General features: G+C 44.2%; 3 protein-coding genes across 8 annotated transcripts in view; 2 read left to right on the plus strand and 1 right to left on the minus strand.

Annotated features, from left to right (window-relative positions):
- Nucleotides 1-550: 550 nt before the first annotated feature.
- On the minus strand, nucleotides 551-11,518 carry ARRDC5 (arrestin domain containing 5; the record flags this gene model as incomplete). The annotated part of the gene is made up of 3 exons (XM_081937873.1): nucleotides 551-1,090; nucleotides 7,487-7,695; nucleotides 11,269-11,518. The coding sequence occupies 3 exons, from the start codon at nucleotides 11,516-11,518 to the stop codon at nucleotides 551-553; spliced, it is 999 nt and encodes a 332-aa protein (XP_081793999.1).
- A 6,083-nt stretch (nucleotides 11,519-17,601) lies between these two features.
- On the plus strand, nucleotides 17,602-53,862 carry UHRF1 (ubiquitin like with PHD and ring finger domains 1). 5 transcript variants are annotated; one of them, XM_081937127.1, is made up of 17 exons: nucleotides 17,602-17,860; nucleotides 29,486-29,652; nucleotides 34,216-34,479; nucleotides 37,262-37,434; nucleotides 38,199-38,414; nucleotides 39,937-40,046; nucleotides 40,936-41,122; nucleotides 42,741-42,864; nucleotides 43,789-43,896; nucleotides 44,213-44,317; nucleotides 46,208-46,314; nucleotides 48,124-48,286; nucleotides 48,780-48,917; nucleotides 49,042-49,144; nucleotides 49,278-49,435; nucleotides 51,613-51,711; nucleotides 52,525-53,862. In XM_081937127.1, the coding sequence occupies exons 2-17, from the start codon at nucleotides 29,500-29,502 to the stop codon at nucleotides 52,669-52,671; spliced, it is 2,355 nt and encodes a 784-aa protein (XP_081793253.1). In that variant the 5' UTR covers nucleotides 17,602-17,860; nucleotides 29,486-29,499; the 3' UTR covers nucleotides 52,672-53,862. The 5 variants fall into 5 exon arrangements, with proteins under 5 accessions (XP_081793253.1, XP_081793251.1, XP_081793254.1 ...); XM_081937125.1 differs by lacking the exon at nucleotides 17,602-17,860 and adding an exon at nucleotides 19,272-19,293; XM_081937128.1 differs by lacking the exon at nucleotides 17,602-17,860 and adding an exon at nucleotides 28,116-28,221.
- Nucleotides 53,863-60,247: 6,385 nt separating this feature from the next.
- KDM4B (lysine demethylase 4B) overlaps nucleotides 60,248-71,434 on the plus strand; it is a 250,925-nt gene continuing 239,738 nt past the window's right edge. Inside the window, exon 1 of one of the 2 annotated variants that reach the window (XM_081941246.1) lies at nucleotides 60,248-60,503. The gene's annotated coding sequence lies outside the window, so the exon portion shown is untranslated. The remainder of the gene's footprint in view (nucleotides 60,504-71,434) is intronic. The other variant, XM_081941247.1, reaches the window with a different exon arrangement.

Here is a 71,434-nt window from a genome sequence, read left to right on the forward strand (position 1 = left end):
TTGCTATTCAAAAGGTAAAAGTTTCCCTTGCACATGTGTGCTACTCGTTCCCAACTCTAGGGGGCGATGCTCATCTCCATTTCAAAGACGAAGAGCCAGCGCTGTCCGAAGAAGTCTCCATGGTCATTTGGCCGGCATGAGTAAATGCCGAAGGCGCATGGAACGCTGTTCCCTTCCCACCAAAGTTGGTTCCTATTTTTCTACTTGCATTTTTCATCCTTTCAAACCGCTAGGATGGCAGAAGCTGGGACAAGTAACGGAAGCTCGCTCCGTTATGCGGTGCTAAGGATCCAAACCTTTCGATCGACAAGCTCAGCGTCTTAGCCACTGAGCCCACCGCGTCCCCCGCTATTGCTATTATGACCTGGTTAATAAACATCACGAACTATGACCATAACAGGCCGCTCCCATTACGATTGTAAGTCGAGGACAGCCGGTAAAACCCAACCGAATGGACCGTGAGTCTCGGAAATGGAAACGTAGAGCAAACTTTTAATGAACCGGGAGACGGGGAACGGAGGACCTGACCCATTTTGAAAACTATAGCAACCTATTTGGATAAAAACGGCGAAGGGTTTGGGGGGGCGAAGGATCCGCGGGCTTCCTTCGTTTCTTCGGCCGATCCCGTGGCTTCATTTCTGACCACGATGGGGATCTTGGCTACCACCCTGTTGAGACACCAGGGGAAGTTGACCATGCCCGTCAGCTCATAACCGATCTCCATGATGTCGTCCGATTTTTGAGCGCTGGTGAGGGGCATCACTTTGGGCAAGCAGAGGGTGCTGTGAATCTTGGTGAACTCGCACGGGCCCCTCTCGATGTTCGACTCCAGGCGCAACATCTCTTCGTGCTGCTCTAACGTCCGCCGCTCCGCTCGGAGGTTGAAGGCTTTGTAGAGGACCACCGAGTGGAGGGTGAAGACCACCTTCCGGATGGACTTGCCCGTCGGGTTGGTGATTTCGGTGGTGAAGGCGATGTTGTCACCTGGGAGGTAGATGCTCTTGCTCAGCGACATGCGCAAGGTGATGGGGGCGTTCCTGAGGCAACAGTTGTACGCCAGGACCTGCTGGACTTCCACCACCAAAGGGTACTGAAAGGAAGGAAGGAGAGAAGGCAAGGTTGAAGGAAAAGCTTAGGAGATCGGGAGGAGGAGGAGAAGAAGGTTATAAAGGTTGAGGTACCACCAGCAGTCATTGTGGTTTGATACCTCCGAAGGATCCAGATGGAGAAGAATGGGCCAAGATTTCCACAGGGAGGGTCCACCTCTTGGAACTCAACCGTGAAAATTGAGAATAGAATAGAGTAGAGTAGAGTAGAGTAGAGTAGAGTAGAGTAGAGTAGAGTAGAGTAGAGTAGAACAGAACAGAATAGAATAGAATAGAATAGAATAGAATAGAATTCTTTATTGGCCAAGTGTAATTGGACACATGAGGAATTTGTCTTCGGTGCAAATGCTCTCAGGGTACATAAAGAAAAATAAAATACATTTATCAAGAATCATAAGATAAGAAAACTATATTTGGAGTTGTGGATGATTGATGACACTATGGTTAACTGAAAGTATAAATGTGCAATATGAATTAATGGGAATCTTTTGTTTTAATCTATAAAGATTTATTGTTACCTAATAGATAATTATGGATTCAAGGAAATAAGGGCTGTCACAAATGAAAGAATACTAATGGTAATTTGAACACATAATGCTCAATGAAATATTCAGTTATGTTTAATGGATAACCTGTGACTTTATTTTTAACTGTAAAAACCGTTGCACAAAAACTTGTAACCAAACAACATGCTTGATGAAACCAAGGGAAGTTGTTTTTTCTCCTTGCTTTTGTTCTGTATGTGTTGTCTTGTTTTTTTTAAAGAAAAATAAATAAATAAAAAACTTTTTAAAAAAAAGAATCACAAGATACAACAGTTAGTGATAATCATAGCTTACTAAAAAGCAATGAAATTATACTAGGAAACAAATACAACAATAATACATTTTAAAGGTACAAGCAACATGGTTATAGTCATAAGTGGAAAGAGATAGGTACTAGGAAGGAGGAGAAGAAGAATTAATAGGTAATATGACAATGTTGTGGGGATTAGTTGTTTAGCAGAGTGATGGCATTTAGGAAAAAACTCCTTGTGTCTAGTTGTTCTGCCATGCAGTGCCCTATAGCGTCGTTTTGAGGATAGAAATTTCAACTTCTATGCATAGAATAGAATACAATAGAATAGAGTAGAGTAGAGTAGAATAGAATAGAATAGAATAGAATAGAATAGAATATTGTTAGATGGCCTTGGTGTAGAATAATACAGTTGGAAGCAACCTTGGAGGTCTTCTAGCCTACTCAAGCTGGAGACCCTATACCGTTTCAGACAAATGGCTATCCAACATCTTCTTTAAAACTCCCAGTGTTGGAGCACTCACAACTTCTAGAGGCAAGCAGTTCCACTGGTTAATTGTTCTCACTGTCAGGAAATTTCTCCTTAGTTCCAGGTTGCTTCTCTCCTTGATTATCCCAAAAGTCCTTTTTCAAGAGGCAACTGGACTTTCTGTTTTTTCTTTGAAGACGTTTCACCTCTCATCCAAGAAGCTTCTGAGCTGAAGAAAATTCTGGGATGACGAGCGAAACATCTTCAAACAAAAAACAGAAAATTTTTGAAAAAGCACTTTGGGGACAACCATGACCCGGATGACTGAGAATCTCCATAGACACTCTGCTTGATTAGTTTCCACCAGTGACGTGCGGTCAGGGGAGGCAGGGCCTCACCTCTTTTCATGAAATAATAGTATATAATATTATATACTATATATATATATAATATTATAATATTATATACATTTGTCCGGCCGCGCCCGGGAGCTGAGGAGGCAGAAATGTTGTCGGCGCTTCCGGATGACGAAGGCACGCAAACACGCATCTACCCAGCTGTCTTTTCCAGCCTCCTAGCGCTCTTTTCCACCGATCGCGCATGTTGTGCGCGCAAGAAGGAAAAGTCCGCAGCGAAGCCCTTGTCGCCCCGAGCTCTTGTTTGCACTTCCGCCCCTTTTTCTTCGCTCCATCCCGCTCCGGCTCTGGAAGGGCCAGCGAGGTTGGCTCCAGCTGAGATCGAGAGGGAGGAGAGGAGGGGGTAGCTGCGGGCTACCTTATGGCCAAATGCGCACGAAAAGCGTGCGCGATCGGTGGAAAAGAGCGCTAGGTAGCTGGAAAAGACAGCTGGGTAGATGCGTGTTTGCGTGCCTCTCTCCTCAGCCCCAAAACTCCGTCCGCGCGACTCACTTCCAAGGCGGTAGCTGGAGAGGCACGCAAGAACGGCGAGCGGTTTCCCACCAAAGCGGCGTTATGCGCGCAAGAAGGCGCTGCCGGAGGATAAAGGCATGCAAACACGCATCTACCCAGCTGTCTTTTCCAGCTACCTAGCGCTCTTTTCCACCGATCGCGCACGCTTTTCGTGCGCATTTGGCCGGAAGGTAGCCCGCAGCTACCCCCTCCTCTCCTCCCTCTCGATCTCGGCTGGAGCCAACCTCGCTGGCCCTTCCAGAGCCGGAGCGGGATGGAGCGAAGAAAAAGGGGCGGAAGTGCAAACAAGAGCTCGGGGCGACAAGGGCTTCGCCGCAGACTTTTCCTTCTTGCGCGCACAACATGCACGATCGGTGGAAAAGAGCGCTAGGTAGCTGGAAAAGATAGATGGGTAGATGTGTGTTTGCATCCCTTTGTCCTCCGGCAGCACCTTCTTGCGCGCAGAACGCCGCTTTGGTGGGAAACCACTCGCTGTTCTTGCGCGCCTCTCCAGCCACCGCCTTGGAAATGAGTCATGCGGACGGAGCTTTGGGGCTGAGGAGAGAGGCAGGGACGGAGGGAGTGGGGGGAGAGGAGCCGCCCCCCTCACCCCGCAGGCAATGGGGAAAGCTTTCCTGAAATGGGGGGGGGTGTCATGGGAAATAAAAAGGGCGCGCGCTGGGGGGGACGAAGGAGGCTTTGGCGCGCCTTATAGGCAGGTGGGAAAGCAACGAAAGGGGCAGCGAGGGCGGGCGGTGCCTGCAGGCGGCAAGGCTTGAGCGGGGTGAAAGCGCAGCCCCTTTCGTTGCTTTCCCATTCACCCCGCTCAAGCCTTGCCCGAGGGAGCTGGGGATCGGGCTTTGGGTTGGTGGGAGACCTTGAAGGAGTGGGGGGGGAAGGGACTGGCGCAGGTGGAGGAAGCAATGCTACGCGGATCAGTGCACTCCGCGGTCCCCTTAATGTTCACTCAGGAAGGCGGAGAATGGGACCACATGTGCTGCACACGTGGTCCCATTCCCCGCCTTCCTGATGACATCACCAGCCTCCCCAGCCATAACCCTCACCGCACGTCACTGGTTTCCACCCATTGCTTCTTGTTCTACCCTCAGGTGCCTTGGAAAATAGTTTGACTCCCTCTTCTTTGTGGCAACCCCTGAGATATTGGAAGACTGCTATCATGTCTCCCCTAGTCCTTCTTTCTATTAAACTAGACATACCCAGTTCCTGCAACCGTTCTTCATATGTTTTAGTCTCCAGTCCCCTAATCCTCTTTCTTGCTCTTCTCTGCACTCTTTCTAGAGTCTCCACATCTTTTTTACATCGTGGCAACCAAAATTGGATGCAATATTCAAAGCATGATCGAAACCAAGGCCACCAGAGAGGTCATCATGTTTGATAACCCAGAAGAACCCAGGTTGAGGAGAATGGACCAAGGTCTCCTCTGGATGGGCCCATCTCTTAAAACTCAACCATGAAAATTATTAAGAATAGTCTTGGAGCAATTATCTTCTCCCTTACCTGAACTTTCTGACCTCATAATCATGTTTGAAGGATGGAATGAGAACTAAGTTAATTAACAGTCAGTCAGTCAGTCAGTCAGTCTGTCTGTCTGTCTGTCTGTCTCTCTCTCTCTCTCTCTCTCCATCCATCCATCCATCCATCCATCCATCCATCCATCCATCCATCCATCCATCCATCTATCTATCTATCTATCTATCTATCTATCTATCTATCTATCTCTGTGTGTGTTCCCAAACTGGGAACAAAATACTGTGCGGGTAAGACACCGCTAACATCCCTCGAGATGTGTGTTCTGTTCAGGTATAGCCTGTTGTGCCTTAAAATGGCTTCTACTGTACTGCCGCAAAAATGGCTTCTACTGTACAGCGCAGTGGAGTTGCCATAGTAACGGCTTCACAGTACTCCACAAGGGGGCTCCCTCTGGTAAGGGGGGAAATCCAACATTAGAAATTACGTTTGGTCCCGGCATTTCCCCCCTATAAATAAATACCTGGGCAATGCCCGGTTATAAGCTAGTAAATCAATAAATAAATCAACAGAGGGATAGTATCAAGATCACAAGAAGTGATAGTACCGCTTTACACCGCACTTGTGACACCACACTTGGAATATTGAGTCCAGTTCTGGACATCACAATATGAAAAAGATGTTGAGACCCTAGAAAGAGTGCAGAGAAGAGCAATGAAGATGATGAAGGGTCTGGAGGATAAACCTTATGGTGATACTCTTGAAGGAACTAGGTATGTCTAGTCTAACAAGCAGGAGGACTAGTCTAGGGGTGACGTGGTAACAATCTTCTGGTACTTGTGACGCTGTCACAGAGAAGAGGGAGTCAAACTATTCTCCAAAGCACCTGAAGGCAGGATAAGAAGCAATGGGTGGAAACTAATCAAGGAGAGAAGCCATCTGGAACTAAGGAGAAATTTCCCGACAGTGAGAACAATTAATCAGTGGAACAGCTTTCCTCCAGAAGTTGAGAATGCGCCAACACTGGAGGTTTTCAAAAACAGAGTGGACAACCATTTGACTGCGATGGTGAAGGCTCCTGCCTAGAGCAGGGGGCTGGACTGGAAGACCTCTGAGGTCCCTTCCAGAGCTATGATTCAACGTCCTATATTTTAATAAAGCGAGACCCGGTATGTTCCTTAAGCTGGTGGTTTTAACCATAAATCCCCTTTGGAGACCATGAATACATTTCAGGGGATCTGTGAAGTTGGGTAGGGGAAAAAACTTTATATTCACTAACCTTTAACTGAAATTTATTTAACAGATTGAATGAATTGATAATGGCTTAACTGAATGGATTAGGAGCCAGTTTGATCTAGTGGTTAAGAAACCAGGAGACGGTGAGCTCTAGTCCCACCTTAGCCATGAAAGCTAACTGGGTGACTTTGGGCCAATCACCAGGAGACGGTGAGTTCTAGTCCTGCCTTAGCCATGAAAGCCGACTGGGTGACTTTGGGCCAATCACCAGGAGATGGTGAGTTCTAGTCCCGCCTTGGCCATGAAAGCTAACTGGGTGACTTTGGGCCAATCACCAGGAGACGGTGAGTTCTAGTCCCGCCTTAGCCATGAAAGCCAACTGGGTGACTTTGGGCCAATCACCAGGAGACGGTGAGTTCTAGTCCCGCCTTGGCCATGAAAGCCGACTGGGTGACTTTGGGCCAATCACCAGGAGACGGTGAGTTCTAGTCCTGCCTTAGCCATGAAAGCCGACTGGGTGACTTTGGGCCAATCACCAGGAGATGGTGAGTTCTAGTCCCGCTTTGGCCATGAAAGCCAACTGGGTGACTTTGGGCCAATCACCAGGAGACGGTGAGTTCTAATCCCGCCTTAGCCATGAAAGCCAACTGGGTGACTTTGGGCCAATCACCAGGAGACAGTGAGTTCTAGTCCCGCCTTAGCCATGAAAGCCGACTGGGTGACTTTGGGCCAATCACCAGGAGACGGTGAGTTCTAGTCCCGCCTTAGCCATGAAAGCCGACTGGGTGACTTTGGGCCAATCATCAGGAGACGGTGAGTTTTAGTCCCGCCTCAGGCATGTAGTTATTACAGTGGATTGTCTCAGGGTCATGTGATCATTACTTGAGATCTTCCCAGCTGGCTTCTGACAAGCCAAGTCAATAGGAAAAGATGGATTCTCTTAAAGACCATGCAATTTGCTTAACAACTGCAGTGATTCATTTAACAACCATGTCAAAAATGTTGTAAAATAAGGCACGACTCACTTAACAACCGCTTTGCTTGGCAATGGAAATTCTGCTCCCAACCGTGGTCGTAAATTGAGGACTATCTGTATATTGGGAGGGAGAAGGGGGGAATTCAAGGATGGCCATTCGACTTTGAAGTAACGACCACATTTGAGCTGAACATTTAAGAAGGTTTTGCCCGATTTTACGACCTTTCTTACCAAAGTTGTTAAGTGAATCCCTGCAGTCGTTACATCAGAAGCGCCGTTGCTAAGTGAATCCTGCTTCCTCATTGACTTGGCTTGTCAGCAGGTCGCAAAGAGGGATCATGCGACCCCGGGACACTGCAGCCGTCATAAATACGAGTCAGTTGCCAAGCGCCTGAATTTTGATCACATGACCGCAGGGATGCTGCAAATGTTAAGTCACTTTTTTCAGCGCCATCGTAAGGTCGAAAGGGCAGTAAGCGAGCGGTTGTAAGTGGAGGACGACTTGTACCTTGGATTGCACTGTGTCCTGGCTGTAGAGGGACGTCCCTTGAACCAAGATGTACTTTTTCTGCTTGCCCAGGATAAGTTCTCGCGTGGCACAGAGGGCTTGGAGGAAGTAGCTGATTCTCCCCACGCGGCTGGTGAAAGTGGACGGGATCCTCGGAGGTAAGACGAAGTCGAAATCAAACTTATGCACACCTGGGCCCAGCCAGTTATCTGCAAATCAAGAAGCAAAGCCAAAAAATCTCATTTTCCATCTACAGACCCCTCACATCCTGGACATAAACGGTTTCAACATCTACCCTCAAAATGACGCTATAGTAGTGACGTGGGGTGAGGTTTATGGCTGGTGAGGCACTGACACAGTGGTGGGTTTCAATTTTATTTAGATTTGTGGACTTCAACTCCCAGAATTCCACAGCCAGGCATGCTCAGTTCCGATTTAAAGCGACAGCATTTTTCTCCTTTGCGAAAGAATTTTCTTTCTTTCTTTTTCTTCTCCCTTCCCCTCCTTCCTCCCTCTCTCCCTCCCTCCCCACTCTCTCAAACACACACACACACACACACAGAGGTTGGATTGGACTACACAGACGTTCCCCCAGCCCCGGAAGGATGCAACCCAGCTTCACTGCTTACAGGTTTGAAAAGGCAACGTGGCTCTGCCTGCAATCAAACTACACTTTGAAGTTTGAAGTTTGAATTCCTCCCCCTCCCTCCGACCCACACGTACCTTTTCCAGCTGTTTCAGAGAGGATTTCAACTCTGCTCTTGCCTCGGGTCCTCTGAAGAAGCCCCGCCCAAACGAGCGCCCTCTACTATGAGGCAGGAGAACTGCATGCCTCACCTACGTCAGGAATTTTTAGGCTTTTAACCCTTGCTTAACTCTGCTCGAGTGATCATAAAACGCCTAAAGTCAGACTAGATGAGGCATGCAGTTCTCCTGCCTCATAGTAGAGGGCGCTTTTTTAGAGACTTTTTTAAACAGTTAAGCAGAGTCATCCACGGTGAGGCAGCAACTAGCTCAGCCTTTTTCCTTTCACATTTCTTTTCATGATTACAGTGGTGAGGCTGTGCCTCCCCGGCCTCCCCTGACTGCACGTCACGTCACTGCGCTATTGGGCAGGGGTATCAAACTCAAGGCTCGCGGGCCGGAGGTGGTCGGATCCGGCCCATGCGGCAGTTCTGCAAACGGTAAGGGACTGGCCTACATCGCTTCGGCTGCCACGCCCACCCAATCCCGGCATCATGCGGGCATCAGTGATGGGATTCAAAACGTTTGGATCCTGTTCTGTGGGCGTGGCCTGGTGGGCGTGGCAGGGGAAGGTTACTGCAAAATCCACATTTCCTCCCGATCAGCTGGGACTCAGGAGGCAGAGAATAGATGGGGGCAGGGCCAGCCACAGGTGGCAATTACTGGTTCTCCGTATTACTCAAAATTTCCGCTACCGGTTCTCGGGAACTGGTCAGAACCTGCTGAATAAGCACCTCTGGCGCGCATGCACACAGGAGGCAGCAGGCGCCCACGCGCAAAGGAAAGGCCCATGCCATCCCGCCAGGCACGGGTGCACAGAGGAGGCGGCCGGGATGGTGGAGACGGGGCCTGCACACACACACACAAACACACACACCGCCACCACAAAGGACAACTAGAATGCTGATCCGGCCCACGAAGAAATCGAGTTAGGGCATTGCACGCCAGAACAACTAAATGCAAGGATAGTTTCCATCCCTCCCCCTCCCCTCCATGCCATCACTCTGCTAAACAACTCGTTCTCACAACACCACCGTCAAAATATCTAGAAAGGTTGTATTACTAGGATTCTCCTCAGCTTTTCTATTGCCTATTTCCTTATCTCCTTATGAGTATGCTGCTTGTATCTTACGGTTTATATTGTTTTATTTAGTATCCTAATAGGATTTATGTTGATTGCTTATTTAGTATCCTATGATTATCCCTGTGTTGTATATTATGATTCATGATGAATGTATCTTTATAGTGACTATGATTATGATTTTTCACTTATTGCTGGTATGTACACTGAGAACTTATGCAGAGGAGACAATTTCCTTGTTTGTTCAATCACATTTGGTCAATGAAGAATTGTATTGCATTGTATTTTACTGTACTATGTTGTATTGTATTGTATCCTAGTCTTGTCTAGTCTAGTCTATTCCTTATTCTCTTATCTTCTCTTCCCTCCTTTCCTTATTCCTCATTCCTTGTTCATTCCCTATTCCATTCCATTCCATTCCATTCATTTCTGTTCTGTTCTGTTCTGTTCTGTTCTGTTCTGTTCTGTTCTACTCTACTCTACTCTACTCTAAATTTTCCCCTTCTTTGCTTCTAGGCAAAGAAATTCATCAGGGTTCATTTTCCACCCACTTCCAGGGTGTGCCTTTGTCTTCTGAAAGATCTTCCTTAGGTGAGCTGCAATATTCAAATGAGGCTGGGACACACGTTTTGCCAGGAAAGGGGGGAAAAAACCCAGCTTTTTAAAAAAAGGCAAAAGGTGAAATCAAAGGGACTTTTTTATATATAAAAAAGTCCCTTCTCCATAGGTGGGGTCTTAAATTCCCAACTAGCATTACTGGAATTAGAAGAAACGACAGCTGCGGTATACCTGGAAGGCAAGTTGTGGGAGAAATCTGGGCTAATATATTACATTTCCAAACCTCTGGCAGGAGAAGAAGGTAAATATCTTAATAAATTGCAGGCCCCGGAGAAGATTGCAATGATGGGTGGCGCCCCAGCAAAGAAGACACATACCAGGCAAGTTTACAATATATTGCAGGAGATGTATAATTATCCCAATATTTCTTTAGGCTTGCAAACAACAGGAAATTACATAATGGGGGAGATAAGAAGACACGAAGGCTTATTTTTCATGAGTGGGTGTGGAGCAGCTTTGGGGAAAGATTAGGGACCAGTGGGGCAGGAGGCAGGTCCTTCCCTGCCTGCGTGGGAGCCCAGAAGCAAGCAGGGAAAGACGAATCCCTTTCTGAGCATATGCAGGCAGTTCTTGACTTACGATAGTTTATTTAGTGACCGTTCACATTTACGACATCACTGAAAAAAGGGATTTGTGACTGTTTTCCACACGGATGACCGTTGAAGCCTTCCCGTGGTCAACATGATAAAAATTGGTAATTGGTAATTGGTAACTGACTCCAGTGTCCCGGGGTCATGTGATCAACTTAACCTCTGCAGTGATTTGCTTAATAATTGGGTCAAGAAAGGTCCTAAAATAAAGCATTTGTTCACTGAACAAATGTTTCACTTAGCAGCAGACATTTTTGGGCTCCATTGGGGTCATAAGTTGAGGACTGCCTGTGTAACACCATTCCGTGCCGCAGGGAATCCCCAACTTACAACCATTCGTTTAATGAAGCTTTGAAGTTACAACGGCACTGGGGGGAAAAAATGACCGATGACCATTCGTTACACATAATGACGGTTGCAGCATCCCGGTGGACTTCAACTCCCAGAAGTCCCCAGCTAAAAGGGCCATTGCTGAGAATCCTGGGAGCTGAGTCCACAAAGCTGGAGGGCCTGCCCCTCCTCAATAGATGGGAACAAAGAGAGGCTCAAACCCTTTGCTGCCACCTAATGGCCACCTTTTATGTTTGCAGTTGAAATCAGGAAGCCTTGGTGGGAAATACTGTGGTTTGTTAAAAAACATGATAAGTCCGTCCACACAACCCCTCCCAGGAAGACTTCCTCCCCCCCCACCCATTCCAGCCCCCTTTCTGCTTAACTGCCTCGTGGCAATCCCAGTTAAGCAGCCTCACGTTCAATCTTGAATGTTTTCGTCTTGTGAACGTAGTCCGCCTTGTTAACGCAGGTGGCTTTCTGGCTGTAGTCCTTCTCCAAGTGGGCCTCTTCCGTCCACTCCAGGTAGCCTCTTCCAATGAGGTCAACCTTCAGCAGAGGGTCCACTAGAGTGCTGTGAAGACTGAGAATCAGCTGCCCCTCGACGGTTGAGCCTGCCAGGTAGACTTCCTTGGGTATCACTAGCTCAATAGATTTCACCACCGACATGGGTGGGCATTGAGCTCAGGAACCGGCCCCCTTCGAGGGGCCCTGAAGACGCAGAAGGTTTCTCTTGGAGAGGATGGGTCTTGAATGAAGAAGCTTTGTGACATCAGCTCGTGATGCAGTGAAATTGGCTGCTGGACAGTTAAGAGGCAGTCTAGATGGCAGGGAAATCCCTAAATATTTGTGGAGATGGCCTCTTCCAGGGAGACCGCCTGACCCTCAGTCTCTGCCAATGGTGAGTCGAGCATCACAGTTCTGGAATCTTCTGCTGCTGGAGATCCACCTGCAGATTGTTCCAGCGCTCTCATGCGCCTCCTTTCTTGAAACATGGATTCGCTTTTCATTAGTTGACCATGGTTACTTGGGGAAAAAAAAACTATGGAATAACAAACACATTTCCTGACCAAACAATTAATCAGTGGAACAACTTGCCTCCAGAAATTGTAAATGCTCCATCACTGGAAGTTTTTTAAAAAGAGATTGGACAACCATTTCTCTGAAGTGGTGTAGGGTTTTCTGCCCAAGAAGGGGGTTGGACTAGAAGACCTCCAAGGTCCCTTCCAACTCAGTTATTCTATTCCCATTCCTATTTCTGTTGTATTCTATTCTATTTCTATTTCTATTCTGTAATTCCCTTCTTGTTTTCTCACCTCCTCTAATCTAAACCTTCCCTTGTTTGTTAGGTCAAGGAGAGGAGACCACTTAGAGATTCTAGACTGGGAAGTTTAAACAAGACCTGGAAGTTGTGAAGATCACATGAAGTGTTAATACCACTTTATAATGCCTTGGTAAGACCACCCTTTGAATACGGCATCCAGTTTTGGTCGCCACGATGTAGAAAAGATGTGGAGACTCTGGAAAGAGTGCAGAGAAGAGCAACAAAGAGGATTAGGGGACTGGAGACTAAAACATAGGAAGAACGCTTGCAGGAACTGGGCATGTCTAGTTTAATGAAAAGAAGGACTAGGGGAGACATGATAGCAGTCTTCCAATATCTCAGGGGCTGCAACAAAGACCAGGGGGTCAAGCTATTCTCCAAAGCACCTGAGGGCAGGACAAGAAGCAATGGGTGGAAACTAAGCAAGGAGAGAAGCAACCTAGAAATAAGGAGAAACTTCCTTACACTGAGAACAAGCAATCATTGGAATGGATTGCTCCATTCCATAAAGATTCTACACAATCTTTAAAGAAAGGTTGTGTAGAAAGTCAGCACTCACCCACACTCCTAGAGAAATATTTTGGGGAATATTAAAAAGGCAGGATAGAACATTTCCCTTAAAGGAGAAATGGTTAAAATAAAAAGGGAGGGGGGGAGAAACCAGCCAGCACCAGTCTCCCCCTCCCTAAGCAGAAACTGGGGTGGCCAGTTTTTAGAAATGCAGATTTGGTAATCCATTCAGAAAGATTGGGCCAGACAAAAACTCCAGATAAGCAATTAGGTCGATGAGATTAACTCAGGCAAACATCTAGGATTTGCATTTGCCCTTCTGCTGTTGGGAAAAACGTCCTTCGGGGGTTCAGCTCCAAGTGGGGAAAAAGACACTGGAAACATGGAGGCTGCTTGGAAAGATGGTTTAATGGTGGACTGGACCACATGGCTTGAGTTCCTCAGCAGAAAAGGGGGATCAATGCTTCCAGATGTTGGGTGAAGAAGAAAAGAGGCAGAGATGCTGAAAGACCCTGGTTTTATGCCTTCTCTGGCCTTTGATCTTGATCTCGTATTCTGATTGGTTGTCAGACTCTCCATGGGGCCACGCAGGGGCAACTCTCTAGGTTGTGTTTTGAGTCCAAATTTGGTTGAGCCTTGCTTCTTCCCAGGTGTCCTTTGGTGAGATGGGTGAAGGGCTAATACTATCATGCCTTAATTCCATCACCCTGGAGCTGAAGGGGGGAGATCTTTGTTATGTAGAATAGAGTGGCTCAGGCCCTTAATGGCCCATTGACAAAGGTGGGGGTTATTAAGAGTGTTTCCTACCTAAAAACATTTCTCTCCATTTCTGATCCAGGGAAATGTAATATTCTGCCTTTTCAATATTTCCCAGGATATTTCATTTTTCTAGGAGAGGGATGGGTGCTAACTTCCTACACTGCCTATGCAGCCAGCCGTGACCCCATAGGAAACTGATAACAGCCATTAGAATATTAACGTACATGCCCTTGCACAGGAACAGGAAGCTCAAATACAAAGCCAGAAGAAGGAATAAAAACCCACCCACTCTCAACTCCATTTTGTCAGCTGCCCCAGAACTACAAACAATGGTGGTTTTGCTTCATCAATAAACCAACTTTCTTTCCAATCGGCCTCCATTTTAGTTCCAGAGCCTTTCTTCTATCTTGGAACTGAACCAGATGGATTTTCCTTCCAACAATGGGGCAATTGCTTGTCTGGAATGGTACAGGGTTTCCTGCCTCAGCATGGGGTTGGACTAGAAGACCTCCGAGGTCCCTTCTAACTCTGTTATTCTGTTATTTTATTTATTCTTTCCACATACTTATAACCTATCCCAAATCCAAAGGACTCCAGTCACGATGTCAAGCAAAAAGACAAAACACCATTATACTGAAATCCTAGTCGGAATCAAAATCAAACATTAGCTGGGCCTAAAAAGGCCTGGATTTAAAAAAAAAATTAGCATCTGTACTTGTATGTTTTTATCATTCAGATCCTTGCTTGTTCAGGCAACACCCTTCCCTGGTGACTAATTTAATCGGTTACCAAATTAACTTCCATGTTTTGTATTTGGACAATATCCCTAATTCCGTGTTTCTCAACCTTTGGCAGCTATGAAGATATGTGGACTTCAACTCCCAGAATTCCCCAGCCATCTTGCAAACAGATTGGATTCCTGACATTAAAAAGACCAAGTAGTGCGTGATGGTGAACCTATGGGAAATATTGAAAAAGGCAGAATATTCTATTTCCCCTGGATCAGAAATGGAGAAACATGTTTTTAGGTAGGAAACAGGCTCACTCTTAATAGCCCCCACCTTTGTCAATGGGCCAGTGGTGGGTTTCAATTTTTTTAGAACCTCTTCTGTGGGTGTGGCCTGCTTTGTGGGAGTGGCTTGCTGGCCATGTGACTGGGTGGGAGTGGCCAATTTGTAAAATGTGGTGAAACTCACTTAACAACGCTCTTGCTTAGCAACCAAAATATTGGCATTTGAAGCACGCAAGTCTTAAAGCTGTCAAGTTACAAGACCCTTGCACCCCTAACCCTTTAGGGAAAAAACCCCCAGGGGTGTTCAAACTTGACAGCTTTAAGACTTGTGGACTTCGACTCCCAGAATTCCTCCTCCAGTCATGTTGGCTCAGGAACTCTGGCATTGAAGTGTGCAAGTCTTAAAGCTGTCAAGTTACAAGATCCTTGCACCCCTAACCCTTTAGAAAAAAAAAACCCAGGGGTGTTCAAACTTGACAGCTTTAAGACTTGTGGACTTCAACTCCCAGAATTCCTCCTCTCGCTCTTCATCTTGATGATGTGCGGACGGGCGGGGAGAGGGAGCTGGAACCGGTTCTAAACCGCACTGTAGATTTGTGGAACCTCTTCTATAGAAGAGGTTAGAGCTGGCAGGAACCCACCCCTGCAATGGGCCATTAAAAGGCCTGAGTCAGTCTATTCTACATAACAAAGATCTCCCCACTTTAGCTCCAGGGTGATGGGATTAAGGCATGATAGTATTAGCCCTTTACTCATCTCACCACAGGGCACCTGGGAAGAAGCAAGGCTCAACCAAACCTGGATTCAAAACACAGCCTAGAGAGTTGCCCCTGCATGGCCCTATGGGAGCCTGACAACCAATCAGAATACAAGATCTACCACTTTATAAAGCCTTGGTAAGGCCACACTTGGAATACTGCATTCAGTTCTGGTCGCCACGATGTAAAAAAGATGTGGAGACTCTAGAAAGAGTGCAGAGAAGAGCAACAAAGATGATTAGGGGACTGGAGACTAAAACATATGAAGAACGGTTGCAGGAACTGGGTATGTCTAGCTTAAGAGATAGAAGGACTAGGGGAGACATGATAGCAGTCTTCCAATATCTCAGGGGTTGCCACAAAGAAGAGAGAGTCAAGCTATTCTCCAAGGCACCTGAGGACAGAACAAGAAGCAATGGGTGGAAACTAATCCAAGGACAGAAGCAACTTAGAACTGAGGAGAAACTTCCTGACAGTTAGAACAATTAATCAGTGGAACAGAAGTTGCCTCCAGAAGTTGTGAATGCCCCAACAATGGAAGTCTTTAAGAAGATGTTGGATAGCCATTTGTCTGGAACGGTATAGGGTTTCCTGCCTAGGCAGGGGGTTGGACTAGAAGACCTCCAAGGTCCCTTCCAACTCTACTATTGTATTGTATTGTATTATTGTATCTACCGTAGTTCAAAGCCCAGAGAGGGCATAAAACCAGGGACTTTCAGCATTTCTGCTCTTTTTCTTCTTCACCCAACATCTGGAAGCATTGATCCCCCTCTTCTGTTCAGGAACTCAAGCCATGTGGTCCTGTCCACCATTAAACCATCTTTCCAAGCAGCCTCCATGTCTCCAGTGTCTTTTTCCCCACTTGGAGACGAACCCAGAGGGACATTTCTTCCAACAGGGGGACACTCACATTGCATTTTGGGGCCTTGCGCGGCACTCCTGCGCCCTGCTTTGGCTTCCAGGTTGGTGCAGAAGGCCTTCCAGACACTCCTGCGCCCCGTTTTGGACCCAGAAGACCTCCAGCACCAACCTGGAAGCCAAAAATGGGCAGGGGCACGCGGGGGATGTTGTGCGCATGCCCGGGGATCATGCGCGCATGCGCGGTAGGTTGCACATGGGGTTGTGGATGCATTGCCTTATGGGTGGGCAGGGCGTGTGCTCTTTCGGCATGCAACCACAAAAGGGTTAGCCGTCGCTGAACTAGAGTTTCATTTTAACACTAACCCAGGGGTGTCCAAACTTGGGAACTTTAAGACTTGTGGACTTCAACTCCCAGAATTCCCCAGCCAGCCACCAATTCTGGGAGTTGAAGTCCACAAGTCTTAAAGTTCCCAAGTTTGGACACCCCTGCACTAACCCAATTTAGCATACAGTCGTCACAATCATTTTTTTAGTGACCGGTTGAAGTTATGTTGACACTGGAGAGAGAGACTTATGGCTATTATTCTCAGTTATGACCGTTCCAGGATCCTCATCCAAATTCAGATGCAAGTGACTCATATTTATGACGGTTGAAGTGTCCCAGGGTCACGTGATTCCTTTTTGCGAACTTCTGGTTCTTAAAATAAATTATAACGCTTCCAGCCATGTGAAAAGGGTTTTTTTTTTTTTTTTGCAACCTGGCATCCTCAGATGTGTGAGATGACAACTTCCCTAATTCCCAGAGTGGCCATTGTGGATTATGGGACCTCATGCCCAAGATGCATGGGAAAAGGCCTTGCCACGCTTTAATTTTAATCTTTCACAAAGGACTAATTGTTAATTAATGTTTTAACGTTCTCTCTAGGCCAGGGGTGTCCAAACTTGACAGCTTTAAGACTTGTGGACTTCAACTCCCAGAATTCCCCAGCCAGCTGGCTGGGGAATTCTGGGAGTTGAAGTCCACAAGTCTTAAAATTCCCAAGTTTGGACACCCCTGCTCTAGGCAGAGGAGAAGATGATGCCCAGGCAGGGATAATCGTGACAATGGCAGTGCTAAGACTTCCAGCTTTCCAAAGTGGCCAGAACAAGAGTGCCTCTGAGCATACGATGAGTTGACACCCCGAGAAACGAGAAGGATTTTATTTTTCAGAAGGGAAAGACAAAGCGAGAACCGGACTGTCCAAAGATTTCAACCCAATCCCCAAGAATATAACCTCAAAAAATAAATAAAATAATAATAATAAAAAAATATCAGCAAGACTTTTGCGCCTGCGCAGTCAGGAGCTACCCTCAGGAACGCGGGATGGAGACCAGGCCGGTGAAGGCCTGCCTTCCTCAAGCCACGCCCCTTTTCTCAGATTCCCGCCACCACCGACCAATCAGAAGGCCCCGTTCGGCGCCGGGCGAATTTCCCCGCCAAACTCCAAAGCCGGGAGTTGTAAAAAAAAAAAAGGAGAGCGAAACATTTTTTTTGGCGCGGCTGCCGCGTTCTCCGTTTTTTTGCAGCTCCGTTGCCTAGAAATCGCGGGCTCTTCTCGTGCAAAAAATAATAATTAAAAATAAACATAAAAATCTCTTTGAAGTTTGCATCCGCTAAAATTGGAACCCACCGATTGCAAGTTTTGCTCTTTTATTTTGGTTTAAAAAAAAAAAGAGGCGCCAACCTTTGGATCTTGCGAGAAAGAGGATCTGGGGGAAGAGGAGTAAGAAAGATCCGTTTGGGCACAGTGAGTATTTTCTAAAGTCCTTCCATGCTGCAAAGACAGAACTCACAAGGCTTGCGGGATGAGGTTGGACTTAATCCCGGGTGTTTGCACGTGGGAATGGGGAATCTGGGTTCCTGGTGGTGGGAAAGGGTGTCTCTCCCCCCCCCCCCCCCCGTTTTCCCTTGGTCGTGCAGATGCCACAATGTGTTATAAAAAAAGGGCAAGGTCTGGGGTACTTCTTGACCTGCGTCTTGTCCAACTGCAATATGCGAGGGGTGGCTGGTTGGGTGTGCAAAATTACTACTAAGTAAACGAGTGCAGGTCCGGATAGAAAGGTGCAAATCCAGCCGTTCCAATGCCGCCTCGCTTGTGCAAGCAAATGAACCTCTACTCATGGGTAAATCCCGTTGCAATCAGTGGACTCCAGGTAAGCTTGTCTCCAAAATGTAAATATATATATATGTATGTGTGTGTGTGTGTGTGTGTGTGTGTGTATGTATGTATGTATGTATGTATGTATGTATAGAACAAATGATTTACATTGCTAAAAGATTTGCAACTTTACAAACTGGAAATTTTTGTATGTATGGTATTCGACCAAGTCGTTAATGGCCTCTACATTATCTTTAAAAAAAACATTTTATTTTATTACTTTATGTAATTATTTGTTTTATTTTTATTGCATTTATTTTCTTTATTCATTTTATTATTTATTTTATTTTTTATGTTATGTTATGAGGTTATATTAGATATTATATTTTATATTATGATTTGATTTGATTTCTTTTTATTCATTTTACGTTTTACTTTTTATTTGTTTTTAATTATTTATTCTGCTCCATTTATTTGATTTCATTTCCTTCTTTTATTTTTCACATTTCCTTATTTTATTTTTCATTTCATTTTAATTTTTTCCCCCATTCAATTCATATAGCCGCCCAATTCAAGGGAGTGGCTTTGTGTCCATGTGACTCTGGCTGGCTTACAATTCTAAAAAAACGGCCATGCAATTAAAACCATCGAAAAGACAAAATGATTAATTAAAAAAAACACAAACAAACCCCGTCCACACAAAAATAAATTAGGATAAATGGTAGCCGGGCTGACTGTAGACCCAAAATACTGTCCCAGTAGCTCCTTTGAAATTTCTCCCAAGGGGAAGTAAAAACCAAAGTTTTACCCAACCCAGCTTGAGGAGAACAAAATGAAACTTGGAAGGCCACGTGGGGTTGGCACACGGTCTGCCCTGGATTTTTGTGGTGTAAGAAGGAAACAGCTGCCGGAGGCGTAGCCGCCTTGTCCCGCTGCGTCATATTCATCTGGTAATTATGGCCGCCACACGGAATCAGCGTGGGTGCCGCTGGCTTAGAGCCATCCCGGGAAATCTGCAGGAGACGGGAGATCGAAGAGGCTGTTGTATAGGCCTTGGCCAGGAATGATGGAGTTGACGTCAGGTAGCGTAATCACTTTGAAAGACTTGGAGGGGGATCTTAGAGCTCATCCAGCCTGGCCACCCACTACCCTGCTGAAGGTACGATCCGCTCGGGCCATCTGATGGATTACGTGCTTGGAGGTCATCCAGCCTGACCCCCCCTCCTGCTCTGGGTACGATTCACTCAGGCCAGCTGACGGATGATTGGTGCAACCTTTAGGAAAGCATTTAATAGCCTCACGAGGCAGGCTGTTCCTTTGCAAGGAACGATGGAGTTGACGTCAGGTAGCGTAATGTTGCTTTGGAAAACTTGGAGTGGGTTCTTAGAGCTCATCCAGCCTGACCACCCACTACCCTGCTGAAGGTACTATCCGCTCAGGCCATCTGACGGATGACTGGTGCAACCTTTAGGGAAGCATGCATTTAGTAACATCACGTGGCAGGCTGTTGCATAGGCAGTCCTCGACGTATGACCCCAATTGAGGTCAAAACTTCCACTGCTGAGCAAGACAGTCGCTAAGGGAGTCTTGCTTCACTTTACGACCTTTCTTGCCCTGGTTGCTAAGCGAATCACTGCAGTTGTTGAATTGGTAACGTGGTTGTTAAGTGAACCTGGCTTCCCTCTTGACTTTGCTTGTCAGAAGGTCGTAAAAGGGGATCATGTGACCCCGGGATGCTACGACCGTCATACATACATGCCAGTTGCCAAGCGTCCAAGTTTTGATCATGTGACCACGGGGATTGTTGCGTGCAATGGTCGTAGTTTGAACAGTGGTCAAGTCACTTTTTTCAGCGCCGTTGTAACTTTGAACCATCACTAAATGAATGGTTGTAAGTCAAGGACTATCTGTATTGGTTTGAAAGACTTGGAGGGGAGCTTAGAGATCATCCAGTCTGACAACACACACACACACACACACACACACACACTCCCAAGGTAAGATCAACTAAAAGCATCTAAGAAATTATTGGTCCAGCCTCTAGGGAAGCAAGTACTTAATCCATCATGTGGCAGCCTGTTCCGTAGGCTGACAGCCTCTTACAGTTATGTAGGCCGTAGGGACCGAATCTGAGAGTAAGATGGACGGCATGTATATTTAACAAATGAATATAGTTATGAAATTTCCCTTGATTTTAAATCTCCCACTTTAGGGTTCATTCTGATCCTTCCTTCTGGACTAGTGGAAAATAACTTTTTTTCCTATGGGGCAGACCTAGACAGAATTGAAGACTGCTATACAGGGAGTCCTCGCCTTACAACAGTTCATTTAGTGACCAACTGAAAAAAGTGATTTACGACCATTTTTCACACTTACAACCATTGCAGCATCCTCATGGACACTTGATCAAGATTTGGATGCTCGGTAACTGGCTCATATTTATGACGGTTGCAGGTCACGCAATTCTCTTTTGCATCCTGACAAGCACCCAGTGGGGAAGTCAGATTCACTTAACAGCCGTGTTACTAACTTAACTACAGTGATTCACTTAGCAACTGTGGCAGGAAAGGTGGTAGAAAGGGGCAAAACTCACTTAACAGCTGTCTTGCTTAGTAACGGAAATGTTGGGCTCAGTTATAGTTTTAAGTCCACAACTGTCTATGGGCAGTCAGCCTACCAAATAGCTTGCCGCCTGACTTCATTCAATGCATGCTTCCCTAAAGATTGCACCAATCATTTGTCAGTTGCTCCAAGTGGCTCGTACCCAGAGCAGGTGAGGGGGTCAGACTGGATGACCTCTCAGACCCCCCTCTTTCAATGCAATACTACGCTGCCTGATGTCAACTCCCATCATTCCTGGCCAAGGCTTACAGGACAGCCCCTTCAATCTCCCGTCTCCTGCAGATTTCCCGGGATGGCTCTAAGCCGGCGGCACCCACATGATTCTCGTTGTGGCGGCCATAATTGCCAGAAGAACGCAGATGACGCAGCGGGATGGGATGGCTACGGCTACGCCTTCGGCGGCTGTTTCCTTTTTATACCACAAAAATCTAAAGATCTCCTTGGCTTTGTGGGCCGAGCAGACGTGGTGGCCTCAAATTGTTCCTACCAATTCTATGTCTCATGAATAAATGGAGCTAAAACATTTAGACTTAGGCTATGATTATGAAACTACTTACGGGTATTTACTATTGGCATATGTGCTATGAAAATGAGTCAGAGCTGCTCCGGGGGATGCATGAATCTTAACAACAACTGTTGCCGTTTCATTAAAGCCGGCTGTGTCTTGGTCGCCTTTGAGGCTGAGAAAAAAGAAAAAGATGGCTGCTTTAATGAATTGTCTTATTAAAACAGCTCCGTGGTCATTTTGATTTTAAAAGCAACCACTTGGCTGTAGCCAAAGGACTCCTTTGAATCCTTTTCCAATTATGCATTGAAGTAACACTTATATACCGCTTCATAGTGCTTTACAGCCCTCTTTAAGTGGTTTGCAGAGTCAGCCCCTTGCCCCCAACAATCTGGGTCCTCGTTTTACTGACCTCGGAAGGATTGAAGGCTGAGTGAGGCATGAGCCAGTCGGGATTGAATTCTTGGCAGTGAGCAGAATCAGCCTGCAATACTGCATTGTAACAACTGCCACTACGACTTCCTTCCTTACTCCCTCCCTCCTTCCTTTCCTTCCTTCCTTCCCTCCTTTCCTTTCCTCCTTCCTTCTTTCCTTCCTTCCTTCCTCCCTCCCTTTTTCACGTTCCAACCAGGGGAAAGAAATTTCCAACTGGAATGTGCATCTGTGTGTGTTTTTGTGTTTGTGTGAGTTTGACACTTACTGAATCCCCAAAGCTGCAGCTTTGATCTCGACAAGGCGGCAAGGCAATTTCATGATGGTTGACTTTTTCTTCCCTCTCAAGAAGGAAACAAAAAGGGATATCTATTGCGCTGACTGAAGTTTGGAATTCAGTTTTGTTGTCAATGGCTGCTCAGAGTTCTGATTTATATTTTTACCTAGAAATAGCTGTTCTGCCCTTCTTAAAAATACACATTCATTGGACAGGCATGTGGGTTTTCCCCAAAGGAAAACTAAACAATAGAAAAAACAACTTTCAGAGTGTTTAGGAATTCCAATAAAGATTGAAATATAAAAACAAATATCAGCCTGCTGTAGACACAAAGACTTTCGGGCCGGTTTTTCTCAAATGTGGCAAGTAAGATATGCGGACTTCAACTCCCAGAAGTTCCAAATTCATTTGCTCTGCCTTCTTATAAAAGTGATCTTCATGGTAACAGTAGAACAGAACTGGAAGGGACCTTGGAGGTCTTCTAGTCCAACCCCCCTGCTCAAGCAGGAGACCCTGTGCCATTTCAGATAAATGGCTATCCAACATCTTAAAGACTTCCAGTATTGGAGCATTCACAACTTCTAGAGGCAACTTCTGTTCCACTGATTAATTGTCCTAACTGTCAGGAAATTTCTCCTTTAGTTCTAAGTGGCTTTTCTCCTTTATTAATTTCCATCCATTGCTTCTTTTCCTGCTTTCAGGTGCTTTGGAGAAGAGCTTGACTCCCTCTTCTTTGGGGCAGCCCTTCAAATATTGGAAGATGCTATCATGTCCTTCTCTTTGCTAAACATGACATACCTAGTTCCTTCAATCATTCACCATACAGTTCAGTCTCCAGTCCCCTAATCCTCTTTGTTGCTCCTCTGCACTCTTTCCAGAGTCTCAACATCTTTCTTGTATTCTGGGCAACAAAACTGGATGCAGGATTCCAAGTGTGGCCTCACTAATGGAGTATAAAGTGGTGTTATCACTTCTTGTGACCTTGGTGTTGTCTTTCTGTTCATGCAGTTTAAGGACTGTGTTGGCAGCTGCTGGCTCATGTTTAAATGATTGTCCACTAGGACTCCAAGACCCCTCTTGCAGTTACTACTATTGAGCCGGTACCACCTATCCCAGTGATGGCCAACCTTTTTGTCGTCGCGTGCCAAAAGTGCCTGCACCCAAGCATGTGCGACACCCCCCCGCCCCATGCCCCGTTTTGGGCCTAGTAGGCCTCCTGGGAGCAAAAACAGGTCATGGGGAGACGCACCCCCCCGTGGCCCTGTTTTGGGCCTAGTAGGCCTCCCTGCAGCCTGCTGGGAGCAAAAACAGGTCTTGGGGGGGCGCACCCCCTCCCCCCCCTCCCGGTGGCCCTGTTTTGGGCCTAGTAGGCCTCCCTGCAGCCTCCTGGGAGCAAAAACAGGTCTTGGGGGGGGCGCACCCACTCCCCCCCTCGGTGGCCCTGTTTTGGGCCTAGTAGGTCTCTCTGCAGCCTCCTGGAAGCAAAAACAGGTCTTGGGGGGGGCACCCACTCCCCCCCTCGGTGGCCCTGTTTTGGGCCTAGTAGGTCTCTCTGCAGCCTCCTGGAAGCAAAAACAGGTCTTGGGGGGCGCACCCACTCCCCCCCCCCCCCCGGTGGCCCTGTTTTGGGCCTAGTAGGCCTCCCTGCAGCCTCCTGGGAGCAAAAACAGGTCATGGGGGGGCGCACCCACTCACACCCCATGCCCCTCTTTTGGGCCTAGTAGGCTTCCCCACAGCCTCCTGGAAGCAAAAACAGGTCATGAGGGGAACCCCCCCCCCCCGGTGCCCCCATTTTGGGCCTAGTAGGGCTCCCTGCAGCCTCCTGGGAGCAAAAAGGGATCGGGAGGGGGCACAGCGCATTCTCCCCCTAATGTTGGAACCTAACACAGGGATGTAATACAGAACGTGGTAAAATAACAATCACATGTATCCATGTGCACATAAGGTGCAATTTTAGAAGGTCCATTCATTTGTTCCATTGACCCAGGTAGCTTAACAAGAGCAGAAGCACATTTTTGAAATGTACAAAATCCTTTGGGTTAGGAAATCAATGGTTCCCGGTGCTGATTAGAGGTTCTTATCATTGGTCTTCTAACTCTTAATCACAAGTTTGGAAGCCCATTTCCTGTTTGGGCAGAGAACCTGCCTCACCTTCTCTTAGCTGGGAAGCTAAACAGGATTGGGCCTGGTTCAGACTTGGAGGGGCAAAATCTGAAAATTTGGAAGGAAAAGGCTATAGAGGGATGTGCGTGCATTGCAAAATCATTTGGAGGGACCATTTTTGGCCCTTACGACTTCTAGCTCCTCTGAAAATCTGCACTGCTTTCATGAAATACAGGTACTCCTCGACTTACAACCACAATGGAGCCCGAACGTTCTCTTGCTAAGTGAGGCAAGTGAGTTTTGTCCCCCTTTTTATGACTTTTCTACCCATAGTTGTTCAAGGAATCATGGAGGTTGTTAAGTTAGTAACATGGTTGTTAAGTGAATCTGTTTACCCCATTGGCTTTACCTGTCAGGAGGTCGCAAAAGGGGATCATGTTGGCCCTGGGACACTGCGACCGTCATAAATATGAACCCATGGCCATGCATCTGAATTTTGTTCACTTAACCATGGGGATGCTGCAACAGTCGTTAAGTATGAAAACTGGTCATGCCACTATTTTGTAATGCTATTGTAACTTCGAATGGTCACTAAATGAACTTTTGTATGTCGAGGACTACCTATAGTAGGATAACGTAAATAAATTAGGGATGTCAGAGGATCTAAATCACATGCTTAAGGTCTAAAGCAGGGGTCTCCAACCTTGGCAACTTTAAGCCTGGTGGGCTTCAACTCCCAAGCTGGCTGGGGAATTCTGGGAGTTGAAGTCCTCCAGGCTTAAAGTTGCCAAGGTTGGAGACTCCTGACCACATCCCCTAAATAATTTTCACCATGTAGTTTAAAAGATAATGACAGATTTGTTCAATATTGTCAGAAAAACAACTTGGCTGTGACACCAGGGTGAATAATTTGAGGGCGAATGCTAACCTTTTATCCATGTTTCGTAAAGGTAGTCCTCCACTTACAGCAGTTCATTTAGTGACGGTTCAAAGTTACAACAGCACTGAAAAAAGTGACTTGTGACCATTTTTCAACTTACGACTGTTGCAGCATCCCCCATGGTCATTTCATCAAAATTCCAATGCTTCAAAACTGACTCATATTTATGACGGTTGCAGTGTCCCGGAGTCATGCGACCTTCTGACAAGCAAAGTCAAGGAGGAAACCAGATTCACTTAACCCGGTTACTAATTCAACAGCTGTAGGGATTCACTTAGCAAACGTAGGGAGAAGAGTTGCAAAACGTCAAAACTCACTTAACTACAAATTTCTTACTTAACAGCGTACATTTTGGGCTCAATTGTGGTTGTAAGTTGAGGACTTGAAAAAGAGACCACCAGGTACAGGTAGACCTCAACTTACCGCCATTCACTTAGTGGCCATTTGAAATTACGACGGCACTGAAAAAAGTGATGTAAGACTTTTTCATACTTCTGACCGTTGCAGCCTCCCTGTGATCTCGTGATCAAAATTCGGACGCTTGGCAACTGACTCATTTATGACGGTTGCAGTGTCCCGGGGTCACGTGATCCCCTTTTGCGACCTCCTGACAAGCCGAGGGAACAAGGGAGTCAGATTCACTTAACAATTGTGTGACCAACTTAACTGCAGTGATTCAGCTAACAACTGTGGCAAGAAAGCTTGTAAAAATGGAGCAAAACTCACTGAACAAATGTCTCGCTTAGCAACAGAAATTTGGGGCTCAGTTGTGGTCATAAGATGAGGACTATCTGTAATGGAATAGTTCTTCAGAACTAATAGAATACTTGGACCTCTGCTGGTTGCAGAATTCTGGGAATTGAAGTCTACACATCTTAATTTTCCGGAGGCTGAGAAATACTACTTTAATGTTTTCATGGATGCTTAAAGTCAATAGCCTTGCGTTGTGGCCTCTGTGCTATTTTGTGGTGACCTCACCCTTCCTGTGGCATAGCTGCCCTCCCAGCACAAGGCTCGACAGGCAGCTCTGCCACAGAATCCGGTGCCATCACTGTTTGTTGCGTCTTCGAAATATCAGCAAACCTCTCAATGTTGTGTCTTTCAGTTTGGAAACAAAAGCAATTTGTGAGCAGATTGGAGGCCCCAAGGACAGGAAAGAAATCTGGGAATTTCGCTTGGTATTTTCCCGCGCGCCACGTGGTGGATCACAAAAGCGATCCCCAAACAGGATCAAGGCAGTAATAGTAGATCAGGACTGGACGGGCGGGAGAAAATTCCTAACCGGTGACGAATTAGTGGAAGGTGGGTGGGACAGGGTTATATAGGAAGAAAAGCTTGGGCGACAAAGGGAAAAAAAGCAAAATATTCGTTGAGGCGTTAGCTATAATAGATACAGTAAAGAGATTTTTTCCAGCCGACTTCGCTGTTTACGATTGGCCACGTGTTTTTGCCCTGTCTCTGGCGAAATGCTCGCAATTCTGTGCTCTGAAGCAATATAAATACATTACAAAATAAATCAATTGTGATGTAAATACGTTTCGTTGCCTCTACACCCATTTTTCATTTGCATTTCTTTGTCATTATAACTCAAGACTTCCATTTAGCTTTGAGGCTGTGCTATGCAATCCTTTTGGAAAGATTTTAAAAATCTGGTTTATCCAACAGGTACTGGACCAGGACAATTCAGAAATCTTTTAAAGAACTTTAGGATATTATTTTGTGTTTTTCAAAGGTGGATACTTTCACTCTTTCCTCTGTCTTATCCTTTTCTGGTGGAACTTTTAAATCTTTTCCATATGCCAGCTTGAATTGTTTTGAATCCAGCAATCTCATATACTGGATCAATAATTATAATTATGTACACGTTTTGCCGATTGAAATAGACTCCAGCCTCTTCACGGCTTATGGCAGTCTTGTCTAAATGCCCTGCTGTGCATTATAGGTATTGTAACTCCTAACCAAGAAGCAGATTCCTGCTGCAATAAATTGGGCAAGCATTAAAGATGCCACAGGATTATTGCTACAACCTTGGTTAGTTAATTCTGCGTAAATATTGGAAATATTTTGGATTTAAGCTTCAAGTGAGTTGCAAAAATTTACTCCTTTTTTAAAATGGTTTTTATTCATAAACATTTTGGAAAGGCAGTGCCTTGTCAGGATAACAATTACAAATAAAGCAAAGCCAAAGGAAAGTTGATAGTAAATCTTAACACAGAAGCTAATAACAATAAAATAGTATAACACTAATTATAGTGGTATGACCAAAAAAAAACCAAAACCTTTAACTAAATTTCTTCTTACATTAGCCTATTTACAGTTTTCCCCTTAGTATAGTTACTGTTATATACATCTTTATTTTCCATACTATTATTGACATTTGTAAACTTATTTTCTCTCATTTCTACCTCTTGTCTCTATCCATTTATTCCATAATATTTCAAGACTTTATCTTTAATTTTTAATATTTAGTATATATCATTCTTGCTGCCGTCCATATATGTAACGCTAAATATGCAGTTGCTTCATCATAACTTTCCAACAGTATACCTAAAAGGCATGTTTCTGATTTAAACTCAATATGTTGCTCAGTTATCATTTCCAAAAATTTACTGATGATTTGCAAGTGTTTTCCCTTTCAGGCTATGATGCAACGCATTTGCAAGGAAATTGAGTCCATAGATGCTTTTTTTGTTTTGTTTTGGAAAATAAGTTGCATAGGAAATCATGGTCCATTAATTAAATTAATCGAATTATTTTTTTTTAAGTAAGCCTACCCCATAGGCATTGAACAAATAAACAAATGACGTTAGGGAGGGCCTTGCAACAGATAGGGCTTTAATTTCGGCCGGCCAAATTGCCTTGCTGCCTTCTGCTGCAAACCCAACTGAAAATCGCCAGTTCTCCTTTTCGAAATAACGCGCAAAAATTGTTGCAAAGGAGAAGGGAGCTCAAAATGCAGCCTGTCCCTTTAAATTCATCCGGCTTTTTTTTTTCTTTCCCTCAAGCATTTTCCTTCGGCTTCACGGTTTTTTTTGGTAACATCTCGCGAGACTTCCCTTTCCCAATCCTCGCGGCCCGGCGGTTTTTTTTCAATTTGTGGCGCGCGCCTTGAACTCCGCGAGGAGGAACAGGCAAGTCGTCGGAGGTTGGGGGGGGAGGAGACGAGGAGCGCAGCCGAACTTGCTGGCTGGCTAGGGGTGGGGGAAGGCGGGAGCTGGAGCCTTCCCTGAAGGAAAGCGGCTTATGGGCGTCCCGCCTTCGGGGGCGCGCGGCCAATCGGGGGGCGAGGAGCGGGGAAGGGGGCGGAGCGCAAGCAAAAAGCAAGACGGCGAAAGGGGAAAAAAACCCAGCCAAGAGGTTCGGTTGAGCGGTCGCGCTGTGGGGTTGTCGAGCGGCTCCGAGGGGGCAAACGGCCGGCGAGGTACGGAAGGGGAGCCCCCTCACACGGGCCGCCTTGGGGTGTTTGTGCGAGGAACGGCAGGGTCGAACCGGAGGAGGGTTTGGAGCGCCGGGGCAGACTGGGTTTCATTGGGGGACCCTTTGGGGCGAGCTGGAATTGGGGGTTCCGTGAGGGGGGGGCATCCAGCCGCCTATAGATATGGAGGGGAGGCTGGTCAGTTTAGGGGCTTCTAGGAATGGGGGAAAGTTGGGGGCGCTCGTTGGGGGGGGACTTTGGGGAGGGGGATCCTGAAGGGGCTGAAGAGAGCGCTTGGGGGGTTTTGGAGGAGGCAAAATAAGGCCATAGTTGCCATGGGAACCTTATTTTTAATTGGGGGGGTCGTTATGAAACTGGGGAAAGACGGTTGTGTAACTTTTATATTCGACATCTGGAGAACTTTTTCCAAGAAACGGGCTCTTGGGAAATAGCAGCAATGCCAGCGCTAGTAATAATATGCTATTTTTGGAAGGGAATTAACGCATTACTGTACTTTTTATTTTTTATTTAGTCAAAGTTTAGCTTCAGAGCTAAATTTTAGTCATCTACCTCCAAGGGTAATGTCCATTTCATTGGGTTTATCCAAGCTGACTGGTCATCGTGGGATTAATTCCACCCACCCCCAACAAACAAATATAAAGTATTGGCAATAAATGCATTTATTTCAGCCAGATGAAACAAGTGGCGTTGATGAAACTAATGGCATCCTGTTAAAATCGGGAGGGGGGGGAGACTGGAGGAGAGAATGGGGAGGGTCTTGGACATGGGAGGGGGGCGATGTTGGATTTGCATAACGGATGCAAAATGGGACCATTCATCGCACAAACATGGAGGCGCTTCTAGGTTGAATGAGGGGCACTTGGGAGGGGTGGGCACATGTTTGGGGGCATAATCGGGGTTGATGGGAAAGCACACTCCCCCGTCTCCCCTTCCTTCATGTGCTTGTGATTCTTCCACAGAGACAACCGCCACAATGTGGATCCAAGTGCGCACCATGGATGGGAAAGAGACCCATCGGGTGGATTCTCTTTCCAAACTTACGAAAGTGGAAGAGCTTCGGCAAAGGATCCATGAAGTTTTCAGGGTGGAACCCGACAGACAGAGGCTTTTCTATCGAGGCAAACAGGTCCGTAAGCTTTCGTTCTTCTCTCCAGTAAGAGTTCCAATCGTGTTGGGACGATGAGCGTTGGTGGGAATGTGGCGCTTTGGCACTTCGCTCCTTACCACGTGTGGTAGATTCCTTTGCATAGTTTTGTTGAAGGAGGCCTTCAACTCCCCCTTCTGGATTTCTGTTGCGGAGTTCCAAAGCAAAGCTCCAAAGAAGGAGCAACAGATGGAAACTAATCAAGGAAAGAATTAATCTAAAATTAAGGAGAAATGTCCTGACAGAACAATTAACCAGTGGAACAACTTGCCTCCAGAAGTTGTGAACGCTGCAATGCTGGAGGCTTTTAAAGAAGAGATTGGGCAATCATGGCATAGGGTTTCCTGCTTGAGTGTGGGTGGTGGGGAAGGACTAGAAGACCTCCAAGGTCGCTTCCAACTCTGTCTAGAGAGATTCACATTCATCCAGGTTATAGTTGTCCCAAAGATGCTTTTTTTCAAGAGGCCACGACTTTGGTTTTTTTTTTTTCTTTGAAGACGTTTTGCTTCTCATCCAAGAAGCTTCTTCAGCTCTGACTGGATGGTGGGGAATGGAAGGATTTATACTCCTTGAAGACAGCTGGTCATTTGCATTATTCCTTGAGACCGCTTGGAGGTTTAACCTATGGTCAGGGTCACCTGAGTAGTGCAAATGGGTGTGAGGCCTTAGAACTGTTGAAAGGACTGTGTTGTAGACTGGAGATAGATGATGTCTATCCTCCCCCTTCTCCCTCTTGAGAGAGGGCTGTTCAATTTTGACATAGATGGCCTCTTTGACCCCCCTTTCCAACTCTGTTATTCTGAGAAATCAAGGCAATGGTTAACTCAGATTTCAAGAGTCTCCTTTAAAAAAAGCATATGTACTTTTAAAGTTAGGAGGGAAACCACGTGTGCCTGTATAGCAGTGATTTGAAGGTTGATCGAGCTGGATCAATGTCAGAAATAGTTGCTGTGAACAGTGATGTTCTCTCCATGCTGCTGATGTGTGTTGCATGCCTGAACCGCTTTTCTCAATGCAGGCAGGCCACTTACTGACCTCTTGTTCTGTGACCATTTAAAGCTGCGGTGGTGGTAGCGAACGAGTGTTCCTTAGATCTAGGCTCCAGCCGTTGCAGCCCCCCTGCAGTCATAGCATGATTCAGGTGCTTTGCACCCTACTCGCACCGGTTATAGCGTCCTGTGATCATGTGATTGCTCTTTGCAGCCTTCCCTGCTGGCTTCCCACAAGCAAAGTTAATGGGAAAGCTGGCAGGGAAGTTTGCAAGTCGCTCCCCTCCCCTCCTCCCCTCTCAAGCTCATACCCACTAGGCCATCCAGCATTTCCCCTGCTGTCCCACCCCCTCTAATCTTCCTGCGCCAGGCCTCCCAAGCCCTCCCCCTACTCCTTGGCGTGGCCTCCCCAGCCCTCCTGGGACTCTGCCACTTCCACCTTAAAAATCTGCAAGGGTTGGGATTATATGACAGCATCCAGGATTGTTGGCTTGTCAGCGCTAAGCCATGTGGATTTGTAATGTGCTTTACAACTGCATGGCTTAGCAATGGCAATCCTGGTCCTGCTCTCGTAACCCCTGGATTGCTTATAGTGAACGTACCAATGGATTGAAACTGCTGCTTCTTCCACAGTGGTAAGATGGCTTTTCTCAAGTAATGAATCTTAACGGAGACGGAGAATTCTAGCTCTTTGGCTGAATTTTTCTGAATGAGTTTGGTGTGAGTCTCTCAGGAACCCGTTAAAAGCTTTCTAAAGAGGCTTATTAATTTTGTTTTTTTAAAAAGATAATACTTGCACTGCCCTCTAGTGGTAATGTTCCCACAGTGTTTTGATGGTAAACAAAAAGATAGCCATGTCCCCATATCCATTCAGTTTCCTTAAGATGAAAGGGGGTAGGGTTGCCATTTTCTTTTTTTTGGGAACGGTTTTTCCAGCTTCCCACTTTAGCCGACAATCTAGGAATTCTCTAGTAGTTTCTCTGGCTTTTCTTAGCTTCTGGACTCCAAAAAAGTTGTGTCTTCTTTTTTACTTGCTTCTTGGTAATTCCTTTGGCATCGCTTCCCAGACTACTAGCTTGGCATTAGAAAGCGCTGTATTCCAGCTCCGTTTCTATTATCAATAAATCTTGTTTTATGCTCTTGGAAGTGCCTTCAAAGAGTTAATCTATACTTGAAATGAAGAGTATTTTCTCCAATTTAACTGTACAATAACAGGATCACTTTGCATTAACAGTGAATCTAGTAAGGAAGGTAGAGATTTTTTTCAGTCAGTTCGTGTGTGTGAGTCGGTTACATTCCATTCCATTTTAGGAAAATATGAAATTAGAGCCAATCTGTTTTAGTGGTAAAGATATCAGGCTAGAAACTGGGCAGTTGTGCGTTCTCCAGCTTTGGGCAGGCACAAAGCCAGCTGGGTGACCTTAGGCCAGACACTTTTACTCTGTCCCAAGAAGGAGGCAGTGGCAAACCCCTTCTGAGAACCCATGCCAAGAAAACTACAGGGTCTTGTCCAGGCAGTCCCATGAGAATCAGACAGGGAAGAAAAAAATGAAACAGTTGCAGTGTGAATGCAGAAATGTCAATGATATATAGAAAACAAAAATGCAAACTAATCCTGGTGTCCTTAGCAGAACTTGGTTTTTTTTAGACTTGTCTTTTACAGAGAAGAATGTTCGTTCTTGTGAAACGGTTTACACTTTGTGTTGAGCCACGTTGTCTTTGGATTCTACACAACTTGTCAGCTCGGTATTGGTGGCTGCTGGCTTCCTGTTGTCCTTAGACAGAACTCCTAGGACCGGTTTTGATGCAGCTGAGTGGCTCTTGTTTGCTTAATGATTATTGTTTCTTATTAACAGGATAAAGATTTCAGTTTTTACCATCTATGTGCCATTAACATACAGATAGTCCTTGACTTACAACAGTTTGCTTAGTGACCGTTCAAAGTACAACAGCACTGAAAAAAGTGAATTATGTCCATTTTTCAGTTATGACATTTCCAGCATCCCCATGATCGTGTGATCAAATTCAGATGCTTGGGAACTGACATTTATGACGGTTGCAACTTTCTGACAATCAAAGTCAATGGGGAAGCCAGATTCACTTAGCAACCAGGGTGTTAACTGATCAACTGCAGTGATTCACTTAAGTGAGGCAAGAAAAGTCATAAAATGGGGCAAAATTCACTTAACAAATGTCTCACTTAACAACAGAAATTTTGGGCTCAATTGTGGCTGTAAGTCAAGACAATCTGTAAGGTGTGAGTCATTGTTTCAGAGATATTTCCTGATTAGTTTCCTTCATGCTTTCAACAATGGCTGAGCTTCTACTGTACTTCCCTGGAAAAGTTCTTTTATAAAAAAAAGATCAACAAGATATTCCGTGATGGATTTGCCTTGGAAATAGCTCCTGATGAGCTGTTTAGTAAAGCATCAGGACCACAGGAGATATTTAGTCACATTTTGTATAAGGTCACAAAATGTTTTATGATAGGTCTATATGATTACATTGTTTATCCAATTTCACAAATTTCAATCCCATGGGAATCAGGGGTCCAAGATATTGGATACATTCTGTAAACCCATTTGAGATATCTCGATTCAAAAATTATTGCCCTATAATGTACCGTTTCTTCCAGTTAAACAGAGTTTTAGAAGCATATAGATAGACAGGAAGGCAACAGGTTTCGCAAACAATAGGGTTTGTTTGTCTTGCCGCATAAATATATTTTGAAAAACACTTTAACCCACAAACTATGCAGCCATTCCTTTAGCGTCCTTCTCTCTGCAGTTATTCTCACAATGCCATCATAATGAAAGGTACCAGTCTTACCACAAATATGACTTCCTTGCTCCAAATTCACAACTAACAATGCTATGTAAGAGATTTTTAGATTGGATTGGGAAATCAGGAAATGCTATCATTAGGCTGGTTTCATCTACACAAATAGTAGAAATAGGCATATTTTTTAAATTTAAATTTATCGGCTGCCCAATTCCAAGTGACTTAAAGTGCTCGATGCATGGAACAGCCTATTTTTGAGTGGTTGAAGCCCTAACCTAATCAAAGTTGAATCAGAGCTCTTGATCTGGGCCAAAGAAGTTTAGGAGGGGGAACCAGGGGGGACGGGGACGGGACCCTGATATTGTCAACTATGAGGAGGTAGGAGAGAAAAGAGGGTAGGAAAACTTCAGGAACTGGAAAGGAAAGTATAAATATAAAAAATAGAATCATACATCTAGAAGGGACTGTGGAGGTCTTCTAGTCCAACCCCCTACCATCCTGGTCAATTGTTTGTCCAGTCTATTCTTGAAAACCTCCAGGGATGGAACTCCCACATTTCCTGGAAGTAAGCTGTTCCATTGATTAATACTGGTGTTATTCCACTTTTGGAAATCTCGGTCACTATTTTGCTATACTTGATGGCTCTCCAAGATTTCCAGTGGGTATTTCCTATGTGAAATGCTTGGTCCTTCAGTTTGAAACTTTCTGCCTGCAATCTTATCATTTCTGTTAACTGTTGTTTGCCTCTGGTGACTGATCTTCTCTCAACCTACAGATGGAAGATGGCCACTCCCTCTTTGATTACAGCGTGAATTTGAACGACATCGTCCAGCTGTTAGTGAGACAAAGCCCCACTAACCTTCCCCTGGTGAATAAGGAGAAAGACTCTGAACTTTCGGACACGGACTCTGGCTGCTGTTCAGGCCAAAGCGAATCGGACAAAAGCTCCAATAATGGGGAAGGAGCCGTGGAGATTGAGGCACCGTGCAGTAGTGCCATTGGGACTGATTTGGTGGACCCCGGCTTTGGATTCTATAAGGTGCGACTGCTTTAGATGGAAGGTTGAGATGCAAAGACCTTTTGAAGCAGAAGAGCCTGAATTCTTAAGTTCTGAGGAAACTGCACAGAGAATTAGCATGTCTGTGTAAGACATTAAACCAGGATGTCTTAATCTTAGTCATTGTAGGGATTCCGACAATGAAAGCCTCCCTGGTGGTAAAGTAAGCCACGGCCAGCCATGGTTAGGCACTTTCTCTTTCATTTGTCTGAAATCCTGGCAAACGTAGCACCACCAGACCATCTAATACAGGTAGTCCTTGATTTCACAGTGACCCTTTGAAGTTACAACGGCATTGATAAATGTAATTTATATTTTTCACGCTAATGACCCTTGAAGCAATCCCATGGCCGCATGGTCAAAATTCAGAGTTGGCTCATATTTATGATGGTTGCAGTGGTCCAGGATCGTATGATCACCTTTTATGACCTCTTCAGTGGCTCGCTTAAAAACTTTGGCAAGAAAGGTTGTAAAAAGGGACAAAATTCACTTAACCGCTGCCTTGCTTAGCCATGGAAATTTTTGGCTCAATTGTGGTCCCAAGTCAAGGACTATTTGCACTTCTAGCACTTATCCACCATGAGGGGTGCTAAGAGGTGAAGTGGCCTCCTTCGTTAATGTGATTTCTGGGAAAGGAGAGACGGCCATGCTACTTCCTGACCTGCCTACAGGTCAGGTGGCTCTTTCCTAGAAGGGGGTGCCATCTTGGGTGGAGTTGCAATTGATTGCAGCCTCTCTGAAATGGGTGCCTTTTTCTAAAAGGAGCCACATGGCCTCCGCTATGTAGCAAGGTTGCATAATGCAACAGCTATTTCCAGGAGGTGATGCATAATACCCAAAAGGTAAGGGACCAGTTGGTGATGGGGAGCATGGCACTCAGTGGGGTGGGAAGCAGCCTCGAGTTCTGAGAATACCCAGTGGTTGGTGGGAAAGGCCTACTTGGATCCTTGGGGTTTGAAATGGTAAATAGGGTCTCCTGTTTGTGCAGGGGATTGGACTAGAAGACCTCCAAGGTCCCTTCCAATTCTATCATCTTGTTAAATAACTCAAGGTGCCCTCAGGTGGAGGAGGCCAGCAACAGGCCACGTGTGATCTGTGGAGTTGCTGCAGTGTCCCCCATACCCTCCCCCATACCCCCCTCCTCTTGATGGCTACATCAGGGAGAGCAGAGATGTGCATCTTTAAACAAGGCGATTACTGTATGCCTTGCTTAATGACTGTCGTGACATGGGATCTTAATGGGCAAGACCCATTATGGTTGTAGGTTCAGCGTAAATAAAGCAAGCAGCATCATGATCAAAGAGAGCTAAATTCTTACCCCAAAAGTTTTCTTTTGGGGAAAAAAAATAACTCCCCCCCTTTTTTTTTGCTCTAATTGGATGGATAAGATGGAGAACTGGAAGGCTATTTGAGAAATCTTGTCCATTTTAAATTTGGGGCTCAATTGTGGTCGTAGGTTGAGGACTATCTGTATATAAAACCTGCATTCATATCAATCTGAACAAACTGATCCATGTTTGGATATGTCAAGCCCAAGAACAGCATAGCTTACTTAAAACAGTAATTCTAAGGCTGGAAAGTTAAAATGGATGCAAAGGCAGAGCAGAAATCTTTGGGTATAATTTCCGAAATCCATCATCAAATATTTAGCAGCCAACCCTATGCAGTAATAAAACGTTTTCATGATTACTGGTATCTGAAAGAAAAATAAAAGGCTAAATATGCCCCCCCTCAAACCCTGAAAATAGAGGTAGGCTAATATATAGGCAGTCCTCGACTTACAACAGTTCATTTACCATATTTTCCGGAGTATACGATGCATCAGAGTATAAAACGCACCAAGGTTTTGAAGAGGCATTTTTTTAAAAAAGTTTTTGCACCCTGCAGACTTCCCAAAAATAGCCCATTTTTTTCGAAAATGATTTTTTTTTAAAAAAAGGCATGAATACCCTTTAGGAGGCTTATGCAGTGCCCCCGGGGTTGGTGCCCCCCCAAACGAGCAAAAAATGGCCCGTTTTTCGTCAAAATTTTTTGCATGCATAGCCTTTAGGAGGCTTATAGAGTGCTCCTGGGAGCTGGTGTTGGGGGGGGGGGGCAAACTTGAGCAAAACCCGGCCCATTTTCCGCTCATTTCTGCTCTCCCTAGCCCCCAGGAACACTCTGAAAGCCTCCTACAGGCTTTGCACTGCCATTTTGGTGAAGCGGACGTGGATTCGGGAGGCAAAAAATGCTGTATTCAGTGTATAAGACACACCCAGATTTTCAGCCTCTTTTGAGGGAAAAAGGTGCGTCTTACACTCTGAAAAATACGGTAGTAACTGCTCAAAGTTACATCACTGAAAAAAGTGACTTAGGACCGTTTTCAACCATTGTTGCATCCCCATGGTCACATGATCAAAATTCAAATGCTTGGCAATTATTTCATAATAATTGGGTAATCTGGGGTTATGTGATCACTTTTTGCGACCTTCTGACAAGCAAAGTCAACGGGGAAGCCAGATTCACAAAAAACCATGTTATTAATGTAAGAACTGCAGAGATTCACTTAACAATTCTGGCAAGAAAAGTCGTAAAATGGAGCAAAACTCGCTTAACATATTTTTCACTTAACAACATCAGTTTGGGGCTCAATTGTGGTCGTACGTTGTGGACTGCCTGCATATAAAAGCAGTATTCAGACGAAAGTGGGATTTTTGAAGACTTGACTTTCATACCGTTTGGCTAATTAAAAACCAGTGCTTTGCTTTGGGATCTCCTGCTTTAGATTAATGAATTGGTAGATGCTCGTGACACGAGCATGGGAGCCTGGTTCGAAGCGCAAGTTGTGAAAGTGACTCGGAAAGGGAACTCGGCGAGCAAGGCGAACGAAAGTGACGAGTCCAATTTAGAAGAAGCCGTTCCCGACGAGGACATTACCTATCACGTGAAATACGAAGAGTGAGTATTTGGGGTTTATTTATTTTTCCCCTAGCGTCTTGAGAGGGGCAGCATTTATTCTGAAAGCAGGTTTGAGAAATGGTGTGAATGTTGCAGAAATGATTTGGATCTAGATTCATCCAGGCTCCCACAGTCCTATCTGCTCACCTTTGGCATTAAAAAAATCTCCCCATCGGTCAATATCGAAAAGGTGGCTTGACTTGGAATAGCTTGCATGCTTCCTGCAACAATACCTTCAACAAACCTCCACATCTGCTTGTCCCAGGTCCTTGGGAAGGACTTGACAGGTTTGATATACAGCTTTGATCCAGTCTGAACATCCGGCTGATTGTGATGAAGCATAACACAGGTAGTCCTCGACTTACAACAGTTCATTTAGTGACCATTCAAAGTTACAACAGCACAGAAAACAATGCCTTGTGACCATGGCAGCATCCCCATAATCACCTGATCAAAATTCAGACACTTGGCAACTGATATTTATGGTGGTTGCAGCATCCTGAGGTCACGTGATCGCATTTTGTGACTTTCTGACAGGCAAAATTCAGGGGGAAGGCAGATTCGCTTAACAACCATCTTGCTAACTCAATAGCTGCAGTGATTCACTTTACAACTGTGGCAAGAAAAGTCCTAAAATGGGGCACTTAATTCACTTAACAATCGAAAGTTTGGGCTAAATTGTACTCATAAGTCAAGGACTACCTGCAGTTGTCTGGGAAAGGTGGAATGGCTTATTTTATTTCACTTCCTTCTCCTCGATAAAGCTATCCAGAGAATGGTGTCATCCAGTTGAGTTTGAGGAATGTCCGTGCTCGTGCCAGGACAATTTTAAAATGGGAAGAGATAGAAATCGGAGATGTCGTCATGTTGAATTATAATCCCGATGATCCAAAAGAGAGGGGCTTCTGGTACGACGCAGAGATCCTCCAGAAGAGGGAAACGAGGACTTACAAAGAATTGTACGCCAAGATCGTTCTTGGGTAAGTGAGTTTGCTGGGAAGCTGTCTTCCAAACAAGTTGTGTTTGTGGCTGTGGCTTATCTAACTTTTGGAGTCCAGGATAATGTAACCCAGATATGCTTCCCTTCCTTTTATTCATTTTTATTGTTTTTAAAATAATGAGAAAAGGAAAAAAAAAACCCACAAAGATAATTTTGATAGAAATACATTGATTACATTCCCTCTGTCTAGATCGGGGGTCAAACTTGATTTCATTGAGGGCCGCGTCAGGGTTGTGTTTGACCTCAGGGGGAGGGGGCAGAGTGGGCATGGCCAGCTTGACGTCACTCGGGTTGGGGGCACCTGTGGTAGCTCCCAAGCTCTGTTTTTGGCGGCCACGGACTCTGCAAAACCTACCCCCCCCATTCTGGGCCTTGAGTTTGACACCCCCCCCACCCCCGTCTAGATTATTGTGCTCCTTGAGATAAGATCTAACCCCCTACCTCCTTGGCCTTCCAAAAGGCCCTGAAACCCTGGCTCTGCCTATTGGCCTGGGATCCCAATGGGAACGTGTCATTCTGGAGGTGGCTTAGTACAGCGGTCCCCAACCTTTATGGTTTGGCAGCCCGGCAGGGAGAAGAGGGGAACTGGACCACTGCTCTCATAAGTCAAGTTGAACTCATGCATGCACCGGCCAGCTGCTTGCATGGCCCGGTTCTGAACAGGCCACAGCTCAGTAGTGGACAACGGCCTGGGGGTTGGAGACCTCTGATTTAATAGACTGAGAAGATCCCATATCCACCTTGTTCATATAGTTTACCCAGGTTTTTTATGTTGCTGTTTTTACGATATTGTAAGCTGCTTAGAATCACTGAACCAGGAAATGGGCTATAAATCAATAAATACATGCATGCATGTATACATACATTAACAAAGAGGAAACGGAAGAAATCCAGAAATGTTCCCACTCAGAAGTCAAAAGGGAAGGATTGCCATGTACCGTATTTTTCAGAGTATAAGACACACCAAGATTTTGAAGAGGCAAATAAAAAAAAAGTTACTGCAGACCTCCCAAAAACGGGCCCGTTTTTTGTCAAAAAAGGGGCATGCATAGCCTTTAGGAGGCTTGTAGCTTGAGGCTGGGGGGGGAGGCAAAAATGAGCAAAAAACAGCCCTTTTTGTCAAAAAAATAAAGGGCATGCATAGGCTTTAGGAGGCTTATAGAGTGCTGCTGGAGACTGGGGGGGGGGGGCAAAAAGGAGCAAAAAATGCCTTGTTTTTTGCTCTTTTTTGCCCTCCCCAGCACCCAGGAGCACTCTATAAGCCTCCTAAAGCCTATGCATGCCCTTTTTGGGAGGCCAAAAATGCTGTATTCATTGTATAGGACTCACCCAGATTTTCATCCTCTTTTGAGGAAAAAAGGTGCGTCTTATCCTACAAAAATACGGTATATCCAAAGTAGGAGCATTAATATTTGTGGGTTTGGTAGGAAGGAATTCTGCTGGGAGAAACCACCATTGCTGCTGCCTCTCTTGCTCAGCTTGTTCTGATCCCTGTTTTGCAGTGATGGTGGAGATATCTTGACTGATTGCCGAATTGCTCTGGTGGATGAGATTTACAAGATCGAAGAGCCGGGCTGTGCTGTGCCTTTGACTTCTGAGAGTCCCCTAAAAAGTGAGTTTCCTTTCCATTGGCTTGTCCTGCTTTGCAACGAGTCCTAGTTTTTGCTGCAAATGTATTTGTGGCAGGGTAGGTCAGGACAAAATTATCTTTGGGCCTCAGTGGATGAGAATACTATTAAATATTTAATTTTAATTTAATGTTTTTCATTTATTATTTGTAGCCCTTCGTTATCTTTTTTTATAAATAATTTAAGGCAGGGAATAAAGTTAATACTCGGACCTCCCAAAGTCACCAAGCCAGCTTTCATGGCTAAGGTGGGACTAAAACTCAAGCTTAGGACTCACCAGGGTGGATTTGATTTAAATCAACTCGATTTAAGTCATAATTTTCAAAGAGCAACTGTCATCTATATCCTGCAGCGGCTCCTTCTCTAACCCATTGTTGACCCAATGACAGTCCCAATATTGCAGAATATACAGCCTCACGCTACATAACTAAGCTCCATTTCATGCTGAATAAACTAAATTATTAATGCATCCTAAATAGAAAACTATCTTTAGATACATGTTTATTCCAAAAGCATTTTATTAAAATAAATTTCATTTTTTTAAAGATCCAATTTAAAAATGTTGAAAAACTGTTTAAAAAGAAATCCATCGATTTTTATCCACCCTGGGACTCCCTGTCTCCTGATTCTAGCCTGGTGCCTTAATTACGTAGATGTCACACCTAATAAATGTTAATAAATCATTATTCTGAAAAGTTTTCCACCCTTTTAAAATACCATCTGAGCTAGTGCCATCACCATAATTAAGGCTAGTGGATGTCATAATTTGCGTCTCTTGGATGCGATTCAGAACCCACAATCCCTTTTGACTTTCTCTCTTTGGGCTGTTCTTTCTGAGGTGCTTTTTATATGGGTGCTTTTCTTCGACTTTAGGACCAAGTGGACCCGTGTGCAAGCATTGTAAAGACAACCCGAGCAAAACCTGCCGGATGTGCGCCTGCCACATATGTGGTGGGAAACAAGACCCCGAAAAACAGCTCATGTGTGATGAGTGTGACATGGCTTTCCACATTTATTGCCTTGACCCCCCTCTTAGCAGGATACCTGACGATGAGGACTGGTAGGTCAAAACGAATCCCTGTAAGCAACGTCTCTCAACCTGGGAAACTTTAAGACTCCCAGAATTTCCCAGCCAGCCATGCTGCAAATATATGCTGGGAGTTGAAATTCACACATCTTAAAATTGCCAAGGTTGAGAAAAATTACCCTAGGATGAATCTTAAGATGTGTGACTATCCTATAGAACTATTTATTAATAGTACATTACTGCTAATTTACTAATGTAAATTTCTGTGTTGTATCACGCCTTACTTGTGTTAATCTTCCTCATCTATCTATCTATCTATCTATCTATCTATCTATCTATCTATCTATCTATCTATCTATCATCTATCTTCTATATAAATAAAAGGCTGTATGTATGTATGTTCCAGCATAACTCTGGAGCACCTTGAACAATTTCAACCAAACTTGGTATACAGATGACTTACTCTCTGGAAACAAATACTGGGGGGTGGGGATGATAAGACACTCCTGGTGTGTGTGTGTGTGTGTGTGTGTATTCCAGCATAGCTCTGGAACGCCTGGCCCGTTAAGGAGAACGAGTGCAGCGTCCTAGAGCGGCAAGTCCTTCACAGCTTCCTCTGGAAAGCCAGCCATGACATTCGCCCTCCAGTGGACCAATGAGGAAGTGCCTGATGGATTTGGGGCAATGTGCCAGAATCGTAGACAGAGTGGGAAAGAGGAGGAAGGGAGAGGGCAGGGATGATGGGCATGGGAGTAGGGGAAGAAAGGTCCCTTGGCTTTAATGTCTATAAATACCTGGGCAACGTCGGGTTATCAGCTAGTGCCTTTATAAAAAACATGGGAAATCGGCAAGATTGTGAGTCTCCTAGGGCTTGGTACAGGATGGGCCAGACTATACAGGTCATTCTTGACTGACAAAGCATAACTGAGCCTGGAATTATGGTTGTAAGTTGTGCCGATAATTAAATGGGTCACCACATGTTTGCACCCGATTTTGCAATCTTTGTTGTAGCAAACGTTAAGCGAATGTGGAAGGTTTTAAGCAACCTCGTTGTCTCCAATGGGCTTTTTTTAAAAAAATAGAGAAGTAAAAGATGGGTATTAATTTATGTTTTTAGTTGATACAATTTTTATCTTTTATGCTTGTAAACTGCCTAGAATTACCCTGTAAAGTAAGAGGACCTGCCAATAAATTTCATAAACGTGACTGCATGATACGGCAAATGGGCAAAACATGGGCTGGTTGCCGAGTGTCCGAAATGCAATCACACAACCCAGGGAGGGTGGCCATCAGAATCTTGGTTGGGAGTACCTTTTTTGGGGTCCATTGTAGGTATGAATGGTTGCTAAGCAACTGGCCATAAGTCAAAGACTGCCTCTGTACCCTGTTTTAAATAAATAAGTGAATAAAAGAGCAACATTTTTTTTCTGAAAGGAAAGCAGTTGTCTATTGTGAATTAAGGTGGAGTCTCTCTTCAAGATGAATTCCTGTTTGGCACATTTTGGGGAGTCTTGGAAAGCTATAACTTGCTATATCTGCCCCATTTGAAATTGAGAAAGTAGCTTTTAATATTTTTCTCTCTACTATTGCAGATCAAACAAATTTAAAAAATGAATGCCTCATGTCTCTCTCTTTGTTTTTAAACGTTTAGGTATTGTCCCGAATGTCGAAATGATGTGAATGAGGTGGTTTTGGCTGGTGAGAAGCTGAAAGAAAGCAAAAAGAAATCTAAGATGGCATCTGCTAACTCGTCTTCTCAGCGGGATTGGGGCAAGGTAACTGGAACCTGGTTATGCTTGCACATTGCAGGCCAAAAGATGCCCTTCATATCGCTCAGCCGGCACAAAATATACTGCACACTTCTAATTTATTAAAATACTGGGAAGCTTATGGAGAGGAGGAGGAATTGCTGGGCGCAGAGTTTAAGGCTCCAGGCTAAAAAGTGGGAGATTGCAAGTTCAAGTCTCACCTTAGCCATGAAAGCCATGTGGTGATTTTTGGCCAATCACCAGGAGACAGTGAGTTCTAGCCCTGCCTTAGGCATGAGCACCGACTGGAGGACTTGGGCCAATGACCAGGAAACTAGTCCCTCTTTAGGCATGAAAGCCAGCTGAGTGACTGAGGAGTCGCTCTCTCTTAGGCCAATCCACCTCACGGGTGTTGCTATGCAGAGGAAAACAGGAGGAGGAAGGTGTATTGGATACGTTCACTATAGTTAATTCTAAAACTAAGGTGGGATATAAATAATGAGAATAGCTAATCAGAGCAACCTTATAAACGGTGCAGTTTTATTGAAAGCACATTAACTAATTAATACAATTTATAAACCACCAGTCACCGGTAAGGCAACTCTGAGTAGCTTACAAACATTTACAAGCAAAAAAACTAAATATAAAACAAATTATTGCTAAAAATTAAAATAGTAAAACCAAGGGGGTGGATGGCACGGAGGTCAGCCTGTTTGCTGGATCCAATGCCATGCAGAGGGGAAGATCCATTTCTCCCACCAAAGACTGGGCAGCTGAGAGGCCTGGTGGGCTAATTCTGGTGATTTTAAGCAACGGGGTGCTTTATTAGAAGTTTGGAAAAGTGCAGGTAGACTTTAGCCAATTCTTGATTCAACTGTTTGGAATGCATGCAAGGCTTGGTTGTGTTGATCAGGTTTAAAATGTGGCCCCCTCTCCCCTTTTCTTTTGAAGGGCATGGCGTGCGTGGGACGCACAAGGGAATGTACCATTGTGCCATCAAACCATTACGGGCCCATCCCTGGAGTTCCAGTGGGAACCCTGTGGAAATTCAGAGTCCAGGTGAGATGCTGCTACTAGGAAGCGTTGAGAATGTACAGGAGAACTTACTGGGTGTCAGTATGTAAATGGTTCGAGCCTGAAGGAAAAGGGAATACAAGGGGAAAACTTTACCTTGTTGGCCAGCACTGTAACTTTTAGAGTGCCATCGCTTGTTGTGACGCTATCACGATTGCAATGTGTGCGTGCGTGTGTACACTGGCCAGCCACTCAGACAGCCCAGTGGTCAAGAGGTCACAGCCTAGTAGTGGGCAGAGTCCCACAGGTTGGGGACCCCTGCGCTAAAACTTTGATATGTGACCTGCCTTTATTCCTTCAGGTGAGCGAGTCGGGCGTCCACCGGCCCCATGTTGCGGGGATTCACGGCCGGAGCACCGATGGAGCCTATTCTTTGGTCCTGGCGGGCGGATACGAAGATGATGTAGTAAGTGACATTATTACATCTCTCAGTGCTGCTCTCCTCTTTACCAGAAGTCCCAAAGCCAACGAGATGATTGTATTTCAATTAAATTAATTGGTTGAATTTGATTACTTGGTTCAAAAAATTAATTGTTAAATAATTACAGAACTAAATGGTTTGTCTCTGAGCCATCATGAAAGCCCTTAGCTTAGGTAACTATCCCAATATAACCTAGTTTTGTGATTTTTCTGCTGATGTTTCTTCCCTTGATCACCTCTTAAACTAGCAACCGATGATGCCATTTCCCCTGAGTTTCTGCTTAGTATACAAGTCCAACTCTGAAATTGGTTCTCTGGGTCAAGGAAAACTGATTTAAGAACTAAATGCTCAGGTGGGCTCCTTTGCCTGTTAAGATTGCTCAGGTCTGCATTAGTTGGAGTTAAATTGTGACGTGTTGGTTCTGGAGATGAAGCAGAATGGCCTCCTCCTGGACTAGCTCCTGGTTTACTGGGCTGAGATGCTGCTTCAGTTGTAACACACTCTGGGCTGTGCACGTATGTGACACACAATTGGGATTAAAATAAATTTAAGAAATACAGAAAGATTGGTGGTTTGAATCCCTAGCACGGCGTAAGAGAGTGAGCTCCCGGTACTTGTCCCAGCTTCTGCCAACCTAGCAGTTTGAAAGCACATAAAACTGCAAGTAGAAAAATAGAGACCACCTTTGGTGGGAAGGTAGCAGCGTTCTGTGTGCCTTCAGTGTTTAGTCATGCCGGCCACATGACCACAGACAGTGGTCTTCGGACAGTGCTGGCTCTTCAGCTTTGAAACGGAAATGAGCAGCGCCCCCTAGAGTCAGGAACGACTAGCACATATGTGCAAGGGGAACCTTTACCTTTAAGAAATACAGTACAGAAGTTAAACAGAATCTTTTGGGTTACTTGCTAAGAGCAAGTTTGAAAGAACAGTCCCTCACAGTTGCTGCTGTTGCTTGGGGGATTCTGGGATCTGAAGTCCACACATCTTAAAAGTTGTTGAGTTTGAGAAAGCTTAATCAGGTCTGGTTTGAGGTCTTCCAAAGTGGGAAGCGGCACTTTTGCTTCCTTGGGTCTTCCCCCATCCCCAAAAAGAACAATTGAGGCATAAAAGTTGCCGTAAAGACATTGCCTGCAAGGAATATATAACGTGTTGCATCTTTGTGGTTTTAAGCATGTATAATAAAATTGATTGTCTTTACTGGGCCTAAAATATATAATGTTGAGGCCAAAGGCTATTTATCTGTATTGATATGAGAAGAATAATTTTAGATACAGGTAGTCCTCGAGTTACAACCGTAATTAAGCCTGGCAATTACAGTCGTAAGTCATGACACTTTTAAAGCAGACCACCATGGACCTCGACTGGATTTTATTACCTTTTTTGCAACAATTGTTAAGCGAACCACTTGTTTGGTATGGGCTTGTTTTTGCCAGAAACCAGAAGCCAGTTTTAGGAAAACTACTGTAATTCCTAGTTATGTGACCATGGGACAGAGCAAAGGGGCATAAACTCTGGTTGGCTGCTGACTACCGAAAATGTGGTCATGTGTCCTTGGGAAGGAACCAACACCACAACTTTGAAACGGCCGTAAGTAGCTTTGGGGGTGTCTGTTGTAACTTGGAATGATTGGTAAGCGATTGGTCGTAAGTTGAGGACTATTGATTAAAGTGCCGTGTCGCAAAGCTAGAACTCAGGGTCAAAAGCTTCTTTGCAAATGTTCACATTTGGAAGAACCCTGAGTAGTTTGTCAAGCAAATCATGAATTATGCCACGTTGGAGAAAGATTTCAGTATTTTTAAGTGCCAAAATCAACTTATTCATGTACTCAAGTGACCAGCTGAGTCCCCCGGATTGAACGATCTGAATATATTTCAGGATCACGGAAATTCTTTCACTTACACGGGGAGCGGAGGCCGTGACCTTTCAGGGAACAAGCGGACAGCTGAACAGTCTTGCGATCAAAAACTTACAAAAATGAACAGGTGAGGAGGAACCGCCAAGGATTTCTGCAAAAGACGGGGAGTGAATGAAGCTAAACATGTCTGATATCTCCGAGTGGTTTTCAGAATTGCATTTATAATTCAGTGGATGCTTAGTAGTTTGTCTGCATCAGGGAGGGTCTATTAAATTTTCATACCTTACTTTGGAGAGGGTATTTTTGCAGTATATAACTGATACTGTGCCATTCACACCTGCTTTGTCTTATTGGAATCCTGCATGGGCCTCAAACTCTTTAGAGAGCACATAAATGGGAAAAAAATTGAATGTTCTTTCTTCATGAATGTCCACCAGTGTAAGAGATAGCTCTCCAAATAAAACTGGAAAGTAACTCAACCAAATAGCTGGTAAATTATGTATCTAATGCTTATAAATGTTCACCTTAAGACTAAATCAATATCTCTCAATCTTGACAAATTTTAAGACTAGTGAACTTTCCAGAATTCCCCTGTCATGCTGGCTGGGGAATTCTGGGAGTTGAAGTCCACATGTCTTAAAATTGTCAAGGTTGAAGAATGTCCATTCAGGATATACCTACCGTATTTTTCGGAGTATAAGACGCACCAAGGGTTTTGAAGAGGCAAATAAAAAAAAAGTTTTTGCACACTGCAAACCTCCCAAAAATGGCCCGTTTTTCACAAAAAAGGCCAGTCCCCCCCCCCCCCCAAGGATATGAATAGACCTTAGGATGCTTGTAGAGTATTCCTGCCGGTGTAGGGGGGGGGGGCATAGATGAGCAAAAAACGGCCCATTTTTTGTGAAAACAGGCCCATTTTTTGTCAAAAAAGGGCATTAGGAAGCTTACAGAGAGCTCCTGGGGGTTGAGGGGGGCACAATTGAGCAAAAAAACGGCCCATTGTTTTCTCATTTCTGCTCTCCCCAGCCCCCAGAGGCTCTGAAAACCTCCTACAAGCTATGCATGGCCATTTTGGTGAAGGGGAGGGGTTTCAAGAGGCAAACAAATGCTGTATTCAGTGTATAAGACGCACCCAGATTTTAAGCCTCTTTTTTTTTGAGGGAAAAAGATGCGTCTTATACTCTGAAAAATGCGGTATATCCATAAATATATGCTGGTTGCCAGGCATCCATATTTTCATCATAACAGAATAACAGCTGGAAGGGACCTTGGAGGTTTTCTAGCCCACCCCCAGGTCTAGCAGGAGACCCCATACATTGCAAGACAAATGATTATCCAATCTTTTCTTAAAAACTTCCAGGGAGCATTTGCATTTCTGGAGGGAAGCCATTCCACTGGTTAATTTTTCTCACTGTCAGGAAATTCCTCCTTAGTTCCTGGTTGTTTCACTCCTTGATTAGTTTCCACCCATTGCTTCTTGTCCTACCCTCAGATGCTTTAGAGAAGAGCTTGACTGCCTCTTCTTTGTTGCAGCCACTCAAATATTAGAATGCTACTGTCATATCGCCCCCCACCCCACCCCCGGGTCTTTCTTTGGATTAAATTAGACACGTCCAATTCCTGCAACCAGCCTCCAGTCGTGTTGTTTTGCTCTTCTCTCCACTCTTTTCAGAGTCTCAACATCTTTTTATATCATGACCAAAATTGGATTGCAGTGTGTTCTTACCAAGGCATCGTAATGTATTTTCACGTGATAATGCCACTTTATAATATGGCTTGGTGATGGTGAAGTGATTGGTTGCTGGTTGTAAATAACTTTCAGTGTCATAACTTTGAATGGTTGCTAAACGAATAAGCTGAGGACTACCAGTAGAAGGGAGGGTCAGAGTCCCCAGGAAAGACCCTTCAAGCCCCTTTGTCTTTTCCCGGTTGGCAGAGCTCTGGCGCTGAACTGCAGTGCACCGATTAACGATAAAGAGGGTGCGGAAGCCAAGGACTGGCGAGCCGGGAAACCGGTTCGAGTGGTGCGGAACATGAAGGGAGGCCGATACAGCAAATATGCCCCCACAGATGGAAATCGTTACGATGGGATCTATAAGGTAAGATTGGGTTGGCTTCCAAATAGGGCCCCAAAGTTTTGGGAAAGGAGGTGTTACACCTGGGCATTTTATTTCATTTTTTTCTACTTTATTTATTCTATTTTTTTAATATCCCATCTTTATTATTTTTATAAATAACTCAGGCGTTACACACACCTAATTCTACTTCCTTCTCTTTTCCCGACAACAAATATCCTGGGTTGGGCTGAGACCAAGGACTGGCCCAAAGTGACCCAATTGGCCTTCATGCCTCAAGGCAGGATTAGAACTCACAGTCTCCTAGTGATAGGCCCAAAGTTACCCAGCCACTTCTCATGCTTAAGAGGGGATTATAACTCACCATCGCTTCATAATTGGCCCAAAGTCATCGAGCAGGCTTTCATGCCTAAGGCAGAACTAGAACTCACCGTCTCCTGATTTCTAGCCTTGTACCTTAACCGCTACACCAAACTGGAACTGGAACAGAAACCTGTTTCTCTGTTCCCTTTTAAAGGTAGTTAAATATTGGCCTGAAACAGGGAAATCTGGCTTCTTGGTTTGGCGTTACATGCTCAAAAGAGACGATGAAGAGCCAGCCCCTTGGACCAGAGAAGGCAAAGAGAGGATGAAGAAACTTGGCCTGATCATGCAGGTACGTGTGTGTGTGTGTGTGTGTGTGTGTGTGTCTTGTAAAGGGCAGCGATGAGCAGCCCTCCGCCATGTTAATAGACAGCAGTTGTGTCGCAACTCATTTTCTTCCATCATCCCTGCTTTAGTATCCCGAAGGGTACCTGGAAGCCGTTGCAAACAAAGATAAAGAAAATAGCAAGAAAATAGAAGAAGAATCCCCAGTTCAAGGGAAGAGGAAAAGGAAATCCGGTAAATAATCTTGAGCTGTGTTGCCCACATAACATTTTGAAGTCTCTTGGATGGATGGATGGATGGATGGATGGATGGATGGATGGATGGATGGATGATAAAATAAATTCTGTGTGGTTATGCACTTTTCCAGGAAACGATTCAGACCTTTGTGCGTCTCCTGCCACTACCCCAAAGAAAACTAAAGTTGAGGTCTACAAACTCACTCCCCAGCAGAAGGCTCTTATCAAAGACGATGAAGCCAACACCAAGTTGTGGAATGAAGCACTAGAAGCCCTTAAGGAAGGACCGGTACGTAGAGAGAGCATTAACTGATGGTCACAGGTTGTTGTGCTTGGTTTTGGAGGTGACCTGCTCTTCAAGTGCTGTGGAATGAAACGACGGGATCGTAGCAGTGGGGGGAAATGATTTTGAAAGCATTGTCGCAAAAGCCCATCAGAGCCTGAATTGCCTATAAATGAATTTACCACTCAGGGAGAAAACCAATGGAAGAGAGAATATTTGTAGCTCAGGGTTGAACGGTGAGATCCTTGGTGCTCTCTGAGCTGAGTTGTTTTCTTGCAAGCGTTTCATGACCCCACTAGTAACGTCATCAGTTTCAGAAGGGAGTGAGGTTTGTGAAGAGAAGGAGGACTGGAGGATCCTTGGTGTTCTCTGAGCTTAGTTGTTTTCTTGCACACATCTCATGATCCAGCTAGGTAACATCATCGGGGCTAGAAGGAAGTGGGATTTGCTGCCTGTTTATATAGAGTACCTTGTCCTGTCAGTGTTAGTGAGGGATGGTCCTGGTTTAAGTTTACTTTATGGTCATTGCACCCCGTACAATGAAATTAAAAGCCATCTTCAGTGTACATTATAACTATAAAAATAAAGTGCAAATACACATTCTTCACATTCAGTACAATTGAATTGAAAACCCGATATTGCATGGATAATATGGTGGTTCCTTGATTAGGCTTTTGTTGAAGGGAACATGATTAGGCTCTGAACCAAGAAAACAACCAAGCTCAGAGAGCCCCAAGAACCCCTTCATCCTTCTCCTCTTCTCCACCACAGACCCCATTCCCTTCTAACACTGATGATGTTACCTAGTTGGGTAATGAAACATCTGCAAGGAAACAAGCTTATAGAACAAGGATTCCCCAGGGGGAAAAACAGTGCTCTGTTTTTAGTTCTTTTTCCTTTGGTGAAATGGCCCTGGGCAGCTTGCTTGCCTTCTCTCATTTATATAATACTTTATTTACAGTCACAGACCAAAACACGTACAGTACAAAAGAGACACAGCAGCCAGTCACCAAAAGCCCAATTAAGGGAGGTTACAGCTCTCTCCTCTAATGGTCACAGCTCTCAAGAAAAACCTGGAAACCTGAGAGGTGATGTACGAGGAGACATCCCCAAGGCAATGCACAAACAAATCACAGCCATCAGGACCAGGAGGGATGATTTCAGGAAGAGACAGTAACCTTTATCTGTCCGCACTATACATAGGGCAAAATAGAAGGACATGCTCCGCTGTCTCAACCTCGGCTCTGTCACAAGGGCACAGCCGCTTATTAATCGGGAGCCTCTTGAAACGACCATCCAGATGTGCTGAGGGCTTGCCTTCTCTGTCATTTCCTCCTATGTTGAAATGGCTGTTTATGCTCTTTAGTCCCACTTGCTCAGATCCTTAAGTGCCAAAGTCTCTGGAGCGGACGCTCAGTTCGGTTGTAAGTCAGTGGCTTTGAGTGCCATTGTAACTTTGAATGGCCACTGAACAAATGGTTATTAGATGATACTACACCGCGAAGATAACACAGTTCTCTTTGTATCTATGGAGATTCTCAGTCATCTAAATCATGGTTGTCCCAAAGGTTCTTTTTTCAGGAGTCAACTGGACTTCCTTGTTTTTTCTTTTTGAAGACGTTTCGCTTCTCATCCAAGAAGCTTCTTCAGCTCTCATTGGATGATGGGGAATGGAAGGATTTATATTCCTTGCAGACAGCTGGTCATTTGATTTCTTTTAGTGGGTCATTAAGGTCACCTGGAGGTTTATCTGTGTCTTCAGGGTCACCTGAGCGGTGCAAATTGGGAAGTGACACAACCACCAACGCATGGCACATCATAGAATTTGGGACAGAGGACTCTTGGTTTGAAAGAGGTATCAAAGAGGCCACCTATGTCAAAATTGATCAGCCCTCTCTCAACAGAGGGGGATGGATACGGCATCCTCTACCTCCAGTCTACAACAACAGTCCTTTCAGCAGTTCCAAGAAGACTCCCCACCCATTTGCACCACTCAGGTGACCCTGAGGACAGAGATAAACCTCCAGGTGGCCTTAACAACCCACTAAAGGGATGCAAATGACCAGTTTTCTTTGTAGTAATGGAGGCAAGCATGCTTCTCCAAGGCCAGGGTGCCCAGAGGAACATTTCCTGGGTTAGGGATGAGGCTGGGGATTAACTACCTTATTTCTCTCTCCTGGCAGAAATTCCTGAGCAAACTGGAGGAAACCTTCCTGTGCATTTGCTGCCAAGAGGTGGTTTTCCGACCAATCACCACCGTGTGCCAGCACAACGTATGTAAGGTGAGCAGCTGTCATATTTCATGCTTGCCTGCAGAGGGGCTCCGGGGGTTTGCTTCAGCAGCTCTAGGGTAGGCAGGGCAGGAGGGCCGTGATTCACTCCACAACTTTCCTCACGGTGTGGTGTGGTAATTAAGTGAGCCGCGCCTGATTTTATCACTTTTTTTTTTTTTTTGCTGGGATTATTAATCAAACCTGGGTTCCCCACTTTGATTTTGCTGGTCTCTTCCATTGCATAACAGACCTGCCCTTTTACAGGTAAGTTTTCATCCGAGGAACACCTGCCTGCTCTCTGGTGTCTTAATTAGAGAGGAAGTGTGAAGAATTGTGGCTACACATTAAGATGATTTATTGCTCCAGCCTTCACAAGAATGTGGTCAACTAACGGTCAGCACTAAATTGGGGTTAAGTAAGAGTCAATTGGATTCAAGGCAGGCTGGACTCAGATCGCTTGTGGGAACCTAGAGGCTTTAGGCCCGTGTTGGTGAACCTTTTGGGCACCAAGTGCCAAAACGGGGAGAGAGAGCACGCACACATACTTGTGCGCTAAACGCCACAATCTTTTAAAATAAAAAAATAAAATAAACGTTTCACACAAAAGTGGCACTCGAAGCTTAATCCCGCTCTCCTCCACCCCTGCTTCTCCAGCTTACCCATCGAACCTCCACAATTAAACTTTTAAAGTGATTTGTTCCACTGGATTTACATTTTTAATCTGCTTTGGACCCAAATCTTCTCCGGGAGGAGGATTAGGTTTGATCAGAGTTGTTGTTTAAGCGTAAGTCCCATTGTTCGCTTTTGTCCATTTCCTTCCAGGATTGCCTGGATCGATCTTTTCGAGCCAAAGTCTACAGCTGCCCAGCCTGCCGCTACGATCTGGGCAAAAACTACACGATGGAAGTCAACCAACCCTTGCAGGATCTTCTCATTCAGCTCTTCCCAGGTTACGGCAACGGACGGTGATTCTGTAAAGCACTTCTCATTTCCGTTTCTTTTTTTTTTTTTTTTTGGAGCTTAGTCCATCTTGCCCCTTCGGGGGGAAAAAAAACCGTGTGTGATTTTGGTGGGGTTTTATTTAAATAAATAACCTTTTGGAAAAACTTCTGTCTCCGTTCCCCCTTCCCAAGCCCCCCGCCCTCCCAAAAAAAGTGCTAAGATTGAGGAACTTGCTTATATTATTTTGGTAGCATTTCCAATTCACGTTTACGGATCGGAGCATAGGTCGAAGGGAACCTTACATTGCTTGTCAGAAACCTGCTATTAAATTGGAGCGAAGCCATTCTCTCGCAAATCAAATCTTGTATGTAGCTCAATTGCTAGCACAATCTCCTAAAGCAATGGATCCAGGGCCATACGTTTGAAGTTATAGCTGTTTTTAAAGCAGCATTTTTGGTGTGCTTCTGTGTAATGCGGCTTGGGCTTCGGCTTTTTTCCTTCAGTTGTGTCGAGACTCCATTGTTTTATTTGTGTGTATTGTTTTTTTGTTTTTGTTTTTAAAAGCAACAGTTCTTCCATATCAACCGTTTGTCTTAAGAGCCTTTATGCAAAACGGCTACCTCTGTATTTACCAGCCAGGTGCTGCTTCCTAATTTTTGTGGTGTCTTAATGGGAACATATAAAAGCCATTGAAAAGGACAATTTAACGGTCCTCTTTGCTGATCAGACTGATCTCTGAATCCTCTTCTAAAAAAAAATAGACCGAACTCCCAAGCTGCCAGAGGAAAGTTTTGTTCTTGGAATTATCAACTGTAATATTATCATTCTGTATCTTTAGTTTTAGATGATCATCTTGCAGTCCGCATGCGTGTTTCTTAACCTGCTAATTCTGAATTTCCTAGTTTTGCTTAGGATGAGAAACTAGATATGTAACTAGTTTTTGAATGGAGAATCTTGACTATATATTCAAGGGTCAGTTATTTCTCGCCTCAACAGTCGCAATACTCTACAGTGAATACCTCAGCATAATAAACAAACCAGGGTTATGAAATAAATCACTCTTCACGTTTTAACAGACTGGAACAATATACTTGTTTTTTGCATTTTTATAAATCTGTAATAATGTTCAGAAGAAAGCAACTTTTTTTTACCTTTCTGAATTATGCTAATTTTGTACAAACAGAAGTTCTCAAAATAAAATACATTTCCTATCAAAAAGATCATGTGCCTTCTTGAATGCTGAAATAATTTTGAGTTTGTCTGCTATCCTGTTTCTTTCAGTAATACAATACAATACAATACAATAGAGTTGGAAGGGACCTTGGAGGTCTTCTAGTCCAACCCCCTGCCTAGGCAGGAAACCCTATAGATTTCATACATCTAGTTGCTGGGATCTGGGCACTTAATGACCTGCAAGAATGTAATTCAGTTAAAACCATCCCTTTTAGTGATCGTTCAAAGTTAAAACGGCACTGAAAAATAGTGACTTATGACTGTTTTTCACACGATTGTTGTCACCTGATCAAAATTTGGATGCTTAGCAACTGGCTCATATTTATGACGGTTGCAGTGTCCAGTGGTCACGTTATCCCCTTTTGCGACCTTCTGAGAATCATAGTCAATTGGGCAGCTGGTTTCACTTCACAACCTTGTTACTAACTTAAAGACTGCAGTTCTTCACAACTGGCAAGAAAGGTCACAATATGGGGCAAAACTCACTTAACTCTTGCTTACCAACAGAAATCTAGGCCTCCATTGTGATCATAAATTAAGGATTACCTGTAATTTGGGTGGGGTGGGGGGGCTGTTGTAACTTTGAACAATCATGAAGCGGCCAGTTGTAAGTTGAAGACTACCTATATACTTTTATGCTATTACTTACTTCCCAAAGCTTCCTACACAATATAGCCTAGAGGTCACTGTTTTCCAAACTTGGCAATGTGGGACTTCAACTTCCTAGCAGGTTGCCTGAAGAATTCTGGGAGATGAAGTCCATGTATCTTATTAAAGCTGCCAAGTTTGAAAAACACTGGATTAAATAGTTGGGTGAGAATCAGTTTAGTATAATAGTTAAAAATACCAGATGAGAAACGGGGAGGTTCTCGGGCAACCAACTCAGTGGAGTGATTTTAGGCCAGTCCTCCTTCTTCCGCCCTCCGGAGAAGACAAAAGGCAATTTACTTCCAAGAATCTTGGCCGGAAAACTTTAGGGACTGATCCAGGCAATTGCCATGAGTCCAAACCAACTCAGGCCCATTAAAAAGAGAGAGGGTTGATTTTAGGAGTTGATGATGTTGAAAGTCATTAAGTCATCACAGCCCGGATATGAACCTTTGGAATGACAGGCAACCTTCATACATGCCACGCCTTCACAGAAATCTATAATTAACTGGAAGTCTCCTTTAATTGACAGAACAATGAATCAGTGGAACAGAAGTTGCCTCCAGAAATTGTGAATGCCCCAATACTGGAAGTCTTTAAGATGTTGGATAACGATTTGTCTGAAACGGTATAGGGTTTCCTGCCTAGGCAGGGGGTTGGACTAGAAGACCTCCAAGGTCCCTTCCAACTCTGCTATTGTGTTGTATTAGCAAAATAGTTTTGGGGAGGATGGGCAGGGAGGGGGAAGGGGGCATACACTCTAAACCAATGTACCTTTGTATGTCTTTACTGGTTTTGTGTGGACTTGTTCAGATGTAAAAAAAAAACCTGCCTATTTCTCCAACCTACATTGTCCAATTCTTCATCCAGGTTTTGCGAACCTGGCAGTGCTCTGTCTCTTTAAATAAAGGTGCTCTCTGATTAAACTTTACCAGCTTACTAGGAACTGAATTGGATACAGGTAGTCCTAGACCCCTGATGGCGAACCTATGGCACGCATGCCACATGTGGCACACGGAACCATTTCTTGGGGTATGCGAGGCATTTCCCTACATCAGCTCCAGTGCGCAAAATCAGTGTGTGATTTTGAGCCTTCCAGAGAGGGTTGTGGATGGAGCCTGTCGATGGTGAAAAACGGGCCTAACGATAGTCTGGATGCTTCAGTGAGGCCTGCGCATATGCGTGGGGTGGTGTTGGTGTTTGAGCGTGCAGGCATGGGGGGAGGGCATTGCATTATGGGTGTGGGCACGCATGTGCATGCTATTGTGTGCGTGCACCCGAGCAAAAAAAAGGTTTGCCATCACTCTCCTAGACTTTGGAATAGTATATTATAAGTATAGTATAAGATACAGTATAGCTTTTATTGTCATTGTACGTAATGTATACAAGAAAATTGGTTTTAGCCCCACTAGTGCAATCCATGAAAATGTGATAAAAATTAGATATGAATAGTATATGGCATTTAGAGAGATCATGCAATCACCAATATAACAATTTAGTTTAATGTGTCAGCAAATCTATCCATCACCCAGCTGTCTGTCTATCTAATCTGTATATGTATATCTTATCTGTATATATCTATATCTCTTATCTGTATATCTATCTATATACATTTATCCATCCATCCATCTCTCCATCCATCCGTCTTCCTACATACCTACCTACCTGTTGTGACCCAGCAGGATCCGGTTGAGCTGCTGATGGACTCGGATAGTGAGGAACCATATGAGTCTGCCCTGGATGATGTGGAGGACCCTGTGCAGGGTTCAGACTCAGAGCAGGGACCAGGGGGGCTGGTTGGCCACCAGGAGGCGCCTGAGGCATGAAGCAGTGGGGAGAAGCAAAGGCAGTGTCAGCGTTCCAAATATCATGCAGAATTAAATCATTGTCCAAGGCAAAGTGATCCTTAAAACTCCAATTTAATAAGACAGGCATTTTGGCATTATGCTGTTGAATTTCAACTCTAACGCACATCCTGTGAGTTCACCCAGTTAAAAGTTCATCATCTATCCCCACACCCCATAATTCATCACATGGTCCAATCTTCATCTTCCACGCTGGCATGTACACCCCTCTTCTTCCGGTCAGGTGTCGAGGTGCGGAGACAAAAGACGACCTTGAGCTTCTAAGAAAAATCCATAACAATACATTCCACAATCCTACTCCTTTCTATTCCCCCCTCCCAACTACTATACCAATGAAACAGCATAATATATATATGTTTTAAATATGTGGCAGGCCAAAGATCCTAAAAGGAACAGAATTACAGGCCTGACAGGCAGTTTGTCCCTGATGCTAGATTGAGAAGGGCTGAGAAACGGAAGCAGCAACTCCATAGGCAGACTCACAGAAGATGATTAAGCACAGGTGGTTGTGGATTGGCCCCTCCCAAGAGTGATTATAGGTGAGGTGTTGGGAGGGGACATTTGCAGGAAACAACCATTCGAATTAGTAGTTAAGAAAATCTATCTGTGTATTCTAGCCGTGTCTGCTCTTTTGGACTATCTGCGTTGCTTCATTTGAATTATCTGGGTTGCTCTATTGAATGTGAGTTGTCTGGGCCCTCAGCCAAAGGATTCGTTATCTCTAATTAAACAGTGGCAAACAGCCAAGCTTGTGTTCTGGTTTATTCACAGGCGTGGAGAGGGGTGTGTGTGTCAGAACACCTACCTATCCATCCATCCTTCTCTATCCATCCATCTATCCATCCTAATCTATATATGTATATCTATCTAATCTACCTTATCTGTATGTCCCGGTGTTTGGAGGCCGTACGGGTCTGGATGGATGGCAACCGACTAAAACTCAACCCTTCCAAGACGGAGTGGCTGTGGCTTCCGGCCCCCCGGTTCAACCAGGTGCTTCCATCTCTGGCCATTGGGGGCGTGCAACTAGCCCCCATGGAACAGGTGCGCAATTTGGGCGTCCTCCTAGATGCCCGGCTGTCCATGGATGACCATGTAACAGCCGTGGCAAGGGGGGCGTTCCATCAGGTCCGCCTGATGCGCCAATTGCGCCCCTTATTGGACCGGGATGCCCTACGCACAGTCACCCATGCGCTAGTGACGTCTCGCCTGGACTACTGCAATGCTCTCTACATGGGGCTTCCCTTGAGATGCACTCGGAGACTACAGTTGGTCCAGAACGCGGCCGCGCGGGTGATTATGGGGAGGTCTAGATACTCCCCTGTAACACCTCTCCTGCGCGAGCTGCACTGGCTTCCTGTGGTCTACCGAGTGCGTTTCAAGGTTTTGATTATGATCTTTAAAGCGCTTCATGGCATAGGACCTAGTTACATGCAGGATCGCATCCTGCCCCACACATCCCTACGACCAATTCGCTCACACAGAGAGGGACTTCTCCGGGTGCCGTCCGCCAAACAGTGTCGGGGGGCGACATCCAGGAGCAGAGCCTTCTCTGTGATGGGCCCAGCCCTGTGGAATGACCTCCCCCGTGACATCAGGATTATTTCCGATCTCCGCTCCTTCCGTGTACAGTTGAAGACCCACCTCTTTCAATTATCCGGCCTGGCTCAACCGTAATTTTTTCATATTCCTCCTGACTGTCTTTTTTAAATTTTAAATTTTTATTGTATATTGGGTTTTTATTAAACGGGGCATGTTAATGGTTTTAATTTGTCTAAATGTTTTAATCTATTACCTCCTCCGTGCATGTATGTCTGTGTATATATGTATGTTTATATATGTCTTAGTGTACGCCGCCCCGAGTCCTGCCCGGAAAGGGAGCGGCTAATAAATCCAAATTTATTATTATTATTATTATGTATGTATGTATGTATGTATGTATCTATCTATCTATCTATCTATCTATCTATCTATCTATCATCTATCTATCATCTATCTATCATCATCATCTTATCTTTATATCTATCTTATCTCTATATCTACCTATGCATCTATCCCAGTGGTGAAATTCAATTTTTTTTACTACCGGTTCTGTGGGCGTGGCAGTGGAAGGATACTGCAAAATCTCCATTCCCTCCTCACTCATGGGGACAGCCAGAGGTGGTATTTGCCGGTTCTCTGGACTACTCAAAATGTCGGCTACTGGTTCTCCTAAACCTGTCAGAACCTGTTGAATTTCACCCCTGATCATCCATCTCTCCATCCATCCCTCTGCCTTCATACTTACCGTATTTTTCAGAGGATAAGACGCACCAAAGTATAAGACACACCAAGGTTTGGAAGAGGCAAATTTTTTTAAAAAGTAGGTAGGTAGATAAGAGTGAGAGGGATAGAAAGAAATATAGTAGGTAGATAGGGAGAGAGAGAGTAGGTAAGTAGATGGAGAGAGAGAGAGAACTACACTAGGTAGGGAGAGAGAGAAAGAGTAGGTAGGTAGGTAGGTGTTTCCAGCTGTATTTATCCTTGTGCTGGAGAAGGAAGTCGCTGACCAGCTGCAGCACCTAAGACTTGTTTCTGCTGGCACAGCACTTGATCAATGTAATTCTCATCAATCACTCTAACTAAAGAGCTTTTTCGAAAGGGGAAAAAAAAGTTTTTGCACTCTGCAAATCTCCGCAAAACGGCCGTTTTTTTCCAAATGAAAGGCATGAATAGCCTTGGGGGGGGGCTTGCAGAGTGCTGGGGGGGGGAAAAAAGAGCAAAAAACACCTGTTTTTTGCGAAAACGGGCTTTGTTTGTCAAAATAATTGCATGCATAGCCTTATGGAGGTTTATAGAGTGCTGCTGGGGGCTGTAGGGGCAAAAAAAGGCTCGTTTTTTGCTCTCCCCAGCCCCCAGGAGCACAGCCATTTTGGTGGAAGGAGCGGGGCCTCGGAAGGCAAAAAAATGCTGTATTCGATGTATTAAGACGCACCCAGATTTTCAGCCTCTTGAGGAAAAAAGGTGCGTCTTATACTTAAAAATATACGGTATCTACTTACCTGTCCATCCCTCTCTATCCAACATCCATCCATCCATCCATCCATCCACCTACTTTCTATCTAAAGTCTAAACCGTCCTTCCACCCCTAACCCTCCCTACCCCCAAAAGAGATGTGGCCAATGTATTATTAAGGGATAAAATATTAAGATGAATCCATAATAAAATCACCATAACACGGAGCCATAGGATTGCAACGGGATGGGTGTTTTAACCGAATAGATTGATAGATAAAGAGAGAATCAAGATCTGATGGCAAATTATACAATAATATCCACTCGGCTGTTCTCGCAAAGCACTTCGGAGGAAAATACCAATAGGGAATCTCCAAGCATAGGTGCACGCCCCAATTCCCACCTGAGGATCGGCATCCTTTTTAAGGTCTCCCCATTTTTTTGCCAGCCGGGATTGCTGAGCAACGTGTAAGCAAACTCGCATGGGGGAAATAGAAGAGTGGGCGGGGGGCGGGGAAAAGCTTGCGAGGGCGTGGCCTGCGGAAAAAGAAGCCGCCCACTCCTCCCCGATTGGTGCGCCAGGCCCGCAAACCCCTCCCACCCCCGCGCGGTTGCAGCTGTGCACGTCCTCACGTAGGCCGCCCGCGTCGCTTCACCCCTCCTCTCCCCAAGGGGCCCCGAAAGGGCGTGGCCGGGCCTCGTCTTGGCCCGGCCCACCTTTTCTTCCTCGCCCTCCTCCAATCCGAGCGCACCTGGCTATCCAGCACCTCCCTCACGCGACTCCTCATTGGTCGCCTCCCGACCAATGACGGAAGAGAGAGAAAAGAAAGGCGACGCGAGCCCTCCCGGAGCTCTTTAACCAGCGGGGAGGCGGGGCCCGGCGCGCGGGTAAAAGCCATTGGTGGAGACGTCCGGGAGCTTCGCTTTGCGGTTGGCCGTCCCGGCCGTCCCTCCGCGCGGGGCAGCAGCCAATCGGCGGCCGGTGGCGGGGGCTACTCGGCCGTTGGAGGCGGAGGAGAAGCAAACGGCTGTTTTCTGAGGCGCCCCTCCCCCCCTCCGCTCTGCTCCCCTCAGCGGCCGCTCGGAGAGGCGACGACACGACGGGAGCCGCTGCCGACCGGTGAGGCCAGCGTCGTCTATCCGTCGACGGCTGGGTGGTTTTCCTCAGGGGAGGGGGCGGGAGAGCCAGTGGGCCGTCCGTCGCCGCAGCCCGGCCTGGGCCGCGGTTCCTGAGAACTACCGAGGCCTTTCCCTCCCCTCTCATGAGGGGGGCCTGAAAAGCCGTGTTGGGAGTCACGTGGGCGCGGGGTCTGGAGCTCGAGACACCCCGGCCCCGACTAAGGGGCTTCCGACGGGGGAAGAGTGAGGGAGTGGTTGTGTGGGTCCTGCATGTCGTCGCGGTTCCCCCCCTCAGGAGAGAGCACTTTAGTCCCTCAGGCGCCTATCCCGGAGCTGGGGATACTCCGGGCTTTTGCAGATGTTTCTAGAGGTCATCTAGTCCACCCCCGTTCCCTCGGCATCCTCACTTAGGCAGGCCCGGCCTCCTCTTTGGAGAGGATGTTCTCGCTTCTTGAGGTTTTTTTTTAAAATGTATTTATTTCGTCAAGCATGAATTAGATAACAGATATAAGTAGAAACGAATAGAATAGAATAGAATAGAATAGAATAGAATAGAATAGAATTCTTTATTGGCCAAGTGTGGACGCACAAGGAATTTGTCTTTGGTACTTATGCTCTCAGTGCACATAAAAAGACAAGATCCATTCGTCAAGAATCATAAGGTACAACACTTAATGATAGTCACGGGGTACAAATAAGCAATCAGGAAACAAGATCAATAGAAATCGTAAGGATACAAGCAACAAAGTTACAGTCCTGCAGTCGTAAACATGATTATGTTTATATTAGTATGAATGTGATTATGAATGCATGAAATGAATACAAATAAAAAAGGAATATTAGGACAGGGACGGTAGGCAAGTTGGTGTGCTTATGCACACCCCTTAAAGACCACTTAGGAATGAGGTGAGGTGGACAGTAGACAGTCTAAGGTTAAAATTATGGGGGTTTGGGGAAGAAGAAACCGCAATGGCAGGTAGTGCATTCCAGGCATTGACAACTCTGTTGCTGAAGTCATATTTTCTGCAATTGAGTTTGGAGGTTCTTGCCCCTTGGGGTTCCGTGTATATTTCTTAACAGGTAGTCCTCAGCTTGCAATGGTTAAGGGAACCCCCATAATTCTTGTTGCTTAAGTGAGACGTTTGTTAAGGGAGTTTGGTCCCACTTTATGACCTTTCTTGGCCATGGTTGTTAACTGAGTCGCTGCAGCTGTTTGGTTAGGGGATATGGTAGTTAAGTGAAAAGGAGATCCCGTTCTCATAAAACTATGAATCTGGCTGAATTTTTTGATCTCGTGACCATGGGGAATGCCCCGGCGATCATAAGGGTGAAAAATGGTCGTAAGTCACTTTTTTCACTGTAGTTAATTTTGAACAGTTGTTAATTGAACTGCTGCAAGTCGAGGACTACCTGTATTGTACAGGGGTCTCTCACAAGCTTGGTGGCAGCTTTGGGATGTTTGGACTTCAACTCCCAGAATTCTCCACTCAGACATCTGAAAGTTGCTGAGGTTGAGAGACATAATTGTGTGCCTCCTGTCCTCTAATGAGACGTTATAGGTATGTCATTGTGGGGCTTTAAAGGCAGTTAGTGTATTCCCCATCTGCCCTTAGTTTAATCTATCTGGCGTTTCTCAACCTTGGCAGGTTGAAGATGGGTGGACTTCAGCTCCCAGAATTCTCCACTCCCATATATCTGAAAGTTGATGAGATTGAGAGATAGTTTAATCTGTCCAGTGTTTCTCAAACTTGGCAGGTTAAAGGTGGATGGACTTCAGCTCCCAGGATTCCCCATCTGGCATGCTTCAGGCCCCACTATCTTAAAGCAATGCTGCCTGGGAAATTCTGGGAACTGAAGTCCACATATCTTCAACCGGCCAAGGTTGAGAAACGCTGCTCTAGGATATTGTTTCTGGACTCTGTGGTTCACACTGTTCTTTTTTGCATCCCTGCCCTGAAATGGCTCCAGTACTAGAATGGAAGTCTGCCGATGCAAAATATAATTTTATGATTTTAAAAGTATTATTTTATGCCACATGAAACCTCTGTTTTAATTTTTAGTAGCCAAGCTGCATGCTTCACACTTACCCAGCTTGTTAGCAATCAGCTTTCTACACTATTTTCACACATGCTTTTTTCAGTTTCCTCTCTGTTACTTAAACGTTATTTTTCTTAGATGATTTTTTTTTTACTTTCAACCCACTTCCATGTCTTTACCAGGTTAATTTTGAATGTTTCCTGCTTTCTAGAATTTCCAAATCCTGCTGAACTTTACAAATTTATAATTTTTCCAATTCCTTTTCTGTGGTATTAATAAAATGCTGCCATGTATGCAGACCAAGATTCCTTTAAGTTGAATGGGGAGGTGTTTTGTATGGTATTTAGGTATTTGGATCCACCTAATAAACTTGCAAACCATATATCCAGCTTGCTTAGTTGCTTGTCTGAAGTCATGATACAGTAGATCCACAGCTTTCTTACAATTTGATGATGAATTAATAGATTAAAGGAATGCAATAAGATTATCCAGATATTATTCTTCATAAATCTAGGCTAACATCTAGACGTCAGTGCATTATTTTCATAGTGTTTGCATTTTATGATTTGCTCTGAATCCCTCCCAAGGAATCCGTCCATGTGATACTGGGTGACATGTTGGTCTTTGGGTTCTTTTCCTTTACTGTTTTTGATTCATTTTTGAAGATTCTATTTCAATATTGTTCAGTCTTCCCCATTTTAATGAGTTGCAACTCTGATTGTCCCAAAGATGCCCAGTGTTGGTCATGCTGGCTGTGAGTTTTGATGAAATTGATATCACACTGATATATTGTCTTCCCTTTCTCCATTAATGGGGTGTATTATGAAGGGAAAGACATGAACATGGGAATGAGAATGGAATAAATTCTTTTAAGGAAAATTGGTCTAATAAGTTTTGTTTATACAGCAATGAACAGAAGTGCACTTTAGCTGAACAAGATCTGCAACTCAAAGTTCTGGTTGATGGTTTAATATGGTTCATTATTTTGTATGCATTGCAAACCCAGAAAATTAAACTGTCACCTGAAAGAACCTAGGAAGTAGGTTCTTTTCCTCTGGAATAGTTTCCTTCCAGAGATTCAAACAGCTGTTATCTTGGTTTTAAGTAAGTCTTGATGACCTGGCTCTTTCTACACTCCTGGACAACCTTTTGGAGAATATGTGATCTTGAGGGCTTTGATTTTATTGCTCTTTGTGGATATTTGTCATTTGTTTCTGCTGTATATGATGTATTCTACTTTGTAATATTGTGCCCTGCCCTGAGTGGTTATGAGTCAAGCAGCCTTAGAAAATTTTAAAATAGAATTGGGTTGAGTAAGATAATGGGTAAGCATGTTGTGAAAATAAAATACAGTATGCTTTTTAAAACCAAAAATTTGTTTGAAAGGAATCTTGAGTTTCATGTGAAGGCATAAGATACTTCAAGCACTCCTCTCTCTTTTAACAGTATTCAGAAGTCTCATGCAAGGGACAGAAATAAGTTGACAAGTGGAATTTTGTTGGAGGATTAAGTCTGAGTCAGATTGGCTTTTACTATGGTTTTTTATTTTATTTTCCCATGTCTGAATTAATTAAAGAGAAGTTGCTTCATGAGAGAAGGGGCGTATGATGGGGAGAACGTAGCCATACAGACATGTACAGTACAGTAATTTGCATCCCTTCCTCCCAGTTACATAAAGAAGAGAAAGATAGCATGGCTGGATGAAGACTAAAACCTGCTGCCACTTCAGGAACAGATTACTGCTGTTAACTGTTAAATGCAGGATTAAATATGATGGTGGAGGTGACTCAATGTTAAGAGCAGAAGTCGCACTTTCACCCTTAAGAATGAATTATAGCAACAACATGATTGCTGTTGGCCACTGTGAGAACAAACTGCTGGACTAGATGGATCAGGAATCTGATCCAGCAAGACACCTTTTGTGTTCTTCTGCTGCCTTGTCAGGGACTTTTGAAATTGTAGTGACAATTTCCATTCAGCCATAAAAATGAATGGATTGAGTATAATGGTGTATTTTATTAATACTATTTATATATTCTTTGTTCAGATAAAATGTAGAATTATGGAATTTAATTAGCATTAAGAGAGCTAATTAAGTGTAAGTGGTTAATTGTGCCAGATTAGAAACCTGCAGAATGTATAGGGGATCTCCATTTATTGAATACTTTATTTACATCACCATGATGCAAAAAAGATGTCGAGACTCTGGAAAGAGTGCAGAGAAGAGCAACAAAGATGATTAGGGGACTGGAGGCTAAAAGATGAAGACCGGTTGCAGACTGGATTTGGCCAGTCTAGAGAAAAGAAGGACTAGTGTGACATCAGTTTTCCAATATCTCATGGATTGCCAGAAAAGCAGGGGTCACGAACCTTTCGGACCTCAGAGACCATTAAATTCATAATTCTAAATCCCGTGGATCACTAATATGAATCTAGCGCGCCACACGCTGAAGCACCTGGACTTCCAGTGACGGGATGGGGTCCTTCAGGCACTTAGCTTGGCTGCCTGTTTCTGCAACTTTAAACACTCAAAGAACCATTTGGACATATTTCCCACAGAAAACAAAACACATGGATCTCTCATCTCTTTCTTTTCTCTCTTATCATCTCTCTCTCATTGTCCAATACCTTTAACTACAGTAGTCAATTACTGACCTAATTGTATCTTCTAACTAGCTGTGTCCAGAGACCATTTTACATACTATGGATTCTTCACTTCCTTTAGTCCTGTCTGATATCCCATGAGCCATTGTCCTAGGAAAATGGGGAAGGGGTGAAGGTTTTATGTCATCAATGGCTCCTTTGGTGGGCAGAAAGGAAGCAACAGGCCTGTGGGCAGCCTCTGTCTTTGAGAGATATGCATCATTTAAATAATGCTTGAGGAAAGCAATTTGCTGTTCCTCCTTACCAATTGTTCCTCCCCAACATATTTTCCTATCTCTGTTAACACTAGAAAACAATAGATTCTTTAGAATGCAGGGTGGGAATTTACCATTAGTTGGAGTTAGGACCAAGTGGTGTTGATTCAGAGTTATTGTGTTTAAATACAATACAATATAATAGCAGAGTTGGAAGGGACCTTGGAGGTCTTCTAGTCCAACCCCCTGCCTAGGCAGGAAACCCTATACCGTTTCAGACAAATGGCTATCCAACATCTTCTTAAAGACTTCCAGTGTTGGGGCATTCACAACTTCTGGAGGCAAGCTGTTCCACTGATTAATTGTTCTAACTGTCAGGAAGTTTCTCCTCAGTTCTAAGTTGCTTCTCTCCTTGATTAGTTTCCACCCATTGCTTCTTGTTCTACCCTCAGGTGCCTTGGAAAATAGTTTGGCTCCTTCTTCTTTGTGGCATCTCCTGAGATATTGGAACACTGCTATCATGTCTCCCCTAGTCCTTCTTTTCATTAAGCTAAACATACCCAGTTCCTGCAACCGTTCTTCATGTTTTAGTCTCCAGTCCCCTAATCATCTTTGTTGCTCTTCTCTGCACTCTTTCTAGAGTCTCCACATCTTTTCTACATCGTGGTGACCAAAACTGAATGCAGTATTCCAAGTGTGGCCTTACCAAGGCCTTATAAAGTGGTGATCTTGATTCTATCCCTCTGTTGATGCAGCCTAGAACTGTGTTGGCTTTTTTGGCAGCAGCTGCACACTCATTTATATCTAAATGATATTTAGGTATACAGTATATACTGTACAGATATACCAATATGTGTATGTTATATATGCATATTTACAGGAAGAGAAGATGACTGGACCTTAAATCAGAAATACTGTGACTGCTTACTACTGGTGGATGTTTTGTGATATATCTGTTAAGGGCAGGTATAGTTTTTAGTGCTCATGTTATAGGGATCACTGAAATAGCAATAGCACTTAGACTTGTATAGCCCTTCACAGTGCTTTTTACAGCCCACTCTAAGCAGTTTACAGAGTCAGCATACTACCCCCAACAATCTGGGTCCTCATTTTACCCACCTTGGAAGGATGGAAGTCTGAGTCAATCTTGAGCCAGTGAGATTTGAACTGCCAAACTGCAGCTGGCAGTCAACTGAAGAAGCCTGCAGTACTGCACTCTAACCATTGTGCCATCTCAACTCCTAGGTGCTTCTAACAAGATTTTGTTGTGAAAGAAATGTGGATGCACATGATCCAAATCCCAAAAGTGTTTTTTCAAAGCTTGCTTTAGCTTGGAAGATGTTTCACTCCTCATCCAAGATGCTTCCTCAGTTCTTCAGAACTGAAGAAGCTTCTTGGATGAGAAATGAAATGTCTTCCAGCAAAACAAAGTTCAGTTGCCTTTTGAAAAAGCACCTTCGGGACAATCATGACCTGGATGACCGAGAATCTCCATAGATATGGTCTAAATGTCTTACATATACAGAATACAACTGCATTAAAGTATCAATAAAGACTTTTCTTAAGGAAAGTTGAACACAAATGTAGTACCTAGAGATTTGAAGGAGATGCTTTGCTAGCTCTGGCTATTTTAAATTGTCTTCTGTTGGGCACTAGCTTTCTTATCCTGAACTAAAGATTAGTGATATTTTGGATAGTGGAGAAAGGAAATTTATGATAGAAGTGTAGTTCTCCATTAATTCATCTGTGACCTGGGTGCTCTGTGTGCTGTTTTACAAAGGACCATTTTTCTTCCTCGTTTTTGTGTAGAAGGGACATTGAAAAATATGTTGTACGTAAAGGATGGAGAAATACTTGTGTTTCCTATTATGTCATATGTAAAGAGCAGGATTCTAAGGAATCCCTTTAAATTAAATGGAAGAATATCCATTCAGAAGTGCTAGAATTGGGATTCTGCAGAATATCCAGTTCCTAGAAAGTCAGACTGTTGAAGCTCCATGATAAGTAACTTTTGCAAGAACCTCAATTCAAGACAGAGGAGAAAGTTTCAAAACACAAAACCAGAGTTTTCAGATTAAGCAGAAACCCATTTTGCAGAATGGTTATTTGGTGATGGTAACAAACAATCTTTATGCTGGGAACAATTGAGGGCAAAAGAAGAATGGGATGACAGAGAATGAGGTGGCTGCATGGAGTCACTGAACAGTCGGTGTGAGCTTAAATGGACTCTGGAAGATGGTAGAGGACAGGAAGGCCTGGAAGAACGTTGTCCATGGGGTCGCAATGGTTCGGACATGACTTCGCAACTAACAACAACAACAGACAGGAGAAAAAAACATTTTCAAGAGCCCAACTAAAAAGCAGAAGTGGATTTCTGAATCTCAAAATAGACTGTGTTCATTAACTTTGCTGCCTAATGCAGCGAAGTTTTATCTCAGTATTCATCATTTTTCTCACTCTACCTTGGATTCATTTGCTTTCTTCCAGAGCTGTCTTAGCTTTAGTCTTAGCAACTTTGAGAGGTGTGGAGTTCAGTTCTCAGAATTTCGGGGAATTTGGGTTGAGTTGAAGTTCACGCATCTAAAAGTTCCTAAAGCTGAGAAATACTACTCTAGAATCTTAGTGATTGTGAGAGGCTGTTGTCTTAATTCACCTGGAGGGAGCCAGATGTAGGTCTGATGTATGCCTTGAAAACAATAGCCAAGTTTAAATTAGATTGTGAAAAAAGGTCTTTGAAATACTGGCAGTTATTTTTATACTGGATGGCTCCTAGGGCATCAAGTAAATTATTAATTAGATATGTGTCTATGGCTTGGTGCTTGTTGGTCATCTGAGATGACCCAAATTGGTCCTCTGGACTTGGGAGTTAATGCTGTGAGTAGCTACACTCCTTTCTTACGATTTTAAAGAGAGACCGACCTTTGAAGCTCAAAGATTTTTAAGGATCGGATCATGGAAACTATCCATGGATAGCATTTTCCCCCTAGTTATTTGCAATCTTGCCTGATAAGGAGAGAGTAGAAAACACCACTGATGCTTATGCACTGAGCAGTGTGAAGGTAGGAAGTTTGCTGAGCGCAAGAGGATCTACATGCTGAGTATCTACATAGGTTTGCTGTTCTTTGACCAACATTTCCACACGTGGGTGGTGCTTGAGAAGTTTTACTTTTTTTCAGTCAGTGTAGTTTGTGTATAATTCCTGTAGCTTGCTTTTATTGGATCAACATGGTGGTTACTCTGTTAGATTGTTGTAGCATAGTGTGATATTTATGAAATTTACAGCAAGGAAGTAAACAAGCATGTTTGAGAGTCATCATTGGTTAAGATCTTCTATATACTATTGTACATTAGTATAAGTGTGCATTTTCTAGAGATTTTTCCCCAGCCAGATTTCTAACCCTGAATATTTCAAAGAAGAAGCTTGGAAGATATGAATGTAGGGATCGGGATATATTGTGGTCTTTATATAATGTCGTACAAATTAAAATATGCTCCTGGGAGCCCCAAATATTTCTGATCTGTAGAAAATTTTTATAAAGAAAAAAGATACTCTGAAGCATTCCCAAGGAAGAAAAAACTCTGGAACCACTTTGCAGTTCTACATTATATGTAAATTGGTGCAGTACTATATATTATTTCCAACATCATATTTGCAGAGCTTTTATGATGAAGGATCAATATTTTGTAAATATTTACTTGTTCAGCAGTATGTTGTTTTTAAAAACTATATTTCTTAACACATACTTACAAACTTTGTGATAATGTAAAATAAAACCCCCAAATTCTACATTAAATATTGTACATTAGTATCAAAATTACAACAGTTTGGTATAAAAATGGGAAGGAAGAATTTAAATTTACATGGTGTCTTTAGTGACAAAAAATGTTTTATAGCAACTTTCTGAGGCTTAAAAGTAATAGTTCGTTTTTGGGGAGAAAATTGTACAAACCACATCATGTAATAAAAAAAACCCTTTTCTCACCCAGCCTTGTTTTTGAAAATAATGGGTCTCCTCTGATGAATGCAGTTACGATTCCTTCTGAAGAAGGCAGTTCTTCCCTTACCACAAGTAGCTAGGCAAAATTGCTTGTATATCACTCCCCTTTAATATAGTTTCATAAACTTTGTGAGAGATAACTAGTGCTAACTTTCCTTCCCCCAGTGGGTTCTTATTTATGCATTGTAGTTTATATTCCTTCCTTACAAAAGTGTATTCCTTTTATCCTAGTGCTTTGTCTACAGGGCACCAAATGCTGTCTCATATGCTTTTAGGAAACGGGGATATATATATATATGAGATAATAAAACTTAATGCCTTTCTGATTTGTTGGTATGCAACTTCTATCATTTTGTAATTAGATGGGCATTGCTAGCTGGGGATGATGGGACATGTACCTGCAAAGCTGATATGTATCTTCTCAAAAACTCACACTTTGCTGTTGGACAAATTAAATACAATCCAATACAGTAGGATCTCCATTGCCTATAGTGAGCTGGTTAATTATTAATGTGCAGGCTAGCTGGAACTGACTTTCCATTATGGAGGCTGTGCTGGGCCCTTGTTACATGTTTCAATACTTAACTAATTAGGATTGATGATTGAACCTTCTGAACTTAATTACATATGGTACCCCAAATGTTTATCATTAAGAATTATTTGACTGTACTGTCAGTCTAAAATAGTCTACTTTTTTTCCTGATTTCAGATGAAGTAAGGAAAGCTTGCCATTGCTGGATGTTCCTTATGTCTATATTTCTATTTGCTGTTTGTTTTTTAATTGTTCAGTAAAAAGTTGCAGCAGCAATTAATAAAAGTTGCAATTAATGATGTTTTTCTGGAAGGTTGCTCAGCTGTGATGCTGTATACTGGATGATGGCATTTATTTAGTAGGTCACATATACCTCCTTTAAGACAGCAAAGCTTACATGGAATGCTACCATTTCAGCCCAATTTTTAACGCTGTGAATGTGTGAAACAAGATACTATGGCAGTAGATTCACACCTTTTGTTGAGTAATGGTGTGGTTTGTTTTGGCTTTGGGTTACAGATACTGAATAATAATTATTAAAATTTGATACGTGTGCCCCACCTCCCCCTAAGGCCCCTGGAACAGTTTTATGCCTTAGGTCTGTGGCCTGTTGTTTAGGGCAACTTGCAGATGTTGTAATTCAACTCTTAGAATGCTTAGCAGTGGTCTTGCAGGCTGGGGAATTCTTAAGTTGTAGTCCATACATATGGGGGCTGCCCGTATTAGAAAATGCTGAATATGTCAGATAATTGGCTTTACAGACAATGTGATTTTATTTTTTAAAAAGCTTGTTTTGTAGAACATGCTTAGGCAAGGCCAAATAAAAATACAACTCTGTATGATTTAGTTGTGTGTAAACCCATCTGTAGCTTTTCTTCATTCTTTTCTCCCCACACAACATAAATATACGTTAATGTTTCCTTATGTAGTAGCAATCATTGTGGCCGCTTATAAACTGTAACTCAATGCCTCTTATATCTTCTAAGTTTCCTTGGTAATCCTGAAAACTGCTAGTAGGGCTGAGCTTGCTTAGTGCTTGGATTGGAGACCATCAGAAACTCCCACGCCCTTGGACTACAATATCAGAGAGCAGTGGTGGTATGGGGTAGGCCTGTCTGGCTGGAGAAAGATTTACTTTTTGTTTACCCTAGTTTGCATAGATTTTGATTGATTTAAAAATAGCAATCATATTAATAAACACACTAAGCCTACAGAAAGTATCATTAGTGAACTGCCTGAGCCATTTGAGCTTTGGGGTTGCTGTTTTGCAGCATGAAATCCAAAGGTTCAGGTGCTTTTGACCAGCAAAACATTTAAGTAACTGAAAGTTAAACAACCAGAATTTAGTTTTTATCCTCTTTAAGCATTATAATTATTTTAATTAGGAAAATAGTTCTGTTAGCATACAATGCAGTGTTTTCTTTTTAAAATGTCAATGATTATTTGTATTTTTAGCAGTTTCTTACATTTTATTCAGCCTTTTTAAAAAACTAGGGAATAATGCATA

This window comes from Natrix helvetica (genome assembly GCF_964273705.1).
Source record: "Natrix helvetica genome assembly, chromosome: 1".
In the NCBI taxonomy this organism is placed as follows: Eukaryota; Metazoa; Chordata; class Lepidosauria; order Squamata; family Natricidae; genus Natrix; species Natrix helvetica.

What these genes read in the sequence shown, in the direction of transcription:
- UHRF1 (XM_081937125.1), top strand. An exon ending in TACGCCAAGATCGTTCTTGG is followed by an intron (nt 38,415 to 39,936) that starts GTAAGTGAGTTT and finishes CCTGTTTTGCAG; the next exon opens with TGATGGTGGAGATATCTTGA. An exon ending in AAACTTACAAAAATGAACAG is followed by an intron (nt 46,315 to 48,123) that starts GTGAGGAGGAAC and finishes CCCGGTTGGCAG; the next exon opens with AGCTCTGGCGCTGAACTGCA.